Source organism: Myotis myotis, unplaced genomic scaffold (genome assembly GCF_014108235.1).
Source record: "Myotis myotis isolate mMyoMyo1 unplaced genomic scaffold, mMyoMyo1.p scaffold_m19_p_2, whole genome shotgun sequence".
NCBI classification, from domain to species: Eukaryota; Metazoa; Chordata; class Mammalia; order Chiroptera; family Vespertilionidae; genus Myotis; species Myotis myotis.
Genome location: NW_023416324.1, coordinates 107,811,224 through 107,883,312, shown reverse-complemented (window position 1 = coordinate 107,883,312; position 72,089 = coordinate 107,811,224). Strand labels below are relative to the sequence as shown.

The 72,089-nt window shown below is 44.2% G+C and overlaps 2 protein-coding genes across 2 annotated transcripts; one reads left to right on the top strand and one right to left on the bottom strand.

The window, feature by feature from the left end:
- Positions 1–33,809: 33,809 nt before the first annotated feature.
- On the bottom strand, positions 33,810–37,552 carry ZIC1 (Zic family member 1). The gene is made up of 3 exons (XM_036351078.1): positions 36,552–37,552; positions 34,991–35,154; positions 33,810–34,465 (listed from the first exon to the last, which is right to left on the bottom strand). Exons 1-3 carry the CDS (start codon positions 37,531–37,533, stop codon positions 34,268–34,270), a joined length of 1,344 nt encoding a protein of 447 aa, XP_036206971.1. The 5' UTR covers positions 37,534–37,552; the 3' UTR covers positions 33,810–34,267.
- Positions 37,553–43,693: 6,141 nt separating this feature from the next.
- Positions 43,694–61,951, top strand: ZIC4 (Zic family member 4). The gene is given in 6 exon segments (XM_036350889.1): positions 43,694–43,742; positions 43,745–43,829; positions 45,521–45,597; positions 51,551–52,168; positions 56,850–57,174; positions 59,312–61,951. Coding segments are annotated over 6 exon segments (1,155 nt in total). The 3' UTR covers positions 59,313–61,951.
- The last annotated feature ends 10,138 nt before the right edge of the window (positions 61,952–72,089 follow it).

Here is a 72,089-nt window from a genome sequence, read left to right as displayed (position 1 = left end):
CTCCATGACCTCTAAACATAGGTATGTCCAAAGCTTGGATCTTATACCTCTTCTCTACTATCTTTACATTAATTTCTAGGTAACCTTATTCATTCTCAAGTTTTTAAATATTATCATTATGATAATAACTCAAATCCAACTGTCTACTCAACCACTTCATGAAAATGTCTAAAGCCATCTGTAACTTAATATTTCCAAAACTGCTTTCCTGATTTTTACAAAAAATACACACAGTGAATAACTTCCCCTGCCACATTTTTCTTTATTTCAGTTAATGAAAACTCCATTCTTCCAATATTCAAGGTCAAAAGCTTGTTGTAAACCTTGATTTCTCTCTTTTGCTCATATCAACATTTGATCCAGAAGAAATCTCTGTTGTATCAACCTTCAGAAACAGTCAAGAATTTTGAGCACTCACTATTTTTTGTCCAAGTTCTGGGTCCAAGTCATTTGATCTCTTGCCTGAATCAACACCATCCTAACGTCTGGCTACTGCCAGCCTCCTTTAGACTAATCTCAACACAGAAACTATAATGATCCTCGTGAAATATGTAACATCAAGTTATTTTTTTTCAAAACCTTACCATGTCTTCTACCTGTTGAAAGCATTAAACTTGTTAACAAGAACCTGAATAGTCATCCCACTCCCAGTATCTCTTAAACTCTGATCTCAGCTCCTTTTTCTTCCTCTTGTTTATGCTCCTTCAGACTCACAGAACACCTTCCTCTTCTTTGAATGTGCAGGTAACTTGCTGTTCCCTCTGCTAATAATATCATTTGTCTAAATCACCTCTTACAAGTCTTGGCTCAAATGTCACCTTAAAATTGAGCTGTCTTCTTACAACTCTATTTATTTCCTATTTATCTTCAGTATTTATTTTTCTGAATAGCACCTATGATCTTCCCAAGAACCATATAACACATTTATTTAGTTTTATGTCCTAGTTCTTTGTCCAAGTCACTGTGATCTTTTGTCAAGTCACAATGATGTCTGCCTCCCCTAAAAGTTAAGCTCCTTGAAGGCAATTTACAATAGCTAAGATTTGGAAACAGCCTAAATGCCTATCAGCAGATGAGTGGATGAGAAAACTGTGATACATCTACACAGATTTTTGTTTATTTTATTCAATTCTAAATCCCCAGAGTATTCAACTAATATTTGTTAAATGGAGAAATGAATTTAAATACTACTATACATTTTCCATGGAAAGTATATGGTATGTGTGTATCTCCAAACCAAGTTTAGCACTAGGCAGAGCAGTGAGCAGGAAAAGGTAAATGGAATAATGATTGGTGTGGAGGAAGAGACTATCAAAATGGTACTTTAACCTTATACAAATTGCTTCAAGTTTTTTAAATATGTTTTTATTGATTTAAGAGAGAGGAAGGAGGAAGAAAGAGAAACATTGGTAAGAGAGAAACATTTATCAGATGCCTCCTGCAGGTTTGCTGCAGGACTAGGAATCAAACTGGTGACTTTCTGGTACATGGGACAATGTTCAACCAATTGAGCCACACTGGCCAGAAAAAAATTGCTTCAAGTTTTTAAAAGTGATATAGTCATTAATTATTTTCATATAATGGTGGATTCATTATTTGTCAATAGTAACATAATGTATCACAAGTACACATTCTATAGCCCCTATCTCCTTCTTCCCTCCTCCAGATACAGCTGATTGGACCAGGATATATATACACCTAATTCAAGCTGGATAAATCAGATTATCATTCCAAGAAATTTGGACTGGGGTCATTGACAGACTATGCCAGTCAGAGAACTGTGAGGACTGGAACTGTAGGCCATATGGAATTTGGGACCAACGTCAAGCAATGCCATATGTAAAGTGAATTTTTGGAGAGACAAAGAAACTATGAATAAAAAAAATAGAGTGTTTATGAGAAGAGAAACAGGAGACTATATGGGGCAGATGTGGAGAGAGAAATATATGTGGCCGGTCAACCAAGATGGCGGCATAGGTAAACACCTGAACTTGCTGCCCCATACAACCACATTAAAACTACAACTAAAAGACAAAACGAATAGCATCCAGAACCATGGGAAGGCTGGCTGAGTGGAAATTCTACAACTAGAAGGAAAGAGAAAAGCACATTGAGTCCGATAGGAGGTGCAGAGGTATGGAAGTGTGGAGGTACAGAGGCGTGCAAAAAAGGGGCTGGCAGCTGGGTACGCTGTTGTCTTTTTCAACTGGGAGGGAAATACAAGCTCCCCACTGCTCTGAAATCCAGTTTTGGGTGAGAATCTGGGGACCCAGACTCATACAGAGAGAAACTGTATTGTCTGGCATCGGGCCCAATGTGAGAGTGGCTTTCTCACAGAGGTGCTTGCAGCGTTCATTGTTCCTTCATGGGGCCGAGGGACACAGAGACCCAGAGACCTATTGGGGGAGGGCCGACAGCAGCCATTTCTGGTTGCACTGCCCCATGATTCCCTGAAACCACACCCCACCCAATATACAACCCCACTCAAGCTGTGTGCAGAGGCTTTTGCATACTAATGGCCTGGCCATTATCTGCCTAAAAACCTGTCAAACTACAGCTGGGTCAGAGAAACCCAGAGCTTCCAAAAGGCCTAAGGCTGCATTACTTAACAGCTGTGCCTCATCTGGGCACCTCCAAACTCCAAGCAAAGAGGAGGAATCTGCAGATCTCTCTGTAGCTCCTGCTGGGTGGCCTCAGGCAGTGGGTGACTTTTCACCCCCTTGGAGATCCAAGAGCCAGTCTATCCAGTGGTCAGAGTGAGAACATCCAGAGTATAACTCTTCACATCCATAAGAGACACACACAGGGGACAGACTCAGTGAGCGTCAAAGCCCCACTGAAGCAAGTCCTGCCCCATAAGGGTGTCTCCAGCACAGAGGTTCTCCCATTGTAGACAAAACTGGTCCTCCCAGCCAATTGATCTGGAGGTCAATTCCTATCAGTGATATCAATAGCAATCAAGGCTTAACTACAACAAGACTGTGCACAAAGCCCACAAAGGGGTGCACCAAGAGTGTCCACCTCAGGTAATTGGGGAGGTTGAGCCACTGGGCCCTGTAGGACACCTAGCACAGAAAGCTACCCTATCAACACAGGGAAGCAGCCAAAATGCGGAGACAAAGAAACAGGTCACAAATGAAAGAAATGGAGGGAAGCAAACTACTGGATGTAGAGTTCAAAACCACGGTTATAAGGTTACTCAAGAATCTTCTAGAAACCTTTGAGAAATATAGTGAGACCCTGAAGGATATGAAAAAGGACCAATTAGAAATTAAGCATACACTGACTGAAATAAAGAATAATATACAGAGATCCAACAGCAGAAGAGGATCCGAAGAATCAAGTCAAAGATTTGAAATACGAAGAAGTAAAAAACTCCCAACTGGAAAAGCAAAAGGAAAAAAGAATACAAAAATATGAAGATAGTGCAAGGAGCCTCTGGGACAACTTCAAGCATACCAATATCCGAATTATAGGGGTGCCAGAAGAAGAGAGAGAGCAAGATATTGAAAACCTATTTGAAGAAATAATGACAGAAAATTTCCCCTACCTGGTGAAAGAAATAGATTTGCAAGTCCAGGAAGCGCAGAGAATACCAAACAAAAGGAATCCAAAGAGGACCACACCAAGACACATAATTAAAATTCCAAGGGCAAAAGACAAAGAGAGAATCTTAAAAGCAGCAAGAGAAAAACAGTTAGTTACCTACAAGGGAGTACCCATAAGATTGTCAGCTGATTTCTCAACAGAAACTATGCAGGCCATAAGGGAGTGGCAAGAAATATTCAAAGTGATGAATAGCAAGAACCTACAACCAAGATTACTCTACCCAGCAAAGCTATCATTTATAATTGAAGGTGCTAAAGAAAAAGCTAAAGGAGTTCATCACTGCCAAACCAGTATTATATGATTCGTGCACTTGTGGGGTCCCTCAGCCTTGCCTGCACCCTCTCGCAACCCAGAACCCCTCGGGAGAGGTCAGACTGCCGGTTTCAGCCTGATCCTCACAGCCCAAGCGGAGTGACCCCACTGGTGCATGAATCCGTGCACAGGCCTCTAGTACGTATATAAGATCTTTGGTTAATCTCTTCCCACTGTCCCCCGTTCCCTCTGAGATTCATCATTCTGTTCCATGTCTCCATGCCTGTGCATTGAGCGTCTGCCCCTGGTGGTCAGTCTGCATCATAGCTACCAGTCAAACCGTCACTTAGGCTTTTATATATATACTAGAGGCCCGGTGCACAAAAATTTGTGCACTCGGGAGGGAGGGGAGGGGTCCCTCAGCCTGGCCTGTGCCCTCTCGCAGTCTGGGACCCCTCGGGAGATAATGACCTGCTGGCTTAGGCCTGCTCTCTAGGTGCAGCCCCTGGTCGGGCTCAGAGCAGGGCCGATTGGGGAGCTGGGGTGTCGCCCCCTGTCATGCACAGAGCAGGGCGGATTGGGAGGTTGCAATGCCACTCTCAGTCACGCTCAAGGTAGGGCCGATTGGGGGGTTGGGGCACCGCCCCCTGTCACACTCAAGGCAGGGTTGATGGGGAGGTTGTGGCACCACCCCCTGTCACGCACAGAGCAGGGCCCATCAGAGGGTTGGGGAGCTCCCCCCTGTCATGCACAGAGTAGGGCTGATAGGGGAGTTGGGGCACCGTCCCCTGTCACACACAGAGCAGGGTGGATCAGGGGGTTGGGGCGCCACCCTCTATCACCCACAGAGCAGGGCCGATCAGGGGGTTGGGGCGCCGCCACTCTCACACTCAGGGCAGGGCCGATGGGGAGGTTATGGCTCTACCCTGTCACACACAGAGCAGGGCCCATGGGGTGGGGGGGTTGGGGCGCCGCACCCTGTCACACACAGAGCCGCAGGGTGATCAGGGGGTTGGGGAGCTCCCCCTATCAGGCACAGAGCAGGGCGGATCAGGGGGTTGGGGCGCCTTCCCCTGTCAGGAAGAGAGCAGGGCCAATAGGGAGGTTGTGCCCCCCTCCCATCACACACAGAGCCACAGGGCGATCAGGGGGTTTGGGCGCTGCCCCCTGTCACGCTGATCCCGGTGTCAGGAGGCCTCACGGCTCTGCTAATCCTGGTGCTGGGAGGCATATTACCCTTTTACTATATAGAATAGAGGCCTGGTGCATGGGTGGGGTCTGGCTGGTTTGCCCTGAAGGGCGTCCTGGTTCAGGGTGAAGGCCCCCACTGGGGTGCCTGGCCAGCCTGGGTGAGGGGATGATGGCTGTTTGCAGCTGGTCACACACCCTTTGCCGGGGTCCAGCCCCAGCAGGTCCAGGGGTCCCCAAAGGTGTGGATGGAGTCGGCGAAGAAGGAAGGACACGGAGACAGTGTTCAGTTGATCAGCAGCCTAGCCAGGATCTCCAGCCAGGATCTCCAGCCAAGTTCTGGTCTGGATCTCCAGAGAGGTTCTGCTTAGGATCTCCAGCCAGGTTCTGTGTCCATGTTCTCTTGCTAGGTTCTCCATGTTCTCCAGCCAGGTTCTGTCCAGGTTCTCCAGCCAGGTTCAGTCACCAGGTTCTCTTGCCAATTTCTGTAGTCAGGTTCAGTCCAGGATCTTTTGCCATGTTCTCTCCAGCGAAGCTCTTCTGTCTCTAGGTTCCATGTAGGTTCTGTGTGTAGGTTCTGTGTGTAGGTTCTGTCTCTCTTGGTTCTGTCTGCTAAGTTCTGTGTTCTAAGTTCTGTGTTCTAAGTTCTGTGTTCTAAGTTTTGTGTCTTGCTGTCTTGTTGCATCTGTATTTATACCAGTTGATTCAATCCTATCAATCTCTATTACAAAGGTTAGGGCATTTCTTATCTTCATTCCAGGGAGTAAAGATTATGTAGCTTAAGCACGATTGTTCATAGTTAAAATGATTAATTACCCGCCTGGCACTTAGTTAAGAGGTTTTATCCCCTCCCTAACTTCAGGGGAAAATCCCTACTTGGGGAAACAACCTTTCTCAGAGAGGAGACCTTGGTTAAAACACATAGTGCCAAGAAGGTGAGCAAACATATTAAGATCAATATGCCATATATGCCAGGTCCCTTGAAACAGCAAGGATGGACCGGCTCCCGGCAAATTTCCCCTTTTTTATTTTTTAAAAGCAGGCATTAAAAAGAAAAACCCCAAATGCTCTCTTGTATCCATTTTAAGAGTAGGATTGGCGCTTTCCGCTATTACCTGAGTCCTGATCTATCACCCCAGGGAGAGCTTGCCAATCCTGCACTTTCCCGGGGTGGAAAGGCTGCAGTGGGGTTAAGGATAAGGCTCCTTGGGCCTACCTTCTCCCATGCCTTTACATTTACCTTTCCTTCCTCAGAAAAGCATGGACATACTTCTTGTATAAAACGTTCTGTCTGACTGGGAGTAACCTTAATTCCTCTGCTAGCAAGCATATATGTTAAAAGATCAATACAGAGTCTTATTTCTTTAGACTCAGTATGGCACATCTTCTTAATCTAAAGATCAATACAGAGTCTTCTTTCTTTGGACTCAGTATGGCACATCTTCTCAATCTAAGTTCTGTACTATCCACCTTCTTACCCTACTTATCCTCTATAGGGGGGTCTGCAGTACCCTGGTGGAGTCCTATCCGTCCCGAGTGTGGGGTTCTCAATGGGGAGGGCTTACCTAGGGGAATCCTGTTCCAGGGGTTCCCAAAGGTGTGGACGGAGTCGGCGAAGACTATCCACCCTCTTCCTACGGTGGAGTCCAATCTGTCCCGATTGTGGGGCAAAGACTATCCACCCTCTTCCTACGGTGGAGTCCTATCCATCCCGAGTGCGGGGCGCTTACCTAGGTGTCCCTGTTCGGGCGCCATATGCCGGGGTCCTGCCCCAGCAGGTCCAGGGGTCCCCAAAGGTGTGGACGGAGTCGGCGAAGAAGGAATGACACGGAGACAGTGTTCAGTTGATCAGCAGCCTAGCCAGGATCTCCAGCCAGAATCTCCAGCCAAGTTCTGGTCTGGATCTCCAGAGAGGTTCTGCTTAGGATCTCCTGCCAGGGTCTGTGTCCATGTTCTCTGGCTAGGTTCTCCAGGTTCTCCAGCCAGGTTCTGTAGCCATGTTCCCTCGCTAGGTTCTCCAGCCAGGTTCTGTCCAGGTTCTCCAGCCAGGTTCTATAGTCAGGTTCAGTCCAGGATCTTTTGCCATGTTCTCTCGCTAGGTTCTATCTCCAGTTTCTGTCCAGGATCTTTCCAGCGAAGTTCTTCTGTCTCTGGTTCTGTGTAGATTCTGTCTTCTTAGTTCTGTGTTCTAAGCTCTGTATTCTAAGTTCTGAGTCTTGCTGTCTTGTTACATCTGTATTTATACCAGTTGATTCAATCCTATCAATCTCTATTACAAAGGTTAGGGCGTTTCTTATCTCCATTCCAGGGAGTAAAGATTATGTAGCTTAAGCATGATTGTTCATAGTTAAAGTGATTAATTACCCGCCTGGCACTTAGTTGAGGGGTTTTATTCCCTCCCTAACTTCAGGGGAAAATCCCTACCTGGGGAAACAACCTTTCTCAGAGACCTTGGTTAAAACACATAGTGCCAAGAAGGTGAGCAAACATATTAAGAACAGTATGCCATATATGCCAGGTCCTTTGAAACAGCAAGGATGGACCGGCTCCCGGCAACCCTTCAGGGTGGGGGTCCCCAGTGGGGTGCCTGGCCAGTCTGGGTGAGGGGCTGAGGGCTGTTTTCAGGCTGGGACTGAAGCTCCCAACTGCTCCTTTTTTTCTTTTCTTTTTTATTCTGGGCATGCTTTAGCTCTGGCTCCAGCTCTGAGGCCTCTGCTGCTGAAATTAGGTATCTGGTTTGTTTTGGTTCTATAATCGAAACAATGTATAACTCCAGCTCTGAGATCCCGGCTGGCTGAAAGCAGGTTTCTGGGGTTTTGTTTAGCTTCTATATTTGTAACTATGTTTCAAACTGCAGGCTCAGAGGCCAGCAAGGCAGGCGGAGATCATTGGTTTCGTCCGTCACTGAAGCAAGCCAGCCTCATGTTAGTTTCAAGCTGCCTGGCTGCCGGCCGCCATATTGGCTGGCAGTTAATTTGCATATCTCGCTGATTAGCCAATGGGAAGGGTAGCGATCATACGCCAATTACCATGTTTCTCTTTTATTAGATAGGATAGATGCTGAAGGGTATTCTTTAAGAAGAGGAAGAAGAAGAAAAAGGTAAAGATAAAAATTATGAACAACAAAGTGACAACAAGTACATATCTATCAACAAGTGAATCTAAAAATCAAGTGAATAAAATCTGATGAACAGAATAAGCTGGTGAATAGAATAGAACCAGGGAGTGGACTGACAATTCTTGGTGGGAGGGGAGTTTGGGAGGTGCAGGAAGAGTCTGGCCCAAAATCATACACCTATAGATGAGGACATTGGGGGAGAGTGTTTAAGGGCAGGGAGTGGGCTGGGAATTGGGTGGAGGGGAGTTATGGGGGAGGGGGAAAGAGGAACATCTCTAATAATCTGAACAATAAAGATTTATTTAAAAATAAATAAATAAAATAAAATTATTTAAAAAAAGAAATATATGTGGCCTTCTACTTTACAGAGCCATCCACATGCAGAAACTATGCTCTATTTCCTTTCCATGCTCTTTCTTATCAATAACTAGCCTTTAACATCAACTGCTTTAAATAGAATTCTACTCTATTCTATTGTAATGTTAGAATCCTGAATTAAATATTCAATGTCTCTTCTACAGTGGAAACTCAATATTTCAGCATTTGAAAAAATATATACCAAATATACGAAAATGTGCTCATTGTTAAATCCACTGCTTTTAGTTAAAAAGTACAAGAAAGCTAAGATCAAAGCTGATCTACCTTTTCAGAATTGTTAAAATCTATATTAATTTGCATGCTCTCATAATTTTATTTTAAGTGTTACTGCTGTTAAAGCTATTCACTAATATTTATTTAGCAAAAGCTCCTTAATTCTGCTATACATTCCCCTCAATTGAAACAGCTGTTTTCAGCCTGAGTATCCCAAACTCTTGGTAAGGAGAGTTGCATGAATTTACTACTATAATAAAGCACATAAATTTATGAATCAGTTCTCTTTTTCATACACTTGAACAGTTTTGGTTCCTTGCATTCCCATATGCATTCATACGTGGAAGAGAAGGTGGTGGGGTTACAAGTGGATTCACAGGAATCATACATTTTCTGCAGCCTCTTTCACTATGTTCCAACCATAATTTAAAATATCCAAGGGGAGTATGTAACACAAGTTTGAGCTTCATGTTGCCACCTTCCTTTGGCCCATCACTGAGCTAAGATGTCCACCAAAAAATAACTAACTAACTAAATAAATAAATAAATACACACACAAAAACTATCACATTATCACATTGCTCCATCTCACTTAGTATTAATTCATTTATTATTATCTGATACTTTCTCCTCCTTATCCTTCTTCTTCTGCTCCTGCTCCTGCTCCTGCTTCTGCTTTTATCTTTCTTCCCCCTAGAACATAATTCTATGGGAGCTGCAAATGAAGATTTCTGTTTTGTTCATCACCATTTCCCCAGCACCTTAAAATATGTTGTATCTGGCACAAAACAGGCACTCAGCAAATATTTGTGTAGAGAAATAGGTGGATGGTTTAATTAACATGCCAAGCTAGTTCCCACACCTGCCCCTTTATATTTTTGTTCCTCAGCCAAAATTCCCTACCCCTTGTCCTTCTAATGGCTGATTCCTTCACATCACTTAGGTCTCAGCTTAATGTTAACTCTTCATAAAGGCCACTGATACACCAGCCTCTCCACCCCTCCAGACTCTCTCTAACTCATCATGCAATTTTAACTTAAGCACAATACATGGATATCAGAATTTCTCTTTTATGTGTATTATTTCTATATTTATTGTTGTCACTCATTCCCCCACTAGAATGTAAGCTCCATGAGGAACCTTGGCTTGCCTATCACTGCATCTTCAAAACCTAGATGAGAACCTGGCACTTAGAAAGCATTTAATAAATCTTTGTTAAAAGGGTGAAGTGGAAGGTTGAAAATTGCAGTTTAAAAATATATTTCTTTAAATAAATAAATAAATAAATAAATAAATAAAAATATATTTCTTTAAAAATATAGTTCACTATTCTTCAGTGTTAGAGTACATACAAACTAGATTGCCAAATGAGCAAGTACTTTTTAACATTTAAAAATTCACACAGGCCCTAACTGTTTGGCTCAGTGGATAGAGTGTCCGACTGCAGATTGAAGGGTCCCAGGTTCGATTCCAGTCAAGGGCAAGTACCTTGGTTGTGGGCACATCCCCAGTAGGGAGTGTGCAGGAGGCAGCTGATCAATGTTTCTCTCTCATCGATGTTTCTAACTCTCTATCCCTCTCCCTTCCTCCTTGTAAGAAATCAATAAAATATATTTAAAAATAAAAATTCACACAGAATAGTGATCAAAAGATAGTCAAATTATATTTCCAGATGTAGTTAGAATCCTGGTTGGGTGCAAGTGCCTTAAAATCAGGAGCTGGTTCAACTTTGACTATCCTCACTTAGTTTTCAAGAAAAAAAAAAATATCTCTTTTCTCATAAAGATTGGAAATAAAATTGCAAAGGAGACTTTACTACAATTAAACCACAACTATTTAGAGTTGGCAAATGTGTGCCACTGTTCAATGTTCTTGTGTATGCAAACATACACAATTCCTAAAGGAAGAACATTTTCAATTCCAAAAACTCTTTCCCATGACTATGTCTCCAAACAGAATTAAGTCCCACTTATAACAGTCTTTATAAAATTATAGACTCTAGAGAGAAACCAAGATGGCGGCATAGGTTAACACTTGAAATTGCTGCCTTGCACAACCACTTCAAAAATACAACTAAAAGACAAAATGAACATCATCTAGAACAACATGAAGGCTGGCTGAGTGGAAATTCTACAACTAGAAGGAAAGAGAAAAGCACACTGAGACTCAGAGGAGGTGCAGAAGTAAAGTGCAGAGGTACGGAGGTGCACGCCGAAAGGGCTGGAAACTGAGGATGTGGTTGTCTTTTTTAATCAGGAGGGAGACACACACTCCTGCTCTGAACTCCAGTTCCAGGCTAGTCTCTGGGACCCAGACTCATACAGGGATAAACTGGACTGTCTGGCAGCGGGCGGAACTTGAGGGCAGCTTTTTCTCAGAGGTGCTTGCAGCGATTACCACAGGACACTGAGACCCGGAGCCTCTTAGGGCAGGACTGAGGATCAGCCATAGCTGTTTGCTCCTACCTGTTGATTCCCTGATACCCTGCCCCACCAAAGCTGTGCGCAGAGGCTTTTGCATAAGAATGACCTGGCCCTTTGCAATCTGAAAATTACCTAACAAACTGTAGCTGGGTCAGAGAGACCCAGAACATTCAAAAGAAGCCATAAGGCCTCACAGCAGCTTCCATTGCTTCACAGCTGGGCCTCATCTGGGCACCGCCAAATCCCAAATAAAGAATAGGAATCTCCAGATCTCTCCATAGCTCCTGCTAGGCAGCCTCAGGCAGAGGCTAAATTAGCACGTCCTTAGAGATCCAAGAGCCAGTGTACCCAGTGGTCAGAGTGGGACCATCCAGATTACAACTCCTCAGATCCATAGGGACACACTCAGGGGGCAGATTCAGTGAGCATCAAAGCCCCACTGAAGCAAGTCCTGCCCCATAAGGGTGTCTCCAGCACAAAAGTTCTCCCACCGTAGACACAGCTGATTCTCACAGCCAATTGGCCTGGAGGTCAATTCCTCCCAGTGATACCAACTACAATCAAGGCTTAACTACAACAGGACTGTGCACAAAGCCCACAAAGGGGTGCACCAAGAGTGTCCACCTCAGGTAATTGGGGAGGCTGAGCTACTGGGCCCTATAGGACACCTAGCACAGAAAGCCACCCTATCAACACAGGGAAGCAGCCAAAATGCAGAGACAAAGAAACAGGTCCCAAATGACAGAAATGGAGGAAAGAAAACTACTGGATATAGAGTTCAAAACCACTGTTATAAGGTTTTTCAAGAATTTTCTAGAAACCGCCGATAAATTTATTGAGACACTCAAGAAATTTAGTGAGACCCATGAGGATATGAAAAAGGACCAATTAGAAATTAAGTATACACTGACTGAAATAAAGAATATTATACAGAGTTCCAACAGCAGACTAGAGGACGCAAGAATCAAGTCAAAGATTTGAAATACGAAGAAGTAAAAAACACCCAACTGAAAAGCAAAAATAAAAAAGAATCCAAAAATATGAAGATAGTGTAAGGAGCCTCTGGGACAACTTCAAGCGTACCAACATCCGAATTATGGGGGTGCTAGAGAAGAGAGAGAGCAAGATATTGAAAACCTATTTGAAGAAATAATGACAGAAAACTTCCCCTACCTGATGAAAGAAATAGACTTAAAAGTGCAGGAAGTGCAGAGGACCCCAAACAAAAGGAATTCAAAGAGGACCACACCAAGACACATCATAATTAAAATGCCAAGAACAAAAGACAAAGAGAGAATCTTAAAAGCAGCAAGAGAAAAACAGTTAGTTACCTACAAGGGAATACTGATGAGATTGTCAGGTGATTTCTCAACAGGAACTATGCAGGCCAGAAGGGAGTGGCAAGAAATATTCAAAGTGATAATAGCAAGAACCTACAACCAAGATTACTTTACCCAGCAAAGCTATCATTCAGAATCGAAGGTCAGATAAAGAGCTTCACAGATAAGAAAAAGCTAAAGGAGTTCATCACCACCAAACCAGCATTATATGAAATGCTGAAAGGTATTCTTTAAAAAGAGGGAGAAAAAGAAACCATCAACAAAACAACAAGAAATCCCACTGCGTGGGAAAACATATTTGCCAATGTCATATCTGATAAGGGCCTAATCTCCAAAATTTATAGGGAACTCATACAACTTAACAAAAGGAAGATAAACAATCCAATCAAAAAATGGGCAAAGGATCTAAATAGACACCTTTCAAAAGAGGACACTCAGAAAGCCAAGAGACATATGAAAACGTGCTCAAAGTTACTAATCATCCGAGAGATGCAAATCAAAACAACAATGAGGTACCATCTCACACCTGTCAGAATGGCTATCATCAACAAATCAACAAACGACAAGTGCTGGAGAGGATGTGGAGAAAAAGGAACACTTGTGCACTGCTGGTGGGAATGCAGACTGGTTCAGCCACTATGGAAGACAGTATGGAGCTTCCTCAAAAAACTAAAAATGGAACTCCCATTTCACCCTGTGATCCCACTTCTAGGAATATATCCCAAGAAACCAGAAACACCAATCAGAAAGGATATATGCACCCCTATGTTCATAGCAGCACAATTCACCATAGCTAAGATCTGGAAACAGCCTAAGTGCCCATCAGTAGATGAATGGATTAGAAAACTGTGGTACATCTACATGATGGAATACTATGCTGCTGTAAAAAAGAAGAAACTCTTACCATTTGCAACGTCATGGATGGAACTGGAGAGCATTATGCTAAGTGAAATAAGCCAGTCAGTTAAGGAAAAATACCACATTATCTCACTCATTCATGGATAATAAAGACCATTATAAACTTATGAACAAAAATAGATACAGAGGCAGAGCTGCCTCAAACAGACTGTCAAACTGCAGCGGGAAGGCCAGGGAGGGTAGGGGGACTGAAGGGGGGGGGGGTAAGAGATCAACTGAAGGACTTACATGCATGCATATAACCATAACCAATGGACATGAGACACTGGGGGGTAGGGGAGGCCAGGGGATTGTCAAGGGTGGGGGGAAAAAGGAGATATATGTAATACCCTTTGTAATACTTTAAGCAATAAAACTAAAAACAAAAGAAAGAAAGAAAAAGTGCTGACTGATGCAAGCAAAAAAAAGAAAAATAAAAAGAGGAAGAAGAAGAAAAAGGTAAAGATAAAAATTATGAACAACAAGTACATATCAATAAGTAAATCTAAAAATCAAGTGAATAAAAAATCTGATGAACAGAATAAACTGGTGAATATAATAGAATCAGGGGCATAGAAAGGGAGTAGACTAACAATTCTTGGGGGGAAAGCGTTGTGGGGGGTGCAGGAAGAGACTGGACATAAATCATTCACCTATGGATGAGGACAGTGGGGGGAGGGCGGTAACGGCAGAGGGTGGGGTGGGAACCGGGTGGAGGGGAGCTATAGGGGAATAAAAGAGGAACAACTGTAATAATCTGAACAATAAAGATTTAATTGAAAAGTAAATGAATAAAGTAAACATGTAATGGTAAAAAAAATGTCTAGACTCCAGAAAGTGTAGGCATCAGGAAATTTAAAATCACAGCAATAGGTCTCTCTTATTTGTGTTGTACATTTAAAACTAATAAAAAATAGTGTAAAATGCAAACTGTAATATAAAAAATAAAATAATTATTTTTAAAATCACAGTAATAGAAGCAAGAGGGGGAAAAAAGAAAACTTGGGCCTAGAGAAAAACTAGAATCCAAGTGCAAAGTCTAGGGCTTTAGTCAATGATTTTTAAACTTCACTTTGATAAAATGCAGATTCCTAACGCAGACATTCTGATTTGTTAGACCTGAAGCAAAGCCTGAGAATATAAATTCTTATAAACATTCCCCTATTGATTCTGATACAAGTCTTCTAAAAAACAGTGGCCCAGAGAGAGCTTGTCTTACTGCACAGGTTGGGCAGGGATTGTCAATGAGTTCAATGGATGGCTTCTACAGTTTGGCATGTTCAGGAATGGTTTGGTCTCAGAGGTGTATTATCACAGGCATAACACAGTGATAAGAAAAGCCATCATTGCTGAGTGCTGTCAGAAGAACCACTGCTGCTGGAGGTGTACAGTCCCATGGAGGAAAAAACTAGAGTGCTTCTCATGTCCTAGTCTCATGGTACAGTCTGGTTTGTACCTAGGGAAGACTTGGGGTCAGGCAGGAACATCTGGCATTACCAGTACATGAAAAAGAAAAGAAAACAAAAAACTAAGACAAAATTCCAATCTGTAGGAAGGACAGGCTGAAAAGAATATAATTTTGCCACATTGGAGGATATACTTGTTTTAATTCCTAATATTCCAGATATGGTTAGAAGATGGGGAAGGGTAATATAAGCTAAAAATAGAGGCTTGCTATAAAAACCCAAGTCTGCAAATCATGATTCAATCTCAAGTTCCATAATGAATTACAGCTAAAGATGCTGATTTGTTTCTACCTTCAGCAGGAATGGCCCAGAAATGATGTCTGAAGGGCAGATATGTTATGAAAGAAGAAACAATAGGTCAGGAGTTATCCCTGAACTTCAAGAGTACATCTCTCACCAGGAAATTGTATGACCCAGCATTATCCTATCTCATTTTAAAATCTAAAGCCATCATTGCTTTCCCCACATCCTGAGAGAGGTTCTATCATAATCAACACACTAAACAACTACAAGTAGAACATAACAACTAGATTTTTCATAGATGGAAAGCATTCAATTAACTGCAAGTTTAAATTATTAAGCAAAATTTTTGCTTGCAAGGTGATAGGAACTGATATCTAATATATAAAAGTATCTGGAAAAATAATATCTGGTTTATTTCAACCAAAGGAAATATTTTTGTACATGTAAAAACCAAAGTCGAGAGAAGTTCATTGACTCTTCCAGGTGTACTCATACATTGTCCAAGATGAAGGAAATAAACTTCTTTCTTTTTTATTTTAAAGTTCATTTTCATTCTGCCTTTTGACTTCTCTACTGATAAATAAATGGGTAGGTAGACATTTTAGTAAGATTTTTCCTAACTTTTAAAAAATGTTATTAAGAAAAAAATTAAAAATATATACAGAAGTAGAATATTATCATGAACTCCAAGTACCCATTGCCCAGCAATGAAAATATTTATTTTTCTTTCACTCATTCATCCCTACCTCAAGGTTATTTGGAGCAAATTACAGACATCATATCATATCAATAATAGTTTGGTTCAGATCTCTAAAAGATCGATACTTGTTTTTAAAAAATTAATCACAACATATGGTTTCATATAACTTAATTAGATAAGAAAACATACATTGAAATCACAGTGCATGACTTCATATTTATTATTTTATCAATAATTGGGGGATTTCCTTGGGTGGTATGAAGCTGAAATCCAAGGTGTTTTAGTGGTAGTTTTTCAAGCGCAATTTTTATATCAGTATAAGATCATGTGATTTTTTTTTATAAAGGGAATTCTTTGTCATCACATTTTCCAAAACTCAGAAACTTTTGAGTGAATTATTCTGCTTCCACTATGGCTACTGGGCTCTGGGAATTGTTAGATTTCCCAATTCTATCTTCGTTGGTTATGATGATAATTGACTGAACTATTGTTTTCCTCTTGAGAACTACAGAGCTTCTAGACTCCAGTGGCTAAAAAGGTTCTGGTATTAGAAGCAAAACTTAAAGGATCGAGAACAGCAACCCAAACCTCAAACCAGGCAGTGTTTCAGAAAAATACACTGATTGCCTTGAAGAAAGTCAGTCTGCTTTATAGGAAACATAAACTGTATATTAGTTAAACAATAAACATTCACATATTAATCTTGGGGGAGAATAGTGAGTGAAAGTATAGATAAAACTAAATTGGCTCTAAGTTGGTAAATGTTGAAGTTCAGTGATGGAAGTTTATTAAAGTAGTCTCTCAATTTTTGTATCTTTGAATTTGTTCAGAATGAAAACTTTTAATAAAGAGGATAAGAATCATGTGGAAATGACAAAACAAAGTCCTCAAACACACTTTGCAACCTCTCCTGTCTGAATCGGCTTACCCAAACAGCCAGCAAGTACTAACAAGACTAGTCTGTGTTGGACCACTCTCCAATCGACCCAAAGAGCAACAACAAAGAAGAACAAATAAGAATCTGAATAATATATAAACTGGTCAGTTTTTCCTACCTCTTTGATTAATTACAGATTAGCCCTATTTAGAGCTTCTAAAGAACTTGAATGTAACCCATTTCAGAGAACATGAATTATTTATTCCTTGGTTTCATGAGGTGACTATCAAATATTATAAGAATAACATAAAATTTCCTTGGAAAATACTACCAGAAAATCAAAAATCAAGTCAGCCTTAGGGAAAAGAGAAACATGGCTTACTATTTCAGAACAGATAAAAAAATCCACACACACACACACACACACACACACACACACACACACACACACACAAATAGTATTCTGATACTTTTATAGTAAATAGTTTTAAAACTGAGTAAAAAACAAAGGAACCATATTAAAAACAAGAAAAAGCTTACTTGTTAGTGACAAGGGAATCTGTATTTAAATCAAACAAATAATAAAAGAGAGTGAAATTGTGCATAATTCTGCGAAGTGTAAATGTCCTGCTGAACAATCATTGTCATCTCCCAAATGTTAGGCTAGAGGTGTCAGAACTTGGTCCCTGGATGGTCTGACCCACCTCAACCATAAAAATGGACACCTGGTTGCTGAAAAGTTCTGACCAGCCTCAAGGCACAGAATTCACACAGCTTAAGCTGGTCCCTGACTGCAAGGGACTGAGAAAACTACCCCAAACAACAAAGGCCTAGCAAGCATTCAGGCAGCCAGCTCATAACACCATTGCCAACACCCTGAGAAAGTCCTTTTGAAAATTTCATATTCCCAAGAAAAGAGTCTTGGGGAACTAAGATGGCGGCATAGGTAAACACCGGGAAATTATCGCCTCACACAACAATTGAAAATTACCGCAAAGGACTGAGCAAACATCATCCAGAACAACAGGAAGGCGGCTGAGTGTAAATTCCACAACTAGAAGGAAAGAAAAGCACGCTGAGAGCCAGAGGCGCTGCGGAGGTGAAGTGCAGAGGTACGGCGGCTCGCGCGCGCGAGGAAAGGGGGTGACGCCTGAGGACGCGGCTGTCTTTTTGAGTCACAAGCTCCTGACTGCTCTGAACTCCGGTTCGGGGAAGTCTCTGGGGACCCAGGACTCATACGGGGAGAGGCTGGTCTGTCCGGCAGCGAGCGAACTTGAGGGCGGCTTTCCCTCAGAGGTGCTTGCAGCCGTTACCGGAACACTGAGACGCGCGACTCCGGGCGGAGAATCGGCCATGGCCGCTTTCTCCGCCCTCTGACTCCCTGAGACCCCGCCCCACCCAGGCTGCCGCAGAGGCTTTTGCATGTGAATGTACCTAACTGCAGCCGAACCAGGCAGACCTGGAACTTCCAAGAGAAGGCCCAAGGCCCCGCAGCGGCTTGCATTGCTTCACAGCTGAGCCTCTTCGTGGCTCCTGCTGTGTGGCCTCAGGCAGAGGCTGAATTAGCACCTCCTTAGATCCAGGAGCCACTGTACCCAGTGGTCAGAGGGGGTCCATCCAGACTGCAACTCCTCAGATCCATAAGGGACACACTCAGGGAGCAGACTCAGTGAGCACCAAAGCCCCACTGAAGCAAGTCTTGCCCCAGAAGGGTGTCTTCAGCACAGAAGTTCTCCCACTTTAGACACAGCTGATTCTCACAGCCAATTGGCCTGGAGGTCAATTCCTCCCAGTGATTCTACAACAACCAAGGCACCAAGAGTGCACCAAGAGTGTCCACCCCAGTTACCTGGGGTGGACGAGCTACTGGGCCCTACAGGACACCTGGCGCACAGGGCCACTCTATCAACACAGGGAAGCTGCCAAAATGCGGAGACAAAGAAACAGGTCACAAATGGCAGAAATGGAGGAAAGCAAACGATTGGATATAGAGTTTAAGGCCACGGTTATAAGCTTTTTCAAGAATTTTATGGAAACCGCCGATAAATTTAATGAATCCCTCAATAAGTATAGGGAGACCATGGAGGACATGAAAAAGGACCAACTAGAAATTAAGCATACACTGACTGAAATAAAGAATAATTTACAGAGATCCAGCAGCAGAAAAGAGGATCCCAAGAACCAAGTCAAAGATTTGAAATACAAAGAAACAAAAAATACCCAACCGAAAAAGAAAAAAGAAAAGAGATTCCAAAAATATGAAGATAGTGTAAGGAACCTCTGGGACAACTTCAAGCGTACCAACATCAGAATTATAGGGGTACCAGAAGGAGAGAGAGGGCAAGATATTGAAAACCTTTTTGAAGAAATAATGACAGAAAACTTCCCCTACCTGGTGAAAGAAATGGACTTACAAGTCCAGGAAGCGCAGAGAACCCCAAACAAAAGGAATCCAAGGAGGACCACACCAAGACACATCATAATTAAAATGCCAAGAGCAAAAGATAAAGAATCTTAAAAGCAGCAAGAGAAAGACAGTCAGTTACCTACAAGGGAGTACCCATACGACTGTCAGCTGATTTCTCAACAGAAACCATGCAGGCCAGAAGAGACTGGCAAGAAATATTCAAAGTGATGAATAGCAAGAACCTGCAACCAAGATTACTTTATCCAGCAAAGCTATCATTCAGAATAGAAGGTCAGATAAAGAGCTTCACGGATAAGAAAAAGCTAAAGGAGTTCATCACCACCAAACCAGCATTATATGAAATGCTGAAAGGTATTCTTTAAGAAGAGGAAGAAGAAAAAGGAACTCTTACCATTTGCCACAGCAGGGATGGAACTTGAGAGCGGATAAATACCACAGGATCTCACTCATTTGTGGAATATAATGAACAACATAAGCTGATGAACAAGGACTGATCCAGAGACGGAGAGGCATTGATTGGACTGTCGGGACTTGGAGGGAAGGTAGGGGAGGGTGGGGGTAAGGGGGAAAGATCAACCAAAGGACTTATATGCAAGCATATAGGCCTAATCAATGGACATGGACAACGGGGGGGTGAGGGCATGAGCGGGGGTGGGGGGGTGGGGGGTAGAGGGTAACGTGGGGACAAGGACACATATGTAATATCTTAATCAATAAAAAAATATATTAAAAAAAAAAAAAGAAAATTTCATATTCCCTTAGGTTCCAAAGCAAGGGAGACGAGCAGAGAAAAGGATGGAGCTGAGGGGAAGGGAAAGGAGGAAAGGAAAGCATAAAAAAGGAAAAGGAAAACTTTGTGATATGATATTTTGTTCTGATTTTCTAAATCAGCAATTGACATTTGATATCTTTTTAAGAGAATAAAAAAGTTAAATATTCCCCAATCAAATTTTGTTTATGCCTCTCTTATGACCAAAACCATATCTTACCTTGTATTTGAACTGTTTGTGTCCCTCCTTTCAAATTTCTGAAAGGAAGAAAGCATTTGGAATTCATTTTTTTAAATATATAGTCTCTATAAAATTTACCATATTTGTCTTTAATGTTTGTTGGGTTAATTAATTAATCTGTCCACTCAAATGCTATCAGCTGATAGGTAAGTAACAAGCATCAGCTGCAGAACCTGTAGTTGAATAATATACTCAATATATTTAGGTCTTCATACTGATCCAGCAATGAGAGAGCATAGAAGGATTGTGTTTTCTTCTTTTTGTTACTTTATATAATGGGATTTGTATAGCTGTCAGTAAATTAATACATATAGCAAATATATTTTATATCTATTTACATATGACCAGAGCTTAAAGTTCATACTTCCCAAATCCATGCTCTTAAACAATTGAATTTAATGGTGTTTCCATCTCTTAAGCGCCCTTTGCCCCAGATTATGAAAATATTCTTTATAATCAATATAAATAAAATAATAGAAATGTATTTTATTTACTTTTCAAACTAAGAAGCATAAGTTTCCTGTATCCTCCCTTGTTTCAAAGAATATATATTTCTGAAATAGGACTTGAAGAAAAGAAAAACCTTAAAATGAGATATTACAATGGAAATTGTTAGTCAATTGCATTTACAGCCAAATTAATTAAGTAGATTTTCCCAATTTAATTTTTCACAAATAAAATTCTACCTTTAAAAGTTTTGATTTTTATCTATAGGCAAGAGTAAAGGAAACCACTGCTTTGAGAACTACATAAAACTTTAGTGAGCATCTTGTCTAGGGTACTGATGCCCACAAATGAAAAAGGGAGGAGCCAAGGATATCAACTGACTCCATCAGGTCAGTTGATGGAGTGAAATTATGACCAAAAGTTATGACCAAAAATCACATAATCTCCATAAAATATTGTTTCATTATACAAATCACTTATTTGAAGATATATACACAGACAAAATAATCTTGGAATTTGTCACTTCCTTTAATTATTGCCTTAATTCTGTAAATATTTATTCAGAAACTATATTAATATTAGCTAAGTTTTAAATCTAATGAATATCCTTGGATTTTTTTCTCAGCCACAGCATTAATACATATTCTGGAATATATTTTAGGCCCATAAATTTTACCCTGCTGTACCAAAAATAGCAGAGCCCTCTGTAAAGATTTATAGTATATAATAGAAGTAGTACATACAATAGAAACACAGCACTAAAATTGTTGAATACTGATTAACTATTGTCCTGAACTCCAAATATTTTTTATTGCAGTTAAGACACATTTTTGGAATTTTAAATAAATGTAGCTATTCCAAGTCATAAAAATAGGTAATAACCAACAAAGAAAAAAATATTTGGACCCTATACCTCTATTTGTTTTTATTTGAGGTTATTTCAAATTATGAGGTTATTTTTCAATTATCTTTCTCTGTGTAGGTATCTCTTTTCTTAATTTTTTAAACAGACAATTCCTAAAATATTTATTAGTGCATGTTTGTAGAATTTTGTATATTTATTCGTGTGAACTTTTAAATTTCCAATTTCTCCTTCATAAAGACTTCAATACTACAAATATATTTATACTTTGTATTAAAAAATGAGCTCCATTTTTACTCATACTTTACAAAATAATTATCACACACTTCTGAGGGATGGATATTTATTTTTCATTGTTTACCATATAACTATTGGTTAAAATAAATTTTAATTTCAGAATGAAATGATCACTATCACAGTTCTAAATCAAAAGCTGCCTACAGGGCTCTAAAAGCTCCAAAAGAAGAATTAAAATTCAGTTAGTTGGTTTTTGTTGTTGTTGTTGCTTTTGTCTGTGAAATATTAAACAAACTATACTTTTTAATGTACTTTTCAGGATGTTTCCACCTCCTATAGATATAACTAGAAAAGCTTTTTATTCTGACCTTGTAGGTATTGACAAACACATTTTACATTCATATGTATGGAGAAAATTTTATATTTTTGAGAGCTGCTATTTACAGACTATGCTGTGATACATGTGTTTTATTTTTATATACGGATCTTCCAAATGCTAATTCCATTAAGGAATTTCATGGAAATTACTCATGACAAATAAGATAATATTCAAGACATTTGAACTTGAGGATGATTGTTTCCACTCACATAAAAATTGCCTTAATTTGGATGAGTTTTTAGTTTAATTCTATTTCATTTTCTTCTTTTTCCAGAAAATCACTTCACCATTACCTGTGGAATTCTGTCTTATATGACGTGATTTTTTTTTTTTTTCCTTTTGCAGGGTAGAGCCCAAGAGACAATTCTCACAATGACCTGCTGTGCCCTGTTTACTTCACAGTGATACCCAGAGAAAGGAGTTTGAAAATGTATTAGAGCTAGAACCAAGAACTGGTGTGATTTTGAAGAATTTATTGATGCTTAATATTCTATTTTAAGCCATATAAAAATAATTCCTTTTCAAACAAAAGAGGGGGGGGGGGAAGAAAGCTACTTTTGTTCCTGACATCAAATTGCACTGTTCATTTATTTTGGCCCTATCCGTGTGAGCAGAGTTTTTTCCTCTTCCTTTTTACTCAACAACAATAATGGTAGTAGATCTTTTGTAGTAGTAGATCTTTTGGATCTGAACAAACGGAAAGGTGGCCTGAATACACTGGATCCAGCTTTATAAAGCAATGTCCATCCTCCTTGATTGATAGAGATGAAAAAACTCCTGGAGCTTGAATCTCTAGGGAAGTTGTAGCGATTTTCGGTTCCCATATGAACAAATATTGACACTTCCACCAAGGATCCCCTAAACCAGGTACAAAGTGAGAAGTTCAGACCTACAAATGAGTGGACCCAAGAAGCAAACCTGCCCTCAGATGAGTGCGAAGTTAGTAACTATGCTTTAAGAAACCTAATCGCTGTTTCTCATTCCACTTACACTTTTCCCTCTTCCTACTCAAATTATATATATATACCAGCTCCCACCTGAATTTGGATAGCTTGAGCTTACTTTTCAGCATTTACTGCCTAATAATTAATGATGCCCACGCCAGGTGCCTTGTGGCCAGGGCTTGGGGTTCCGGCCTCATGAAGCACCTGACATTAGCGCCACCCCCTGCCTCCATCAGTCCGCCCTCCCCATCTTCCTCCGCCCCTCCTCACGGTCCCGGTTGGCCAAGACCACCAGACCAGGACAGTTGGGGCTGAAGGGAGGGAGCCTGAGCAGGGCTGAATGAAATCCCAAAAGGGGAGAAAGGGGCTTCCCTCAAGCCCGCTAGAAAGTCCAACCTCAAAACCGCAAAGTTCTCACAGTCACCCCAGACTTGAGATCGTGTCTGAAGGTCCAGCCCCAAAGTGTAGCTCCCAGGGTTAGACAAAGGTGGGGTTCTAGAGAAGAGAGCCAAAAAATGTCAGGGTAAGCCTGAAAGCTGGAGCGTTTCCTTCCTTCCACTCTTGTTGTATTGTTTCCATTGGCTCCAAAAGTGAACCATAAATAGAAAGAGACCCATTGCTCTACCTCGTCACACCACTTGGAAGTTGGAAATCCTGAGGAGTTTCCGTGCACTGGTCCCTGGTGATCACAACATGGGGATAGGGTGCTGGGACCCGCCCAAGCGGAAAATGAACTCGATCTCGGCACAATTTTTCCTTTCTCCTTCCTCTCCCAAACTATTCCTTCTTTCCCCACTCTCCTCTGCACCCTCAGAACAGCTTTTGCAAACCCTTCAAGTCTGGGGAGTTCTCACTTGTCCTAAGGGTCGGGACCGAGTTTGGCAAACGGTGGTCCTATGCATAGGACAGAGTCTACAGAACTGGCTCTGGAACAACTCCTGTAGCTCTCCTGGGCCTGTCTGGATTTCTTCAAGGTAGATAGACCCTTGGAGAAATATATCTTTCCCCTAGAACCCTATTTGTTAAACTATCTTTTTTATTATATTAGATTCCCTTCTCCTGTAATTTTCCAGGTTTCCATCTACACTCAAAGGACAGAAGGGAGTCTTCTTGAGCAAAATTTGAGGCCAAAAACTGTTTCCTGTTGTTTTTGCCTGGGATAAACTCGGGTCCCAGTAACAGCCTTTGTGTAACCCAAACAAAACCAGACAGCGGATGGTGCACAAAATTGCCACTGTAGCTGCGACCCTTTCTCCAGGACAGAAACGGAAGGAGTCAGCGGTTGGTTACTGGGCTGCGGGGCACAGGCCAAGAATCCGACTTTGCTTTTTCCTCCCCCTTGCACTCTGAAAGTGGCTGGGCACTAGGGCAGGAGAGAATTTCTGCCCCTTTCCAATTGAGAACAGATAGCGGGTTCAGTTACTGGGAGAAAGAGAAGAAAAGAAGTTTCTGGTTGGTTTGGGTTTTGGTTGTTGTTTTTTTGTTTGTTATTGTTTTTTTGCTAGTGCTTTAATGTCAACTTAAATAAAATGACACCTTCCAGAATCAGTTAAATACCACGGGAGCTGCTGCACCATCTGAGTGGCCTCCCACTCTGGACACAGCAAAATCCCCAACTCCAGCCTTATCCATGAGGCCTGGGAGCTGCAGGTTCAGCCACCCTCGCACCAGGCCAGGGTCCTTATAGCCAACCTGCCTTCCCTTTCTGGGCTCCAAAGTCTGAAGACAAGCTGAAACATTAAATCTAGAGGGGTCAAATTTGAATTGGCTTTAATATCTGTGACACCCCTCTGTATGTGCCCCACTGCCTAGCAGATATAAATTGTCACACTCTAGTGTCTCCAGAGAGAGTGTGTGTGTGTATGTGTATATATATATATATATATATATATATATATATATATATATATAATTATTATTATTATTTCCATGCTATGACACTGCCTTCATAGCCTTTCCTGGTGTTAGGAATTAAGACAACATAATTCTTTATAGCAAGATGATCAACCTTATTTATAAGCATTGCCTCAAAATGGCAACTTGGAGGATTTCAGGAATTAATCAAAGATTTTTTTTGTTTGATTTTGTTTGTTTGTTTTAGAAGGAGCTAGGAATGTGCCTTTCCCAGTGTCCATCGCTGCTCTTTACAGGTAGCCATTAGTCGCCTGACACTTGGTTAAGCCTCAGGACTTAAAAAAGATCACTTCCTTGTACACTAATTTGAGCAAAATCTGGAGTCAGAGTGTGGGTTTACACGCCCAGCTCGCATGTCTAATGTATCAAATCCTTGTTAAGGAGCAGTCAGGTCCGTGGCTGTGTCAGCCAAGGGTCAGCCCTGTGCAACAGGGCGTCGCGGTTCAAAAGCACTCTTCCAGCGTCCTGCCTCCCTCACACCCATCCTCAATCCATCTTTCACGTTTCAATAATAGAGCACAACGGAGTTTCAACAAGAAATCCCAAGGTTGTTTTTCTTTCTTTCTTTCCTCACATTTGTGACATGTAAATGACGTTGTCCTAAGGCAACTACTGAAAAATTAAGTTTATTTTTTTCCAGTGGGAAGGGAGTGGAGTTAGTGGACAAAGTAATTGTCAAAATATCCTCAAGAGTTATGAATACTTGAGAAGCTGTGGCTCTTAGAAATCGTCACTTAAAATAGTAATAATAACAATTAATAACTTCACAGAATTGAAATGGAAAACAACAATAAACTTTGTTGAAGACCTTAGGGATTAGAAACTACTCAGAGAAAGAGGCAATTCCCTTTCCCTGCTCCCCTCCCCCTCCCTCCTCCGCCCCCCCAAACATATATACATGCACACACACACACACACACACACACACACACACACACACTTTAGAGCCCAACAGAAAGCTTATTTTTAAAAGGCAGCTTTGGTGTCCACAGGGACAAAGAGGATCCAGAAGAGCGAGGCCGGACCCTTTGCGCTCCCGCCGCACTGGGAGCCCCGCGACATTTCTGACTACCTTAGGTCCTTGATGTTCATACACACCAGCCCCACAGATCGGGTTGGCGCGGCTGCTACACTCAGCCCAATTTCTCGGTGCGTGCCTCGGGCCACTCCCGCGCACGCAGTCACAGGCAGAGTCGACTGGGAAGGTGGCTGGACGGGTGAGGAGAGAACGAGACTTACCACATCTGGGGTCTAGATTTCAGGCAAGGTTGTCGGTAGAGAGAGAACCAGAAGATAGTCCTACAGTAGATGAGTAATTTAGGCAAGGACTAAGGCGCTAGTGGGGAGAAGGAAAGCGCCTCTCTGCTTTGGGGTCCTTCTTCCTTTGGCCTGGGCCCACGCCCCCGCTGTCGCCTGCGCAGACTAAACTCGGCCTGACCTGGGGAGGCCCCAGAGCCCACCTCGCCGCCATCAAGCCAGAGCCTCCCGGATTCGGGTCTCTGGCGCCGACCCTGGTGGCGCCGGGGCGGGAGCCGGGGCCCAGAAGGAGCGTCCCCACTCTCTGCCCTGGAAGAGGGCAACCGCACCGCCAGCACTGACACTGGCCGCCAACTCCGTTGCTACAGGCCCCTGGCTTGCAGACTCCGGCCTGCTCCCGCCCCGCCCCTCCCTTTCCGCAAACCCCTCGCCAAAAGAAAAAGGTTCTTAGAGCCTTGACCTTTGGGGTAAGAACGCTGGAACCCAAGATCGTTTTGTTCTTTCTGCCCAGAGCGAGCTCGACTAGGTTATTGTCATTAGCGTGGAGTCCTTGAGTCTAGACCACACCCCCCGCAACACATTCAAATAAAAAAGGACCCAAATTGGTAAGAGATTTGGTGGATGGAGTGCCCTGACCAGACGCTTGGTGGTCGCAGGCTGGGACTAGATAACTCATGCTCCCTCCCCTTTCCAGCCAGTCCTCAGGGGTGAGCAGCTTCTGCCAAGCTCCCCTGAACCCAGGTGGTCCCGATGGGTCTTCTGGCACCATTCTCACGTTAGTGAGCTCTGAGGCTGTATAGGAGGAAACACTTTGTCCTGGCAGGAACATTTCTGAAAGTCCTTTGCCTTACCCTCTGGTTCCAAGCTGAAGACTTTGAGAGTGGTGGTATCAGGTGAAATGATACTCTGGCCCCCAAAACTGTCAGGGTTGGACCTGGCCCTAGGTTAGACTGAAGTGTGACACAATGCCTCTCCTGTTGGAAATGGGAAAACAAGAAAGTGGGCACCATGGGATGAGTCTACCCATTAAGTTGAAAGTAATATCCAGAGGAGGATTGGAACCTGCCAGCAGACATTTTCTGATATCCTGATACCTAGAATTTTGACTAAAATATCCAAAGGCAAAACTAGAGTTACCCCAGGACCCTCCACTACTCCTCCCCTTTGTTTACAAATGTTGTTCACTTCATCAGACAGGTTATGCACTGCTCTGGAAATGTCAGTACATTGGCCACAAAATATCCTACAACGTGTAGATACCCTAAGAATGTCACCAGAAGAGGAAGGCAAAAGCCCCATACCACATCTGAACTCCTTCAAACGTACTTTGCAGGTCTCTGGGCCAGGACCATTCCTCTACCAGTTACCATGGTTGCACCACACAAGTACCTTTGAGCTTAACAGAAGTATACCAGCTCAAAAGCCTGAGAAGCCCAGCCGAGTGTGGCTCATCAGTTGAGTGTCAACCCAGGAACCAAGAGGCCACTGGATCTATTCCTGGTCAGGGCATGTGCCTGGTTGCAGGCTTGATCCCCAGTGTGGGGTGTGCAGGAGGCAGCCGATCTATGATTCTCTCTCATCATTGATGTTTCTATCGCTCTCTCCCTCTCCCTTCCTCTCTGAAATCAATAAAAAAACATATTTTTTAAAAAGCCTGAGAAGTGACAAGTATTATTTGGGAAGGGTTGAGTAAAAACCCTAGATAAGCCATTGAAATGAGCAGGTGCTAGTCCGGAACCTGGAGAGAAAAAGCAAAAGGGGGGGGGGGAGAGAAATGGATGCAAGGGTAGATAGATAATATGATAGATAGATAGATGATGATAAATGATAGATAGATAGATGATAGATAGATAGATGATAGATAGTTAGATAGATAGATAGATAGATAGATAGATAGATAGATAGATAGATAGATAAGGGATAAAGACAGGTAGCAACTCAGCTCAGGCCTGAATCTGTGCAAAGAAAGAGGGTGGGCACTAGGAAAATCTCTAGTGTGCACCCCCCCCCCACCCACACACACACACACAACTCAGGCTTGAGCTCTGTCTTGGTGCCAGGTGAGTAGAAGGGGATGTCCTCTCCAAGGAGCTAAGGGATATGAGAATAGCCAGGGTGCCAGTTTCCAACTTGGAAGGAGACAAGAGGAAGAGGAATTTTCAGTGGTGTGGCTTGTGGTCCACTGGGGCTCTCACACTTCGCAGCCAGCAGCCCTTGGGATACGGGGGTCAGCCAGGCGCTCTCCGCTCGTGTTTCCGATGGCAGAAGCCACAAATTGTTCCAGCCTACGCTGTCTGCCTGGCTATGTGAATTCACTTAAACGAGCGCGGTTTGGAAACAAACACGTGCAGCTTCATCACCACACTATTTTGGCAGCAGGACCAGCGGATTTCACAGACCAGAGCCTCTGAGCAGTTCTCTCTGCTGTCTGCGTGGGAGGGGTGCCTCCTGGATAGCAATAAGAAGCTAGGGTCGCGAAGCGCGCATGCGCACTGCCGTCCCAGCCGCAGCTCCAGCCTTTGGCAGGCACTTGGAAAGCTCACTGCAGGAGTGCAGGGTGTCCTAGAGGGCTCCTCAAAAGCTGACCTTCCGGCCTTCTCTAGAGGTGATGTGGCAAACTCTTGCTATTCCCCTCACCACACTCTTCCTCCACAACTTTTAGTTTTCTTTCCCAGAGGCTAGTGTTTTCCCGGAAAAACAAAAAAGTTTTAAAAAGAATCCGTTGTGAGCTTCTCTCACCCTAGTTAGGTCCTATGTTTTCTGTAGCTTAATGGGAATTGTTACACAAAAGACAAATGTGTTTTATATATATTTTGGGGTTTTTTTTAAAGATATGATTTCCATATGTTTATATTCACACTTAATAGTTGATTGTTATGTATGCTATAGGTGAAAATGTCACTGTGTAAGTTTCACAGCCTGTGAATTCTCTGGCATATACTTACAAAGATGCCCCACAAACCATCAGAGGCAGCCAAAATATTTTTGACAGTTTTAAGTCTCTAGCAACTTCACTGCCAATCTAAATTTCATACTAGATTGATAAATCTGATTTCTTATTCTTTAAAAATTCACCTCCAGTATAGCATCAATTGGAAATTCATATTATTTTAGCTCCTTGCTCTAAAGTGGAAATAAATGTTAGGAACTAATGCCAGGATTCAGCATGCATGGTAAAAATAGTCCTTGTTTAGCTTCCTCATGTTTCCTCTTGCTCAGGCAGAGACTCTGGAGCAAACTGGCCTTGCACACATTAATGGAGAACATTGCCCATATTTCGCGTATATTATGCCATTGTATTTGCAATAAACTTTGAGGAAAAGACTCAACTGAGATGTGTTATAGGAAGTTGACATGTTTCTTATTTCTTGTCCCAAATTAGAGAATCTCATTTGAAAACATTGATAAAGTCTTACTCTCTGTATCTAACCAGTTTAAATGGGTACATATTACTGAGGGTGAGATGCGTGGTAAAAGCTGATAAAGAACACCATAAATAATGTGAACTTTTAATGACTGGATGAGCATAGAAGGGATATATCTTTCCATTGCCACTCTATTTCCAGGAATTCTAAAACCAAAGAATATCAGCTGTGGCCATCTTTATGAAAACAACACTCTCCCCACCTAATTTGAATACATAGCTCTAAGACCTACATTTGATGCTAGGAGTAGCCAAGAACTCTGTATATAGAGAGAAGATAAATTTCTAACCAGCATTTTGAGTTGGAATATATATATATATATATATATATATATATATATATATATATATATATATATATATATATATATATATATGAAATTTCTAAAATCTGATGGTTTTATATTTATTTTACAGATAATCAGTGTCTTCATTTTGAGTTTGTCAGACCACATACAGTTACTTCCCAAACCATCATAAACAGATGCTGCTTTTTAAGGACCAGGGCCTTCTCTAAGCTACTTCCTGGAAGGCAGTGTGCTCAGGTACCAACTCTACCAGCACTGATTCACAAGGGGTCCAGGACACTGAATACATCTTGGCCTCAAAAGGAAACATCTAGAAGGTTTCTGGGCTGGGAAAGGTATTTGGGGAGTATAATTCTGTTGCCAGCTGTTTAAAGGTCCTGAGAAAACATCAAAATCAACAAATAAATAAAAACATCTAAAGGCCAAACCCATCAGCAAAGAAGGTTAGTGCTATTTCATTGTCAGTTGAAGAAAGAAAAAAAAAAGGATAAGCATATGGGGCAATTGAAAGGTTACATCTTTCTTTTGGAGGTGGTTTGCTTCTTAAAGGTTAACTTGAATGCTTGACTTTAAAAAATCAAAATCATCAGCTGCAAATGCTTAAAGCAGTTGGGGGTACCTTTTGAAGAAGAAAACAAAGGGTCTGAAATGTTTGAAAATCACTTAGCCCTCATACAAATGGTGCTTGTATATTTATATGCTTACTCTATAAATATACACACACACCACAACTCATTTCTCTTCAGTTCTCAAATATGATTGCTTATACTCAGGCATTTTTTTGTTGACACAATATAACTTTTTAATAACTTGTCAGGTACTCTAATCATTAGACAGTATCCAGAAAACAATGCAGTCGAAATATGAACCAGGATGGCTTTCTGCCTAAATCAAAATACACAGCTATACACAGAAACCAGTCATTTGCAGCATCTTCAGCTCCAGCTAAATAGGGTCTAACTATATTTTGCTGTTCACATTCATGTATTTCAGAATCTAATAGCCCATGAAGAAAAGTATGAAAAATACATCTCAAGAAGCAGACATTAAAGGTACCAGCAAAAATAATAGACTACATTTAAGTTTGAAGCATTATTTTAGGCAACCTACATCATTAATGACTTTTTCTTTGTGGTGGGTGTTACAGAAAAGAATGCATAAGGCAGTTTGGCATAAATATTGACTTCTACTATAAAAGTTCCTTTAATGTGAGATTATTCACACACACACACACACACACACACACACACACACACACCCCCCTCTTCTCAAATGCCTTTTAAAAAATTATTTGGCCTTCAAAGTCTAAAAAATATGTTTAAAATATGACGTATTTTTGAAGTACATATTTATTTACCCCTAAATTTATCTTTAAAATAACTTACTTAAATCATGTATCATAGGATGACATTTAATTATTATACCATGGTATTAAAATAAAAAGGGCACCAGGTACATAACAAATGAGACATTCATATTTTCAAATTTGAAAATAACTGCATTTAGAAAAAATGCATTCACTTATTATCTTCCTAAATGCACCAACAAAGTTACAAAAGTACTATTGTTGTTTTGATTATTATTATCATACTCATATCATGTTCTCACACATTCTGATCTCTAATGGGAAAAGGAAGTATTATTAATTGAGATGTTTATCTTTCTTTCCTAGAGAAGTGAGCTATATTTAATTCCTCCAAATGCTACACTGTTAATAAATTTCAAACCTCCAAAGCTAATTGGAGACAGTTTTGGTCTCACAAATTTTTGAAGTCAGCAGCAATTCCTGTTTAGTGTTCAATTTCCTTAAATCTTGCAAAGTGGCATTCTTCATAAATGGTAGATATTTGCTCTTGTAATCACAATAACATGCTTTTAAAAGTTAAACACCACCATTTCCAGGTTTTGATGTGTTAAATACAGAAAGTTTACCAAATGCCCTGAGCCAGTAAAACTTTGTTGACTAAAAGTGACAAATACAAATAGCAAAAGATGAAAGAACAAGTCAACATTTCTTTAAAGAGAATTTAACATTTCGATTTTGTATACTCTGAAAAATTGTCACTTTTAAATAGATTTGAGGATCTTAAGGGGTTGTCATACTTTAGAGGGGTTTTTCCACTTGTTTTTTCTCAGTCATTTCCTGAACTCACATAGTATATTAATGAAGCAGATCAAGGTTCCTCCTTGCCCATAGTGAGGTCAGTCTCTGCCTCCTGCTTGAACAAATCTATACCCTTGCAACTACAGCCAAGGCCCTGATTTGTAATCTCCAGCTACGTTGTCTACTTAATGGAGCGATCATGCAAGCTACAACCAGAGACAAAGAATCTCGAATTCCTACCAGGGCAGCTAACTTGGAGGGAGCAGTGTAGCTTGCAAATCTATCAAACTAAACTGCAAGAAAGACAATCTGATTTAGAGAAAAGGCGTTCCGCTACAGTCATTAAGCACAAGTAATTTAGATTTTTTATATTGTCTCCTCATTTACAAATTTACTGTATCAACGCCAACCAATGGAACGAATTTCTTAAGTAAATGAGAAATAAATAAAAGATAGAAAGATAATAAGATTACATAAAATAAGTCTCTTTCCTACATATATTTTTGAGAGAACTAATAATAGTAGTAAAATTATAGTGATAATAACATATCATAGGAAGTAATTAATTTAAATTAGCATCATGTTTAAAGAAATATAAGTAAAACATTTTACGGACATTTACTTTTGTACAAAGAAGTAAGGCCTGGAAAGCATGCATTGGCATCCTGAAAATTAGTTATAACCATAAATGGTTTAATTGAAGATGGCAGTTTAAAATATGATATTGTAAATCTGCAACTTGGTTTCAGCCTGGGGAATTTAATTTTGGGGCAGTGGAACCTTTGGCTGCAAGTTCACTTGCAATGCTGTGAGCACTGAGCTTCTGACAATTCGTCTACATTAATATTGATGTCACTTGTGCAATCTATTTCTGTTATTTTTATGGTTGTTATTCTACATCTGCAAAGGTCATTTAAATTATACTGCGGCCTGAAATTTGTTTCATAAATTTTGATATAAATACTAATTACACCCTCTCAGAGAGCCAGCAGGGTAGCATTCATTTATCACGTTTATACAACCTGCAATGACAGAAAGGGAAGGCAAGGGAGACCAGAGAGCTTTTCCCAAGAACCGCTAAGAGTGGCAAAAGAGGCTGCAGGTTGCTGGGGTGAGGGCGAGGATAAAGAAGAAATTCCTACTACAATCACTGAGATTTAAGAATCTTTAATAAGGTACGAAAAATTACCAAACAGTTCTGGAAACTAAAGTGTACATAACGAGTTCTTCTAGCCATAAATATTGAATAGCTGTAACATGAATAATCTGGCCCTTTACATGCGGGTAAATATGGTAAATATGGAAACTAGGAATTATATACATTACATGGTTGTATTTTTTTGCTAAAAGCAACTGACAGTTATAGTTTATATCTTTTTAAATATCACTTTACATAAACAAATGGGCCAGTTTTGACACGCAGATCCAGGCTCCTACTATACGAATTCTTGACAGGACGTGAAACAACATTTTACTGCACTTAAGTACTTAGACTTTGGGTCGAAATGTTTGCACTTTATAGCAAAATAAAAAAATTAAAAAAAAACTACACACACACACACACACATCAATACCAATAATATTCTTTTAGGTCGACGTGGAGACTGTAATCGTACAAATTCACATTTTGGTACACATTTACTAGAACATTCTTGCCATTCAGTACAAACAGTTGGCTTTCGCCACCCACCCCTCCCCCTCCTTCCCACCCTCCCCCCGCCCTCCCGGCCCCTCCCCGACCCAATGCAAAGACCACAACGCCACGATCCCACCCGCCCGCTCAAACCCGAGATATAACTATTTACAGAATCCAACGTACAATTTTAAGCTAATAATTCTGTATTTACAAGAATGCAAAGCTAAAAAAAAAAACAAACTAAAAAAAAACAAAAACAAAAAACCAAGCCGAAGCCCAGACAGCCTGTTCTAATTCTGTCGAGAAACTGGCCCCCCGGGTTGTCAGCATTTGGTCAGACGTAGCCTGGTCCTCGACCCCCATCCAGCCCCTTCTCTACCAAGCCTTTGCCAAAAAAGAAAAAGAAAAAGGCGGGGGGGGGGGGGGTTGGATAACGAAAGGTTTGGTGCTTTCTCTCGCTCTTACTCGGACCTGGGTCTACAAGCAAGTTCAAAAAAATAGAATTGTGGAGTGGGGTAGCTGTGTTGATTCGCAGGGATCTTTCAGTTATATTTTGCGTACGTGTGTGTTCAGTCTCTTAAATAGGGTTTTGATCGGTGTTTTGCTTCTGATTTTAAACGTACCATTCATTAAAATTAGAGGAAAGCGCGCTGTGACCGGCTGTGTGGTGGACCGCGGAGGAGGAGGGCGACAGGGAACTGGTGGTGGGGTTGTCTGTGGAGGGAGACACGATGGTGGGCGGCGTGGAGGACTCGTAGCCGGAGCTGGCGGCCGGCGAAGGCTGTGAGCCCTGGGAGGAAGATTCGTGGACCTGCGGGAATAAAGTCGAGTTTTTAAGGAGATAGAGAACGGGAGCAACAGCCGCATTTGGACCCGTGAAGGCAGCGCGCTGCCTCTCCCGGGAGCCCAGCATTCACTGGACCTCTGGGGATGCCTCACCAGGGGCACTTGGGATCGATTGCCCCTGCCACGCCCGGCAGCAGCAGTTCTCCCCCCGCACCCTGCCCCGCCGCTGAACTTTGCTTGCTCAAGTCTACGTGCAAGACCTCAACTCTTCTGCAAACGCTTCCAGTCCCAATTTCGACAGCTTCGTCAGCATCACCCAGCTAGCATAGCCCTCACTCCTTATCTGGGCCAAATTCCTTTTTACTTTTCTTATTAAAAAAATAAATTTATAACAGTTTGGTGGTCACCCGCCCCCTTTTCCACTCTCTGCCCAGCCCCACACAGCCTGCACCAGCTCCTTCCACCACCCGGCTGCCACTCGCCAAGGACTCAGCCGAAGAGCAGAGCCGGCTCCCGTCTAGAAGGCGGGCGTCGGGAGCTTGGCAATTACCTTCATGTGTTTGCGCAGCGAGCTGGGGTGCGTGTAGGACTTGTCGCACATCTTGCAAAGATAGGGCTTGTCGCTCGTGTGCACATGCATGTGCTTCTTGCGGTCGCTGCTATTCGCAAAGCGTCTGTCGCAGCCCTCGAACTCGCATTTGAAGGGCTTCTCCCCTAGTGTGAGGGGCGATAAAGAGAAAGGTCTGATTAGAACAAATTCTGTGGTTGTATTTTTAAATGTAAACAAATGAAAAAATAAAAAATAAAAAAGGTTGCAAGTTCAAAAACCCGGGTCTTCAATGAAGTCACATATATGCAGTGGATTTATAAATATTTTAATTATTTTAACTATTAATCTAATTAGGTCCAGATTTTATTGTTGTTGCTATTATTATTATTATTACTATTAGATTTTTTTCTTTTTGGATCCCAGAGCAGTAGCAGGTTTTTCTGCCTGGGGCTATACAAACAACTTAAGGCGGCAGGCAATTCCTGCCTCAAGGTTTCTAATTTTCACTTTGGGGGCTTATTCTCCTGCTGTTTTGCTCCTATCTCTTCCCCCCACCCTTTCCCTGAGGCTCTGCAACCCCCTTTTAGTTTCCCCACCACACACCCTACACTCAGTCACATTTTATAAGGTAATCTGAGTGGAGAGCTTGGCACCACAAATTCTTCCCTGGCTGTGGCCATAAACTCAAAATTCCAAAAGCAGTTCTCAGAAATCACCAGGGAAAACAAGAATAGGGAAGCAGACTGGATTCCCTGCTTTGTTGGAGCAAGAGGCCCAGAATGGCCTTACCTGGCCCATACTACAACCATGAGCTCACCACCAACTTTTCTTTTAACTGTTCCGACCAGTCTCTATTTTAAAGGCCAATGTGGGGGGATTCAGTGTTTTGAAAACCACCTCATAAAATCTAATTGACTGGGGGGGAAAAATACTTCTCTGCCTTCCACTGACTCTCCAACTCCTCAAGCTTACTCACAAACAAGTCACTACTAAAATTCTGTTCTTTAAATATGAGCAACCTCCAAAAAGCCTCCCCTGGTCAGACTACTTGTTTTCACCACTCCCTCCCTCCTTTATGTCTTTCTGTTTTTATTTCTTTCTGTGCTTCTTCATCCGACCCTCCAATGTCATCAGTTCATCCTTTGGGAAAGTCCTCACTAAGGTGCCTAGAGAAGGATGTCGGCGGGAAGCAAACATTTAGACTTAGATTGTCTGCTGCTAGAGCAGCTGGAATTTCCGCCACCCCTCTATCTGCTTCGAGCGCACCTCAGCTTTTCAAAACCAGGTTTGTCTCTATGCTCTCCGGCTTTTTGTATTCTTCATTTTAAAATCTATATCCTAGGATCCTTCCCATCTGATCGTCTTATACTTTTTTCATAATTCTAAACCTGAAACCAAAAACCAGCGTACACTTTTGCTGCCTGCTTGCTGGAACCTGACGCCCACACTTAACCAAGGCCCAGTTTGTGCCTGGCCGATGAAATTTGGATTTCCGGTCCCAGGCCCAGGATGAAGCGGGAGTGGGGTACAGGGAGTGGGTCAAAGAAAGAGGTTTCCCTACCTGTGTGTGTTCTTTTGTGGATCTTTAAGTTCTCAGAACGCGCGAACACCTTGCCGCAGCCAGGAAACGGGCAGGGGAAGGGCTTCTCTCCCGTGTGCACGCGGATGTGGTTGACCAGTTTGTATTTGGCTTTGAAGGGCTTGCCCTCGCGCGGACACTCCTCCCAGAAGCAGATGTGGTTACTCTGCTCAGGTCCGCCGACGTGCTCCACGGTGACGTGCGTAACCAGCTCATGCATGGTGCTGAAAGTTTTGTTGCACGACTTTTTGGGGTTGGCCAGCTGCTCTGGCTCAATCCACTTGCAGATAAGCTCCTGCTTGATGGGTTGGCGCATGTAGCGGAAGAAGGCTCCAGCACCGTGATGCGCGGCCATGTTCACGTTCATGGGTCCGTAGCCATGAAGCTGAGGCGCGGCATAGTGCTCCGAACGTGGGCTTGTCACCTGGCCGTACTGCTCGGGTCGCGGGTACATGTCCCCTGAGAAGCCCAGCCTCATCTGCCCATTGACCACATTGGGCGATGCGTGGCCCGCCGCCTGCTCGTGAAGACCAGGGAAGAGGAGGTGGCCCGCAGCGTCCGTGTGGCCGTGTGGGCCCCCGAAACCCCCTGCCGAAGCAGCGAAGAGGCTGTGCTGAGCGCTGGCTGCCGCCGCCGCGTCTCCAAAGCCCCGGTTGCGGAACAGAAAGTCCCGAGTGGAGTTGAAGGCTGCGCTGGAATAGGAGCCGACGTGGCCCGGGTGGTGGTGATGGCCAAGGGCCGCGGCAGCCGCATAGCCAGGAGCCTGAGACGTGAAAGCTGTCTGGCCCGCGGAGGCCAGCTCGTGAGAGCTGGGGTTGAGCTTGAAGGCTCCCATGCCGTCGGCGAACGGGTTGATGCCCAGGCCAACGTCGCGTTCGGACACGTCGCCCGCGGAGTGGTGGCGGGACGTGCCAAAGGTGGTCACGCCGATCGCGGGGTACTGGGGGCCGGCGTCCAGGAGCATCGTGGCTGCTCCGGGCGAGTTCCGGCCTCCCCCACCCCCCCACCCTTGCCTACAGAGGAGGGAAAATTAGGAGGAGGAGGAGGAGGAATGGGAGGCGGAGAAAAAGGAGGAAGAAGATGTGGAGGGAGGGAGAGTCCACCCACCTCTCGAAGTCCTAGCCCGCAGGCAGCCGCTCCGCGCGCTGGGGAGCCCGCCTGGCCAAGCTCGGATAAGCCAGACGGCTGCCGGCAATGGGCAAGGCGGGCTCCGGCGCCCTCGGAGCAGATCCCGCCGGCCGGGCTCGCTCTTTCTCGCCGCTCAGTCTCTGTCGAGAGGACCCCGAGTCAAGGCTGCCCAGGGAAAGCCATGGAGCATCTCAGCCCACTCCCCCCCACCCAAAACACACACACACACACACACACACACAAACTTCCTCCGGGATTTGTAGCATAGAGGAATGTGAGCACAGGAGCCGCAACTGCTCACTCTCCGCCTCGCGCCGTATGCCCCTCCTCACTTCTCCACTAGACCCTCGTCCTTGCTCTCTTTTTTCTCAGGCTCGCCTTCTTGCTCCTTCACTCTCCCTTTTCCCCCTCTGCTTTCTGTAATAATAATAATAATAATAATAATAATAATAATAATAATAAGCGGAGAGCAAAAAAGAAAGAAAAAGCCAAAGAAAAGGCGCAAATCATGCACAATATTGTCTTTTGCGGTTTATCTTCCTGGGGAGAAACTTTCACCTCCTCAGCCGGGCGGTGAGCGCGAGACTGATAGCAGCAATCATTCCTGCAGATAAATGAATTGAAAGGACGACACCGTCTCTCCCCCCCCCCCCCCGCCCCTCCCTGATGAATGGAAGCAGGGGGAGGTGTCACGTGCGGCTAACGCCGGCTCCCATTGGTTCGTCCTCACTCACCCCGCCCGCAGCCGCCGTGTCAACTGAGGGCGCGCCTAGGCGCCGCGCGCTGTTCATTGGCCCTCCCGCCTCATCAATCCCAGGTATTGTAAAGCGCTTGACATCCCCTTTTGACAACCCCGGCTGCCAAGAGAAGCAACTTTTTTTTTCTTCAACATTTTCCCCTCTTCTCATGGAAAAAGAAAAAAAATTGGGGGGGGGGGGCATGATTCCTTTTTCTTCTCGCAGTCATATACATTTTTAAACCTGATTCTTTCTTGCTCTTCCTCTCCCATTCTTCTCTCTCTCTCTCTCTCTCTCTCTCTCTCTCTCTCTCTCTCTCTCTCTCTCTCTCTCTCCCTCTCTGTCTCTCCCTTTCTATCTTTAGCTCTATCTCTATCTCTATCTCCATCTCCATCTCTATTTCTATTGCTAATCTCTTTTTCTCAGTCTTGTCCTTTTTCAAACCTGCTCTTAGCTGAGCGATTAGCGACTTCGGGTGTGTGGGAGAGCAGGAGACCCGGCTGGGGCTGGTAAACACAGCTAAGGCACTTCTAGAATGTTCGGATTCAGCAACTTTCTTTTCTTTCCCCCATCTTCCCTCCCTTCAAGGGCAGCAAAGGAGGCTTTTGTTATTTGCTCTTTTTGAAGTTTTCTTTCCTCTTGCCTTGTTCTCCCCTCCGCCCCCCCCCCCTGCCCTGTTTATAATTTAAGATCCCGGGAGCACATGGACACTCTACTCTCTCTTTACAAAATATCAGGATAACCGATTCCCTCAGCTTTCTTACTTTTATCAAATCCATCAGGTTTCCTGCCTCGCTCACCCCCCCCCCCACTCCCTCAAATAAACATGGGTGGATGAGAGCTCTTAACTTTCTAGTTTATTGAGGTTTGGGGTTTTTATAATAGCAAATTGGAAACATTGTTGCTGAGTTTTATCCCCCCCCCCCCGTGTTATTATTCTCTTTTCTCCCTTTTCCCTAGTTTCCCTGGTCTGCCCCCATGACCCCCTCCTGCACTACTGTTTCCAACCGGAGCCCCTTTCATTCAGGTAAAACTGTAAATTTCCCAATGTGCCATTGTTCTTCAAAACTGTCCAAAGCTCCCTAGAAATCCCCAAATACTTTTTTGGTATTTAAATCCCCGATAGATAGAACCAATGTAAATTTTGTGACATTCAAACCTTTTTGACTTCACAAATCAGTCACCCTTGTCACAGTTATTGAAATTCCGCAACTCGCCACACCAGGACGGTGGAAAAAACGGGCGCAGTCTTTGTTGCCGACCAGGCTTTTGATCGCCAGAGAAAATTTACTTACCTTCAGATGAGTGAGCAGAAAAAGAAATAACACTCCCTTTGATTTAGTTAGGAAAATGCAGACATTTGGATTCAGTGCAAACATACAACACTCGCTTGTTTTCGCGATACGGCCCTCGATTAACCTGTCTTTGCCCAGCGCAAAGTCTATTCAACAACTGCCCGTAGTTGCTTTTTGTCCTGTCCACAAAGAGCCATTGACCATATATTAAAATGATTGTTGAAAGGTAGAAGAGTATGGCACTTAAAAGTAGGAAAAAAATCCCTGTGACTCAATCAATTAAGGCCAGTAACATTTATGCATTTCAAAAAAATGCACACGGATTCGGGGGTGGGGGAGATAAAGGTTGCATTTCTCCGAAGCTCTGTTTAAAACCCAGCAGCCTGGGCTAAGGATTTAGCCCAAACGTCTGCATATTCATTAGGTCTAATTATTTTCTAGTAAGGAAAACACAAAAAGCCAAGAGTCGGAATCTTTCAATTTGCCCTTTGTTTCTAACTTCATTTGGCTTATTTGCAGCTGAATCAGCCCTAAACTCTTTTTCCAAACAAAGAAACCTCAACTCATCCTTTCACAGGCAGCCCAGCTAGGAAACTCTCCAGTGCTTGGGAGAGAGGAAAATGAAAATGAATTTGTTTTGCCCCAGTCTCCATAAGCTGAAGGAAGACAGGATCAGCACTTTCTCCTGGGGTTGGCAAACTGAGTTGCCCTTTTCCTGCACTCTCCTCTCTCAAAACCGGACTTGTGTAACTGGGATGGTTTCCCAGTATCTAAAAAGACCTGGCGGAGCATTTGTGCTTGGGCTGGGAAATAGAAATTTGAGAGAGAGAGAGAAAAAAAAAACAAAAAACAAAAAACAAATATACTGTCCCCAGCAACAAGTCTGAGTGCAGCAGCCCAGTAACAACTTTGACTTGACCTGGATGAGAAATGGAAAGAAAGGGATCAGCTTAAGAAATGGTTTTTAAAAAAATAAAGTATACACTTTGAGTGGCTCTGATATATCTTTTTTGAACAAAAGGTTTTCTACTGTCTATAAGGGGAGTTTGGACCTGGCTCCAACGCAGCTATAAAAACCTTGCCTGCAACTTTTCTCTAGAGGCTAAACTGCTATCCTAGGGAGAACAAATATTGAACCCATTTCTCTTGCCTTTCCAAAAAAACAAAAAACAAACAAACAAACAAAAAAACACAACAACAACAAAAAATAAAACAAGGAGGGAACATGAGGGGGGAGGGTAGCCATTAAAAAGGGGGAGAGCAAAAATAATTCTTCAAAAAAGAAAAGTCTTCTTCTCTCCAGTCCAGGGACTTTGACAAGAATTTTTTAGGAAACGCGTCCAAATATACAGCGTAAGAGTGAATGTAGGGGGAGGGGATAAAAAAAAGTTGTGGATTGTAGAAGTTATCAATTGGGATTTGCTGCGCTCTCTGCAGGAAACGAAAGAGGCTCCAGTTCAAAGCCACATGCACCAACGTGACATATAAGCCATTAAAATATCCTGACGGCTCATTTCTGCTTCATCATACATTCCCTAACTGCTTCCCGAAAGCTGGAAAAAGAGAAATGAAGGATGACTGCCTCGCTGGAACCACGAAGAGAGGCTTGGAGGGGTTTGTGGTTCTCCCTCCGCACCCCAAAGTGATGTGCAGAAATGAGGTGACCCCAGCAACAGGTGGAGTGGGGTAAGTGCATGAGTCCAGGGGGCAGGCAGAGGAGACCTGTACCCCCCAGCAGTTGGGTAGCAAGCTCCCTTACAGGAGCTATTAGCACCCAAACCCTTCTGGGGGGAGAGGCCCATCTAGACTCCCCCCCCACCCCACCCCCCACTCCCAATGCCCTCCCTCTTTAGCCCCAGTACCGTGGGTATTGATTCTACCCCACTGACACTGAGGGGGAAGGGGGCCCTTCTACCAAGGGGCAGTGATCGTGGATGAGTCCAATCCTTCTCCCCAGGAAAGGGGGAGCGGTAAGGGGACCGGAAGGAGCGCCAACTGGGAAGGGGACCAAGAGCAGCTTGTTGTCCACCTGCCCTCCCTACCTCTCTCCTTGTAAATTGCCTGGGTGTCCAGGTGGGCACAGGATGGGGAGTCGTGGCCCTGAACTTCCCTCTCGAGGAGTGAGCTGGGAAGGGACTCCTGCAAGCAGCTTCTCTGCTTTGCCCCCAGGAGGATTGCCGGAGGGACTCCGCTGCTCCTTCCCAGGGTCAAGGAGCCAAGTTATCCTGGCTGGCAGCAAGATGATGGAATTTCTCCGCCCCAGCCTGACGGCGGATGCGGATGCTGGCTGGGTCAGCCCCGGGGCTGGTTCACTGCTCTCACGCGCGTCCTGGTCCTGCCTCAGGACGCTGACCGCTGAGATCCACTCTCTGCGCGGCGCTGCCTGCCATGGATTTGGGACTTGGCTTTTTTTCTCTCAGATGCATACGAGGGCTAGGACTAGCTCTCTGGGGAACAGGCTGCAGCCACCTAGGATTCTGGGCACTACACTAAACATCTAGGGACACTGTAAATTAGGACAAGAGAAGTGGAACGGCGTGGGACAGTGAAAGAAAGTAGGACTGCCTCAAAGCCTTGACCATGAGGACACCTGGGATCTAGTGAGGTCTTAGGAAAGGAGAAACGGAGTTGGAAGGCTGGCACCATCTGCAGGAAGACACCTTTGGATTTCAAGGTCATACCTCTCCCCCCTTGGGGAGAAAATTTCCGACAGCATTGGCGGCTCAGCAACCCACAGAAAGGCACCACTTTTCTTTCCTCCATCTAGCCACAGGCTGATTTAGGGGTAAGGGGTGGTTCAAAGGCAAAGTTAAATATCCTTCAAGGGACTTACTAATGCAAATTCTAAGGTGGACACAAGAATGTCACCAGCCTTCAGCCATGAGCTGGGGAAAGCCCAGCTCTTCCCTCTAGGGAACAGAAGAATGAAAAAAGGCACAACCCAGACTCTCATCCCAACTTCCTGGTATGCAAGGATCCAGTGGAGGGGAGCTAGGGAGGTGCCTGGTGCAGCTGACAACAGCAGGCCCTTGTGGAGAGGGGTTTTGGATTTGGAGCTCTGAGGCAGCCTATAGGGTCCCTGCTCTGCACCCACGCTGGCTGAGCTGTGGCGGTCGGGCTGGCATACCTTCTTAGGAAAGTCTGCAGGTTAAGCAGTGTGGAGCAGTGTTGAAGTCTTGGGGACTAGAGGCCCTAGTTTGGGAATCAGACTGCAGATGACCTCTGACCTTGAATAGGACCACAGACGCTAGGGTGAACCCACAAAATGGTACCCTTTGCATGTAACCCCTTCCCCCTCCCCCAACCTACTTTCTTGGCTCTCCCCCAGCACAATTAACTAACTAGGGTTTCCTGGCCCCTCTTCACAGGGTGTGGAAATGCAGGCAGACTTCAATAAGTCTCCAGATTGTGCTCCTGACTGGTGATTCATTGTTCAGGGCCAGTGTGAGAAGAGGAGTCAAGAGCAATCATTCGGGAGGAAATCAAATCTAGCATTTTCAGGGCTTTTAAATCCTTGGATTGGTGGAGATCTCAGGTCCAGGGGCCCACGAACTGCTCCTCATTTCTCTCACCCCTCTTTTAATAAGATGACTAGCTTGCTAAGTGGGGTCAGAGTTTGAACCAAAGAAGATATTTACTTTTGTTTCCTGCACTGGCTGGTGATGGAGCTGCCACAGAGAGCAGCTTAAGGTCCCAGTTGCCTGCCTGAAGTCCAGCCTCTGCAGCAATTGTTTGCATGCCTGTGGGTTTGTAACATACAAAAGACTGCCAAGTCCTGGGAGTGGAAGTGGCCTAGGCCTCTTAAATGGAGGGCTTGGGCAGCTTTGTGGGTGAACAGAGTTCTCTAGGGAAATTCACACTCATTTTCTTCAGAAGCAAAAAAGTAAATTCTATTAGTTCCAACCAACCAGGACTTTTCTCATGCCAGATATCCTGCCATGAAGAAATTTTAAAGTCATCCAGCATGCCACCCTTCTGTAGGAATGCAAAGTTGGGTCTGCTTTCTTTTCTGATTTATGTTTATTACCTTTGGAGATGGATGCCTTTTGGTTAGGAAAAACTGAAAATAGCCAAAGCCGGTTTGGCTCAGTGGATGGAGCGTCGGCCTGCGGACTGAGGGGTCCCGGGTTCGATTCCGGTCAGGGGCATGTACCTGGGTTGCAGGCACTTCCCCAGTGGGGGATGTGCAGGAGGCAGCTGATCGATGTTTCTCTCTCATCGATGTTTCTAACTCTCTGTCTCTCTCCCTTCCTCTCTGTAAAAAAATCAATAAAATATATTTTTTTAAAAAAACTGAAAATAAATAAAATCCTCTGAGAAATGGTGAGTCTACCCCCCCCCCCCCACACACACACACACACCTCTCAGGCTTGAACCTAGAAAAGAAGGGAGAGGGAAGGGTGAAAACACCCAAGCTAATTTAAGTCCCAATTGGGGGTTGAGGGAGAAAGAAAGAGATCTTTGAACATAGAGAACTGGAAAGCCTTTGAGATAGCAAAGCCCCACTTGGATTTGGCCTGCAGTTCAACTTAAACAACCGCTTGTTCTGTGGACTGGAGTGTTAAGACAAGCAGACTTCCTCATTGATAGAGGGCTTGTTGTGTTTGTCCAGCCTGAGACCTTTACAATGACTATTTGTCTTTCTAGTCCAAATTGAGGGCTGGGGTTGGGTGGATTGCCTCTGTTTGGCTGCTCCACTGCCTTTCCTTCCCTGACAGATGCAGAAGTCCCCAGGGTGGATTTCAGGCTTTAAGATGGCCAATGGCTTACTGATTCTATCCACAAAGTGAATCTGATATGCAAATATCTTGTGGGGGTTATGGGGAGCAGGTTGTTTCTGACTTTATTATTATTATTATCATTTTTAAAATATATTTTTATTGATTTCAGAGAGGAAGGGAGAGGGAGAGAGAGAGATAGAAACATCAATGATGAGAATCATTCATTGGCTGCCTCCTGCATGCCCCTACTGGGGATCTAGCCCGCAATCAGGGCATGTGCCCTTGACCTGAATCAAACCTGGGACCCTTCAGTCCGCAGGCCCAATGCTCTATCCACTGAGTCAAACCAGCTAGGACTGTTTCTGACTTTCTTAAATAAGAAGTGGGACAATCAGGACCAGATGACAGAAATGAGACCCACTCTCCAAATCTGGGAAATTTTATATTAACTTTGAAAAGTCAACCAGTAATGGCTTCCAAAGGGGCCTGGGGGAAAAAGCCATGTGAGAGATTCCACACCAGCAGAACAGAACAGGATCTAGAAATTTGCAAAATAATTTCTCTCCTCCCAGTTACAAGAGTTACAACTCAATTTTTAATCTGCTAATGTCCCAGCTCTCCCCATTCCATTTTACTAAACTCAACTAGTACACTTAAAGAAGATAATGGCAGCTTCTCATACAATAAATTCAAATTCTAAAAGTTAGAGATGTTTGAACACTGACTGACTGAATTGAGTGCTTACTTCTACCTGCAAGACAGAATAACATGAGTTTAAAATAAAAAACAAAACAAAACACAACTTGTTGGGGAATGATGATTTTAATACTTTTTATCTTTAAGGATATGTTGTTTTGCAATAAATACAGGAAGTTCCCAGCAGAGTTCTTTTATTTTCATTGCCAAATTTGAAAATGGTCAAAGAAAGACTGAAAGACTTTTCAGATCCACACTTTTTTTTTTTTTTCACTCACACATGCGGGCTACAAGACCATTGCATACAAATATTTTTATACATATTTATAACCAGTAACTGTTTCTCTTTTTACCCCCAACAGGCTAAAAGTCAGGAAATGAGATAGATATAAGACATCATTGGGGATGAGGAAACGATTGCGACTTTACCAAACGGCTCTGAAAGAGTTGAGTAAGTTAAAATCCCCTTTGGTTTGCTGAAGTTATTTCTCTTCTAAGTAGGAAATTTTGTTTTGTCTTTTGCTTATGTTGGTTGTGAGTTTGGAGATATGTCTTGAGGAGTTCAAGTGAAACTTAGAACAACACCTTGGTGTTTAATAAATTTGCACACAAATCAGCAACTCAATGTCCCACCAGCAGCTGACTAATCTCCCTCAAAGCCTACTCATCTGGATGTTCTAGAATTAATATTTGATGACACTCTCATTGAAATAACCACCCCTGACCTGCAGTTTCACTGTCACATTAGTCTATGACATATTCATCTTGAATTCATTTCCAGATGATTTGATTGGAATGAGGTTTGACATGTATTGGCTTCCATGAAAGAAGCATACTTTGATCTTGGTGATGGGGTTTACATGATTTGCATCATCTTTACCAGAGACACCAGCCTTCTGCAATGTGGTGGTGATGATCTTCCTACAATGTGGTGTCTGAACAGAGAGTGACTGACAGCTGCTCAGACAGGAATACCTTCATTGTAAAGAATTTAATATAATATTCCATTTAGAATAAGCATATGATTTAGGGTTGGGTGTTTCCCCTTCCAAGCATCCAGTTTTCCTCATTTTAACTACACCACTAGCTGATGGTTGCCTCCAAGGTGTTTATTTGTTGTTATTGGTAGAAAAAGCAACCTTCTTAACAAAAGTTAAATGACTCAGGAAATGGTTATCTTCTATTATTTTGGGATGATTTGATGACAGAATTCTCAAGGGAGGTGTGGTTATTATGTAAATTCTATTGTTTTAGTTTTTCAGTGCTGTTCTGAAAAATCCTTTAGCCATGTTTCTTAATCTTTTGTTGAAAGATGTTTTGCAGAACCATTGTTTGAAAATTAAATTCTATCCAAGTGTATTTTCTTTCATACTTAGTTCCATTAATAATGACTAAAGCCTGAACTGGCATAGCAAAGGGGAGGAATGTCTCTAAAATCCTCATAGATCTCATCTCCTTTGTACAATTTGGACCTGGACATATGGTGGCCTCCTGGGGCTTAAGTTATTTAATTATTTTCCCATAAGAACAGAGACAATCTCTCACTGCAGGAATCCTCAAGTCTGTCTTTGACTAGGATCTGAAGAGATTTGTCCCTAGTTTGGGTTGGTAACCTGGTCAGAAGTGAAGAAGAAAAGATTGAACAGATGACTGCAGATTTAGATGCAGAACATCCAGGCAACAAGGCTTATGCTTACCCAGGCTCTGTGCAGTGGCCCTTGGCTCCTAGGATACTGCTGGATAATCATCATTTAACATTGTTTTAAAGAGCAAAATTGGAAAATAGCCCAGTTATGCATCTGAAATTTTCCTGATTTCTTTCTTTCCCGAGGGAGAGAGATCAGACATTTTCCCATTTGAGCCAATGATGTGAGGAGCTCTGGCAGATGATAGCATCATCAAATGTCATATTTCTATACAGTAGGATTAGAACATCAGTTTAGTTTATGCTATTGCATTGGTTTGGCTTAGATAAACAAGGGTATATAGGGCATGATTCTGGGCATTGGAGGAATGTTTACGGTCTTTTGTGCTCCAAACAGTCTCCCATGAAGGCCTCCAGAGCTTCTCTGACCACTACTGAAAGATCTCTGGACTCTAAAATATGTCTTTTTTTCCTGCAAATGAAGCAGGAAAGTGGAATCAGTAATGTTATAAACTGCAGAATGGTTAGGAAAAGAATATTCCAGCTATGCATTTGGTATTGGAAACAAGTATGGTGAGATAAAGTTCTGAAAAAAAAATTCTGATCATGACTGAGGGGGATACTACTCCTCAGCCTGCCCAATCAAAAATTAATGATACCTGAACTACTTGCTACCTGGGCACTAGAAGACCCAAAGGAATGTTTCTGAAAACTAAAATATGCCTGCTTACATTTGCGTCCCACCTGTCTTTTGTGATTAGCTGGATACAACTTTGTTGCTAACTTCAGAGATAAGCCTTGAAGACCCTTATGTAATTGCCCCAAATTTCCTGTTTATAAATATTAGTGGGTGAAATCAATTTTTTCTACCTACCTCTGTCTCTCGGGGAAATGTCCAGATGTTTTCAGTGCTTCAAGAGAAGGCTGCATATGGGAGGGAGCTCCACAGGGCCAGGTAACTGTCAGTGAATTTGACTGAATCAGATAAATCTGCCCTTTTGCTGTTGGCACAAAAAGTCATACACATGTTCAAAGCTTTTCAAGGTAAAGTTAGTAAGAGAGAGTGTGTATAAAACCTCTGCTTATCCCTAGAGTCCATGGAGTCAATCCGTAGAATTCAAGTAGTCTGCAAATATGGATGGGGAAAAAAAGAATCTTTATTTTCACCACCTTCTAATGGAAAGTTATCATTTTCTTCTTTACAAGCATGGGCAACACACACAGTACTATTAGAATTCACTAGTTCAAAAGGGTTCCAATAGTTTTCAAAGCCTAAAACAACTTAAATACCCTTGCTCTGCACAATTACTCAATGCTTTTGATACAGGTGGTATCACCATGTGTATATTAAGAGATACATTTTTGTGCAAATCAGAGTTTTAATGGAAGTCAAAGTGAATGATGAGTTTGACAAACATCCTGAACAGTAGATTGTAGATGACCTATGATCAGGTGGGAAAGAAAACGTTTTAATTGCTGAACTACTGCAAAAGTGCCCTGCACTTAGGTCTGAATGCTACCAGAGGAGGTGACTAAGTTCTGTGTTGAAGGATGCCTAGGAGAAACAGCTAATGATCCTAGGGAGGAACACACACCTTTGGGTTTTTGGTTTTGGTGTTTGTTATTTTCTGAGCCCTACTTGGGTTCAGCCCAGACTTGCCTAGTAAGCTGCATCACTCAACAGACACCTGCACCCAGAGGAGCCTTAAAATCACTCACAGAGACTGAAATACCTCAATACTATGGCTAGAGACAGAGATCTTTCCTGACCAGGCTTAGAGGAAGGGAAAACAGGATGGGAGACCAGAGGAGGTGCCTTTAGGAAGAGGGATAAGCCCAAGAAAGTGGGAGTGTTGGAGAGCATGAAAGCCAAGAAAGAAGACAAATCCTCAAAGCCTAGTCTCAACACTGCTGTGGAAGCCCTTGGTTTCCAGAGCAAACAAGGTTAGGCTGTCAAATGCTCTCCTTCAACTTTTTAATATATATATATATATATATATATATATATATATATATATATATATATTGATTTCAGAGAGGAAGGGTGAGGGAGAAAGATAGAAACATCAAAGATGAGAGGGAATCATTATTTGGCTGTCTCTTACATGCCCCACACTGGGGATTGAGCCTGCAACCAGGTCATGTGCCCTGACCAAAAATGGAACTGTGACCTCCTAGTTCACAGGTCAATGCTTAACCATTGAGCCATGCCAAGCCCAGCCAATTTTTTTTTTTTTTCAATGCTAACCATAGCACCTATTGGTTGTGCTGCTTAAGCTCTACCAGCTGGAGGAGCAGAAAGACCAGCACTTGCCAAAGTCAGGGGAAATTGTTGTGGAAGCTAATCACTAAATAAAATGCACCCAGAGCAGGAATGAAGAAAGTCTCAAAGAACCTGCTAACCATTATAAATGAGTAAATTATTTTTAAAATTTAAAAGAAATCCTTATTTATACTGACCAGGGAATGTATAATGGTTCTTGCTGCTGGAAATGGGTGAGACAACTCAAAAAACCTTCATCAGAGTTCATAGTAATCTGTCCAAACTTCTCACCTCTGCTACAGGTATGGGAATTTTTACCCAATCTTTAAAACATCTCTTAAAAAAACCCTTTTCTCAGCGTTTGGGTGCTTTCTATGGCTACCAGAGAAGCCCAAGTACTTAGGCTGGCATTTTTGGCTGGAGACCAAGTCAGGGGTAGAAGCCAGCTGACCATTACATCGCCAGGTGATGTAGCTCATCCTAACTAGTGGGTTGACACAAACAAAGGATACCCTCAACCCCTTTGCCCAGACCTGAAGGGTGTTTTTTTTTCCACCTCACACCCCCACCCCAAGACTGTATAACCCAAAGGCCAGGAAGCCACAGTCCTTTCACAGCCTAACCTCTACTCTTAACATGGCTTCTACTCTTATCAGAACCCTAAAGACAAGCGAGGAAGGAGGCAGTGACTCTGGCAACAGGCAACAAGTGGTGGGAGCTGAGAGTGGAATTGATCCCTAAATCTATCCTTTTTCAAAGGCTCCATTTGGCGTCAGGGTCTACAGAGCTCAAGGAGGGAGACCTAAGAGAGTAAGGAAATGGAAGAGTGGGGAAATGTTCCTTTTTGCCATGCTACCCTTTTTTCTTTGGCCAGTCCACCTGAGGGGTGCTGTGATTTATGGCTGAGAAGTTCCTTAGCCCCTCTCAGGAGGACTGTGTGGGTCTGAAGTCAGCCTCTCCAGGTCATCAGCTCCTCCTGCTCACTCCTGGCTCTGGCCAGGACTGGATTCTGGGTTTCACCAGTCTGTGAGAGCCCTAGGCACTGGAGGGGGGACCGCCAAGGTTAAGTGGGAAGAAGAGAGCAAGGGAGGGGAGAAGGAAGGATACATGTTGGAAGGCATAGTGTGGTCTGGGCTTGGGAGAAATGAGAGAGAGAGAGAATGAATTTCGGAGAAATCAAGAAAATAAAATTAGGCTCCAGGACTGCTAGCCTAGGTATTCTTTTGCTCCAGGCCGTCTGGCCTGCAGTCATCTTTCCTCCCTAGATCCCGCCTTCGTTTTCACATGGCTCCTGAGACAAACCGCTGAAGCTGTCCAGGTGCTGCCTATCAGTCCTGGCAAGATTGGGTACAGTAGGTCTGCTCCGAGGACATGTGCAAGGCAATACCTGTCCCCAAAGTCGTGGAGAACAGCGGTATTACCGAGCTCCGCTCACTTTCAAGAGCATATCTATCCAGCTTTTGGGAGATAAGGGGGAGGCTCAGGAGGAGAGAATCCGTGCCTGGGTCAGAGTGCAGGAGCAGAATTGGGAGCTGATAGGGGGCGAGGGGAGGGGCGGGGAGGGGCAGGGGAGGGGCGGGGAGAGGAGGAGCTGGAGCAGTTGTGCGTGTGTGTGTGTGTGTGTGTGTGTGTGTGTGTGTGTGTCCGAGAGCAGAGAGACCTGTCATCTCTGACATCGGGCACCAGGGCGGGCCAATGGGAGACCTAGGCGATTGTTCCTCTCCGAGAGCCCGGACGGGCCCCAATCTCTATTCACTTCCTCACGCGCTCTGCTGCCGCCTCTGTAGCGTGCGGGTTTCAAGTAGGCTTTAAAGATGGGGAGGGAGGGGGGGGGCAGTAGGGGAGGAGTAAAGTAACAATCCAAAACTTAAAGGGAAAGAAAAAAAACCTCTTCAGAAGTTGTTTTGTGGTTCTTTTTTTCCCCTCCACACTGTCAGGTGACAGTGGCCTGAGTGGCTAGACTCTGGCAACTCTGGGGACTCTGAGTCTGGATGCAGGCCGCCCACTCCCAGCGGACCTGGGCGCTGAAATTAGTGCATATGGCCGGGCGCTTCAGTAGCACCCTCACCACCTACAACATCCCCACTGCCCTTATCCCCAATCCCCCGCAGGGTGGGGTTGTTGGCCGCCAAAGCGTACTTGGGGAGCAGGTCGGACTTCTCTGGAGCAGAGCCTAGGGGCTCCCAACTGCCCACAGACTCAGCATTGAGTGTCCCACTACCCCTTCCACCAGCCGAGCCGCCACCATCCATCTAAAGCTCTTGGAGTGGTTGGGGGCTCTACCCAACAGCCGCCCAGCCTGACCTCGGCGGCGGAGGCACTGGACCTCGCGTGGCCTATTGGGTTTGCTGCCGCCGCTGTCTGGCTCCAGGTCTGGGCTCTGAAGACAGAGGCTGTAGTGAGGCTGGGCTAGATGTCCCCCTCACCCACCCCAGCCAGGTGGAACGCTCAGCTAATGCCACCTGTTCTCACGCTCGCTATTTGTCTTGACAACAGGTAGTAGCTCCGGACATCATGACCCCCAGCTCATTGCTGCATCCAACTCCTCGGTGTTCCCTGGCCTTCACAAACAGCCTCCCGAGGCCTCCGCCAGTGGCACTTTGAACGGACTCCTGCGACTGGGGCTCCCCAGAGAAATGAACGCGCGCCCTGAAGCCTTCTCGCCAGGACCAGTGGCCCACAGCAACGCCCTAGCAGCTGCCGGGGCCCTGCATGGCTATGGGAGCATGAACCTGACCGTGAACCTCGCTCTGCCACAGGGTCCCGGTGCCTTCTTCCGTTACATGCGCCAGCCCATCAAACAGGAGCTCATCTGCAAGTGGCTGGCGGTTGATGGCCCCGAGCTCCCGCAACTCTGCTCCAAAACTTTCAGCACAATGCACGAGCTGGTCACGCATGTCACTGTGGAGCACGTCGGCGGCCCAGAACAGGCCAACCACATCTGCTTCTGGGAAGAGTGTCCGCGCCAGGGCAAGCCCTTTAAAGCCAAATACAAACTTGTAAATCACATCCGCGTTCATACAGGCGAGAAGCCCTTCCCCTGTCCTTTCTCAGGGTGTGGGAAGGTCTTTGCTAGATCAGAAAATCTCAAAATACACAAAAGAACTCACACAGGTCAGTATTCAGCACTACCTCGTTTAGATCCTCTGGGGAAATAGGGGGCCTCTTCCGGGCCCTCAGGCTGGATTTCCTCAAGGTCCATCCTGGGAGTGTGTGTGTGTGTGGGGGGGAGGGGGGTGGTATTTGGTGTTTCCATGAGCCAAGCCCATAAAATATTAATTATGCTCTTCTATTAGAGTCACAGAAGTTCCCAAGACTGAGTGTGGGGAAGACAATAAGGGACTTTTGCTCTGGGAGGCAAGGGTGAAGGTGTTTGGGTCTCTGAGTGTGTGAATGTGTGCTCCCTGCCCATTTAGTTTGATTTTAAGGTATTTAAATCATATTGTTTTTCTATCTTAAATATATAGGAATAATTTAATTTTTCCCAGGTTTTTTTTGCCAACACTCTTCCAGCCTTACAACCTGACCACCACCTGAACTGAGGGGTCATCAGGCCCTTGGCTACTTCTTTAGGATTTGGGGTCTCTAGGCTAACTTTTGGAGCCTTGATAACTGAACACTTGGGACAATTGACAAACCTCTCTTCTGCTTTAGCAGAGATCCAAGGAGACTCATCTGCCTTAAATGTCATTTACCAAGCTGTTAAGTGAAATGGGGACATGTGTCAACCACATCTGTCAGTTCTAGTTAACAGACAGGAAAGGAACCAGGGCAAGAGCCTGCAAAGTTGAACTTCTCTGGCCAGGAGCATCTCTAATTAGTGCAATTGCAAGGAGAAAGTTTTCACACTTTCCAGAACAGCCCGTAAAGTTACATTAATTAGTTTAGCAGTCATGTTTATACTCCAGTTAGCCAGGGTTTTCTTGCTCACCCTCCTAGTTTAAGAAATCAACATTTCCCCTCTCCTGTTTGTTTTTGTGTTTGTTTGTTTGTTTCCTGGGGGGAGGGGGCAGAAAGAACTGGACCAGTGGCCAGAACCAGGGTATGAAATAAGTTCCACCTTGGTGCTCCACTTCTCCTACTCCCTGGCTCTCTGTTTTACTCACCTCTATTATTGGTGGAAACAGCGGCAATTATTAGAGTCAAAGAACTCTTCCAGGCTGGTTGCCAATGCCCGAGAACGAGTCTTGCTAAATCCCGCCTTCTCTGGCAAACCCTGCAATCTTGAAGAAGGTCCGGGCCAGGACAATGGCACAGGCGGAGGCCAGACCACCAAAGTCCACTTTTAGTTTCCTACTTTATTTCTGGAGCACGTCTGGAAACGTATGGTTTTCTGGAGTTTTTTCCAGGATGCCTCCTCCCCATCAGAGTTTCATCCCGGTGTGAGGCAGAAAGAAGTGAGGTACTGTTCACCGCCCAGGCTGGCTACTCCAGAAGCTGGCGGTCCACACCGCAAAGGTAGACACGCAGTCCTGAGCCAGAGGAGGAACTGATTTTTAATGACAGGGGAGTTCTAAACAAACACACTCTGCCGGCTTACTGTTTGAAGGCCGTGAAGCAGAAAATGGTTTAAATTCTTAGTTTAATCGACCTACAGCCGAGAAGCAAATTCTGTGCGCCCGGGCTGGCTCAGGTTTTTTTCTATCCGGGACCAAATTCTAAGTGCGTCCTTTGCGCTGGCAGTCCCGATTCATTACCGCTGGGGTTAAAAAAAACCTGCAGGGCCTGGTCCACCGTTTCTCTCGCCCCCTCCTAAGCAATGAAAAGACGGGGGGGGGGGGGCAACAAAATGTTTCTCAAATGGCAATAGACCTCACGACAAATTATTCATGAAGACAGTTCAACAGGAAAATAATTGCCTTTTCAAATATTAATGGCGTTTCATTTTCTCGAGTCCCGGAAGCGGCGAATGATTATTTTTCCGGAGTTAAAATTCGTCCGGATCTGAATCCCAGGCCTGGCCTCGGATGCGGCTGCCCGGGGCCCAAGCAGAAAGGTTTCACTTTGTGGCGGTCCGCGCAGTCCCGGAACAAAGGTGCCGCCGCGAGGGAAACGCAGTCGAGCCGCCGCGCTCCGGCCGGTCGCCGCCGCCTGGCGCCCTTCCCCGGACCCCTGTGCCGCGGACTCGCCCCGCCTTCCCAGGCGGTGGGCAGGGAGAAGCAGGGCTGAGGTCTGAGGTCTGAGGTCTGAGGTAGAGACTGCGCCCGGGCGGAGACGCTCGGACAGCCCCGCACAGCTACAAGTGCGAGAAAATGGCGTTAGCGCGCCGCCCTGCCGCTGCCAAACTTGGTCTGGCGGGCCTGGCGCGGGGCTGGAGAAGGGGCCTCTCTTGGTAGTCGAGCTTCTGGGAGGAAACTCCGGGCCTTTCACTCAGCCCCAGGACCCGCTTCTCGGGAAGGACTACAAGGCTCTGGAACAACTCTGCCTCTCCACATCCACCCTCTCAGGGTTCAGAGCCCAGACACGGTGGGAGGGAGGCGGTGGGTGGTAGTGGGGGGTGGAGGGTAGTGTTAGACGGGGAAACCAGGGCGGCTCCAACAACCGCGGTGAGGCCGAGAGGGTATGCGGCCTGCGGGCGCGAGGGCGCCGCTTCTCTTGACCTACCAGCGGCCTCGGAACTTCCAGGCCCGTATCACCTTCAGTGTCCTGCTTTTATCCGCCTCTGCTCCTCGTCTGGGACGAAATCATTGTTTCTGTTTTACGTGAATGTCCAAGGAGGTGCTCACAAAATGGGATAAGTGTGTGTGTGTGTGGGGGGGGGGGGGATCAAGCTTACATTCCACACCTCCTCTGTTTTCTCAGCAAGTCTTGTTTCCTTTTGAGGGTCCTAAATTGCATGGTTCTTGTTAGATATTTTTTGGGGGGCGTCGGGGGAGAAAATGAAAAGTTTTAGTTTGGCAAATACAGGGATTACAGGGAAGAAAACGAGGGGCAAATAAGGGCACTGATTCATTTTGCATGTCTCTTTATTCATTTTTATAAAACGGTACCGATGTCCCGAGAAATAGCAGATTCTAGCACCGTTCACTGTTATATTGTACTTGCAATAGTCCTTCAGGGGAAGGGCGCAACGGCCGGGCGGGGACCAAGCTCTGGGTTTACAAACCTCTGCCGCCCTGAGGCGAGGGTGGTGCGCAAACCTCTGGCTCAGCGTGAGCCTGGGTGAAGATGGAGAATAGGTGCTTTGTTTAAACCTGACCCCAAAGCTCTCGGTCTTTCCTGGGAGTCACGGGAGAAGCGACCTCAAAGGCAACAGTCCTGCAGCCGTGCACCTCTTTCTTCTCAACCAGAAGCTTGGGAGCGGTTCCCTCTATCCATGGAGCATGGCGGCATCCAATTATTTAAAGTGTCTATAGTACACTTTCTCGCCTCCTTCCCGCAGCGCCTGCAGCTCCGCAGGAACTTGGGCTTCCGGCTTCTTAGGGTTCTTTCCTCCCCAACAGGCCAGCGAATCCAGCCGACGGTGAGCTCCCAGACTGGAGCTCGGTCTTCGGCCAGTATTTCCAACCTAATACGCACTCGCGCCTTCCGGCGGCTCTACAGGGCATCGCACCAGGAAGCCGAGTCTCTTGCGGGTCTACCCCCTCTGCCCGCTGGCCTTCGGTTCGCGGGAACGGACCTGTAGTGACCGCAGCAGCTGCGCTCACACCGAAGCCTCCACGTTCAAGGGTTCGATTGCGAGATAGGCTGCGGATCCCACTGGGCCCGGGCAGATCCTGACGCACGGGCCTTTCACCTCAGGTCTGCTAGGCCCAAATCCCGGGCGTGGTGGTCTGGGAAGGGTCAGTTGACCACACAGCCAATTGGGACTGGAAGAGCTGGCTGCCCGCGGCAGCGTCTCCCGGAAACCTTAGGAACAGCGTAATACAGTAGTATTGACGGCGCTCTTAGGTGGGGGGGATCCTGAGCAGTTTAGGCAAGATTTGAAGAATGCTGCTAAACCAGTGGTTCTCCACCTTCCTAATGCCGCGACCCTTTAATACAGTTCCTCATGTTGTGGTGACCCCCAACCATAAAATTATTTTCATTGCTACTTCATAACTGTAATTTTGCTACTGTTATGAATCGTAATGTAAATATCTGATATGCTATATGTGTTTTTCGATGGTCGCGACCCACAGGTTGAGAACCGTTAAACGTTTGCCGTCAGGATCGAAGGGAAGGGGGAGGAAATTCCCATTTCCTGTAAAAATAGCCTCTGAAGTGAATCATTGCTTAGAATACCTTTTCCTACGGCACGAATCCACACTGCGCACTTGTCATGTGCATCGGGTGCGCACTCTTAAAATTATCCCATCGCCTTGACATTTACACTAAACCTCCTTTAGGAAATAGTTTGGGCCAGGATGGAGTGTGTGCGGGATGGTCCTCTGAGCGGGGAACTTTGGCTGGAACAGCAGTTGTAAATTGAGCAGAAAAAACCTCCTCGGTCAACTCTGTTTTCTGGGCAGAGGAGCTTCTGGCTCCGAATGGAGAAAATTTGGAGGAAAACAATCGGAGTAGATCAGGATTTTCCAGGATGGAAACTCAACTAAGATGGGTTCTTTGTCGCTCCTCCTCCGTCCTCTCCCCCAGGCTTAGGCAGGAGAGGGGGGCGGGGGGGAGGTCTGTAGGAGGCAGCTTAGCGGGCGCATTCCGACCCGGGAAGAAGGTACCAGCCCTAAGGGGCCGTGCACGAAAGTTTCTGAAATCTTTACGGGTTCTTTTCCAAATAATGGAAAAGAAATTTAGGGAGGTTTGAGGCCGAGCCAGGCTCGGGTCACATGCACTAATGTCTCTGCATTGCCTCCATCAGGGGAGAAGCCCTTCAGGTGCGAGTTCGAGGGTTGCGAGCGACGCTTCGCCAACAGCAGCGACCGCAAGAAGCACTCGCACGTGCACACGAGCGACAAGCCATACACGTGCAAAGTACGCGGCTGCGACAAGTGCTACACGCACCCCAGCTCGCTGCGTAAGCACATGAAGGTGCACGGGCGCTCACCGCAGCCTCTTAGCTCTGGCTACATCTCTGCCACGCAGTCTGCCGTTGTGTCGCTTTCGCTTTCATCGAACTTCGGCCGCGAGCCCCTGGTGGCCTCCTCGGCGGCAGTAGTGGCGCGTGGCCTCGAATTGAGAGAATGGTATGTGTGTCAAGGCACTGGCCGGGTTATAACTGTTACCGCCGCGCCAAGTCCGGCGCCAGCACCTGGCCCTGCCGCTTGCCGCCTCTGCCTGTGGTATTAGGGCTACTGCTGCGGTTGCTGCTCGTGTGCAATGACTGCTCCTGTAGATCCGGTTCTTGAGGCTTGAAGAGAAGGTGAAGAAGCAAGAAGGGAAGGAGGGAAAGAGGGATGGCAGGAAGGCAGGAAGGCAGGAAGGAAGGAAGGAAGGAAGGAAGGAAGGAAGGAAGGAAGGAAATTCACTACTAATGGTTGTTAGAGGTCATTGAATATGCTGACAGAATGTAAATATGTTACTCATTTATTCTACAGTAACACCCCCCCCCCCCACACACACACACACATCCACACAGACACCTTCATGACCTGGTAGCATGAAACCAGTGTTGGGGTAAAGAAGGTAGATAAACAGATGGACAAAAGATATATATATATATATACATATATATATATATATATATATACATATATGTGTATATATATATATATACATATATGTGTATATATATATATATATATATGAATTTATGTGCAATCTTGGCAACTTCAGGTGACAAAACTAAGACCACAAAGTCTTCCCGAGGTTCAGATAATGGGAAATATTTTCCTTCAGGATTGGGCCACTTGTATTGCCAGGGCCCACTCCTTTCTCAGTTCCCAGTTGCAGTCTCCACCAAAGTTCAGATCACTTATATCTTACCTCCTATTTCCTTCCTCTTTTGCTTCCTTACAATTTCACTTTACAGCTGTCTTTTGAAACAAAAGTACACAAGTTCCAGATCCCAAAATTTTCCAGCACTTCTATAAAAGAGATAAGAGAGTTTCAGCACCACTGCTGGGACTCACATGCCTTTCCCCTGCGAACTGACCCAAGCACACAGACACATCTGTCTGCTAGTCTGCTTCGTATATACATCATATACTTGGGATAGGGGGTGAGTAGAAACAATGGGAAATTCAGGGCTTTAGGATTCAGTGCTCTGAGGTCTCCCCAGACCAATCATCCTCTCCTTCTACCTCCTACCCTTGTCTAGCCTTGGCTTATGGAATCTTGTGGCTGCTTGGAACTAGGAGTGCAGAGAGTCAATGATGTCACTGAGCCTAGGTCTCCACTAGATAGGTATCCGACCTAGGCCACAGTGTCTATATAAATCCAGTCAATTCTGTGATGATCTTTCAAAAATCGGACAATGTTGATTTTTTTTTTAAGGTGAAGAAGGGGACAAAAGATGCACTGCAATAACAAATGTTTTAAACGCAAATACCCAAATGGGTTTAGATTGAATGCGTATTATTTATTTATTAGAGAGAGAGAGAGAGAGAGAGAGAGAGAGAGAGAGAGAGAGAGAGAAACATCAATATGTTGTTCCACTTATTTATGCATTCATTGGTTGACTCCTATATGTGCCCTGACTGGGGATCAAACCCATAACCTGTTGCATCAGGATGATGTTCCAACCAACTGAGTTAACCAACCAGGGCCGAATGTGTATTTTATGTGCTGGGTACTAAGTCCCCAGAAAGAGAACCAGATGCTGGTGGCAGGGGAAGGGAAAGTCTTTGCAACTGTTTCCAAGGGGGTGTGGGGGGGAATTGGGGCCTATTTTGCAGTCTAACATCCTTAGAATAGGGTTTCCCAGAAATCCTTGTTGAGATTTAGAGGGGGAAAAAAGAAAGAAAAAGAAGGGGGGGGGGAATCTTGCACAGATCCATTCCAGTCCCCTAAAAGTACCCCTAATAAAAACCAGAATCTTCCCAACACATCCTTAGTGAATCTCTCCTTGTGGAAGGGGGACTACAACCCCCTTTCCCCCCAGTACAAGAGGGCCCAGATGCTGCCTGGTCAAGGGCTGGGTTGGCAGCAAACCTTGTTCCCCTCCGGAAACACCTGCCCCATGGCCAACGTGCAGAGGGCATCTGGTAGATTTGCGTCTTCTGACAATGTTTAAAAATTCTCCGATCCCCAAATTGGACTAGGTTCTTTCTCTTGTGTTTCTAGACCCAATTGGTCTTCCACCCACATCCAAAATAATAAAATAAAAACAACAATGTTTGGTAGGCCACTAATCGCCTATAATTTTTCATTTGCTTGTTACAGATGTCCACCGCGTTGCTCCTAAGGTAATCTCGTCCAGCGCAGCTGAGAGCCCACATCTCGCGCCTGTGACATCAAAGGGCCCGCACACAAAGCAATGTTTCTTCGCCACGGTGCATCTTCATGGTAAGTTAGGATTTCTATGGCAATGGGCAAGTCGCACTGAAATCCTGAAAGGCCAAGCCTGGAGCCCATCCAGGCTTTTCATTAAGGACATAATATTTACGTCTAACAGGCCTTTCCCCCTGTGTATACAAGTATATATTTTTGTTTGACGCAGACTAAATCATTTTCATTTAATTTCCGGTAAACAAAACCCACACGAATGGGCACTTGTTCTCGATCATAATAAAAATGGATAATAATGGGAGAGAAGAAAAAGGCCGTTTGAATTGCCGCTCAGCCCTCTTTGTTTCTGCTTTCTGCGGTGATCAGAGGGCGAGTTTCTAAAGGCGAGGAAATGGTTTTTAAGAGGGGAAAGAAAAGGAGAAGGGTCTAATCAAGCTCGGGTTGTTCAAAGAGTTGAGTTTTGGGGTTGAAAGTGTGAGTTTGACGGTGCATCAGCACGCCAAGTTGGTCTCGCCATGGAAATGCGCTCAGGGAGCGGCCCCTTCAAAGGCAGCACACACTTCATTGCAGATGCTCTATGAAGATACATTTGCGCTGACCTTTGCTTTTACGCCATTTGATACTGTCACTACGTTCTCCAATATATACTTCCCCCTTAGGACCTGCCTTGCTGACGTTTTAGGTGCTCACTCTGCACTCTAACATAGGTGGGTGCTTTGGTGCCAGGGTTGCTTTCAGGAAAAGGAAGAACCTGACTCAGCACACAGAATCCGCACATCTTGGCTGTCCCTCAAAGAGGCTCCAAGGTCAGGAGTAAATAACATTAGGGCAACCTCACAAGCTTAACTAGTAAGCATGTCAAGCTAGATTCTGTGCAATGCACCTCTCTGCATCTTGAGCAAGATGGAGACCTGAATTTGAGTGAGACTTGCAGGGCAGGGGAGCCACCCTGGATGAGTCTGAGAAGTTCAGACTGTGGCTTTCAGTCATTTCCACTCTGGCCCCAGCCCAGCCCATTCTGCCCCTCTATCCCAGAAGTCTCTTGTAACTCCCCAAACTTACTTCTCCCTAGAGTGCTATGTATGGTAGCTCTCAGGCCTGGGCTGGCCCTGGGCATGAGCTCAAGAGTATAAGGCCAAGGAGATAGGGAAGATGGCAAGGAAGCTAGAAGTCCATGTTCCCTTAATTGTCATGTTGTTTATTTTATCCAAGTACCCTAGAGAATAGGGGAAAAATAAACATGGTGGAAAAAAAATCAAACAGTGGAGTCTTCTTTAGTGTCAGTCCTTGTGGCTGAATAAAAAGGATGGTCCACTTTCTATTGAGCTGAGAAATCTTTGAAGTGAGAGTTATTATCTGAGACATTCTTGCTTGTCGTCCTAACAACGCTGATGAAATGTAAAAGGTTCTTTGTCAGCGATTTGTTCTCCTCTCTGTCAAACTCTCTCTGCCCTGTTTGTTTCAAAGCGTTTCTAAAGAGATAAAAATCAAACTTCATTAAAAAAGAAAAGACATACACACTAACTGGTAACTTTAGGGCTAAGTCCTGCTTACGGGAAAACAAAAGTAATGCAGAGACATCAGGTCCAAGGCCTGTGGAGGTATGCAGATGTTGAGGGGCCCTTTGCACAGGCTCTGACACAGGCATGTAGGCTTCTCCAAGCTCTGGCATGCACTCAATCAGTCCAAGTCAGGTCACTCGAGCCTCCTCTGGGGACCCCTCAAGATCCCAATATTCTTGCCTGGGATCGTAAGGTTGCAGCCAAGGTATGGTTAATATTTCCTGTTCCTCCAAAGACAATCTCTGAAAAAAAAAAAAAAATAGACCCATTGTGTGTTTCTTCTCATTAGCAGCAATCAGCAAGTCTTGTCTGCCATTAATAGGAGAGTGGCTTGAGGGAGAGAGACATTTTTATAATTTCATGTTTTCTTCAGAATCTTGGCAATTGGAGTTCAGAAGATTCAGTTTACAAGATAGTGACCCCAGAGTGCATGCAACACCCCCTCCCATCCACATATGCAGTTCTTCATGTTATACTGTGCCCAGGAAAAAACTTTCACCATGTCCAGCTTTCCCCAAATCTCCTTCATGTGGTTTTAAAGGTGGTTTAAACAAGCAAGATGTCCCAGTCTCTCCACTCTGTATGTGCTGACTAAATTATTTGTAAAGTAGTTTTCCCCGAGCTGTAACCCATGCTGTTATTATAGTTGCAACAAAATTTTGTCTCTTATATTGATTTTTAGTTGCTTACTCAAGATCCCCATATGTTTATTTATATTGCTAATTTATGGGAAAATGTAATGATTACAGTAAATGTTAATTATACAGACAGGCAAATGTTTTGTAATCATAATTCACACACACACAAATCTGACTGAAACCCTAGACTGTTTAGTACCCTCTTTACCCACACTGTTTGTGATTTATCATCTGTCCCCTTCCTAAATTATGAACTAACTTGAAAAGTTGTTATATAGTACTTGATTGAAAGTGATTGTTAAATGAAAACACAGTTGAAAAAGGTGGCTTAATCTTGCTGTAAATATGTAAAACTGAATTAAAATCTGTGAATGTTTTCCCTCCAAATACCTTTGTGTACATGGAGCTTCATTTGACTATTTTCTTTGGAAATAAAGGATGTGATGTTTTTCCTTCCTCTTTTGAGTCTGAGTATCTTGTTATTGTTTCATCATCCTGGGAAAGATCTGGGACTCTTCCACAGCCTCCAGTGCTCTTCCCTGCCTTCCTCATGGCTTCATAGGAACATCTCTGAAGCCTAGTTGTTCAGGATAGAAAAACAAAGGGACCAACCAAAGGTGCCATCCTGGAAGAAACCTCCCTCACCCCCAATTTCACCCCAGTGAGATTGGCACTCATCAACCGATTTCCATTATGGAAGGAGAAAAAGTAAAATTTTCTCATTGTCTCCCTGGAAAGGCTGCCTTCCCTGTGGCTCCACAAGGCTCACCCCTCACCAACTACCTCTGCCTTTCTAGAGAAAAGTCTAGTAGTTTGGAGGGAATAAAAACAAGGAAAGAAAACCACAGGCCAGGGTGGCTCCAATCCCTGCCTAAGCAGGGATGGGGCACGGTTGGCTGCAAGTCCTAGCTGCTTTCCACTCCCTCCAGGAGTAGCCGATGTTCAGAAAACAGCGAAGGGCCAAGCCTTCAGACTGTGCCTACGCCGCCGGCTCGCACGACTCTTTCCTGGGCCCCATTGGAACCTTCATTTGGCCCTGCCACTGGAGAAATAATTTCATATTTTTCAGAACCACAGGAATCACTAGCGCCTTCCCCACCTACCCGGCGGTTAGGGAGTCTCTGGGCCCTCCGGTCCTCACATTCCCCCTCCCACTGCGCAGGAGTGGGGTCCAGCGCCGTTGCCCCGGCTCAACTCCCAAGTAGATTCCCGCTGGCCTGGCTGGGGTCGGGGTCGCACTGAGTGAAAGGACGATGCTTTAGGGGCCAGAATGCTAAGTCTCCTTATAGAACACTTTGGAGACCCAGCTCCTAGCCCAAGGGTGGCAGTGCTGAAGACAAGGTTGGGGGAGAGACCCCTGGACGCAAAGGCGAAAGGGGGACACGCGTGTGGGTGTGAAATGAGCGGCCACAAGGCGAAGGCCCCTGGAAAAGCCGTCACACATCGGATCGGTGGGGACCATTAAGGAGGAGGCCACTGGACATCAGTGCTGGGGTTAACGCCCCCTCCAGCCGCTCGCGGAAGGAACACCCTCCTCTGGCTCTGGGACAAGTTGGAGGGGGTCTCTCCCTTTGCACGTCTTCTCCCCCCACCCCCCTCCTCTTTGGGAGGGCGCGCTCCTTAAGGCCCTGTCACTGACAGAATCGGTGTGGTGGGGAGCCGGTAGGGACCCGGTGGGGACCCGGGCTGCCTAGAATCCGCAGGGCCCCGCCAGGAGAGATCCCAATCCTTCTACCCGATTCTCTCCATCCCGCCCAGGACAGCGCGAGGCCGCCCATGCAACAGGGAGTGGTGGCCAAGTTCATTTCTGGGAGTGGATTGAAAAGAGTCTTTGGAGGTGGCTGCCCCAGGCATCCCGTGCTGGTCTCTCAGAGAGGGAAAGCCTTTCCTTTGAATCTTTTTAGTCAGAATTGGGGCGGAGGAATCGAGGGATTAGGAGGGGAGGGGACGGAGGAAAGGGGAAGTGCTCTGGAACACCTCAGCGCCCTGCCACTAGGACAGCTCATACTTCTTGGCAGAGGGTTGAATTAACTACTTCTCAAGTGTCAGAGGCTAGCCTCACCCTACAGACAAACTCCCTTGTCCTCCGGGGAAGTTACATACCTCCCACCCAGGAATGGTAGGGCCGAGGGCAGTTTGGGGAAATCTTATATGGTTAATGATTTCTACTGGGTCTCTTATCTTCCCTACGTGGAATAAGAGCACCAGGTAAAAACCGCGGGCATGGTGGGAAGACTTTGGCTAGAGGCCAGTCTCTCAGGGTTCTCCACCTATGGCTCTCTGCCCTCTGCCCTCCCCGACAATAAGTGATGAAACATTCCCTTGGTTATTTTCTCATCTACTAAAATAGAATTTTACAATTTGTTTTTTTATTGTTTTTAATAGATTTTAGAGAGGAAGGGAGAGGAAGAGAGAGACAGAAACATTAATGATGAGAAGGAATCATTGACTGGCTGTCTCCTGCACGTTGGCCCGGGCCGTAACCCAGGCATGTGCCCTTGAACAGAATGGAACCTGGGACCCTTTAGCCTGCAGACCAACACTCTATCAACTGAGCCAAACTGGTTAGGGCTTAAAATTTGTTTGGAGCACTAAGTTAATCCTTGAAATATTTAAAATCTACATGTTAAGTGCCTATTATTATTATTATTTACACTACTCCACCTTTCAGACACATTCCCTAGCATCTTACTGAATCAGATCTCCAGACCCTCCTAGAAAATGTGGCATTGGCAGGGGCCTTGAACCCGAAAGTAGGGTTTACTTCTCCTGGGAGTCCCATATTGGACATTTCAAGACCCAGGTGTGGAGGGTGGGAATATACAAATGGGGGTGGGTGGGTGACCAAGTACAGAGTGTTTGGGTGGGCGAAAGTCACACAAAAGCACATTTTTTCTAGGAAGGCATGAGGACCTGTTTCATAGTAATATTTTTCTGATACTGAATCTTCATTCTGAGAAAATAACATTTTAGTTACCAACTGGTCAGAGGTCGAGGATCCCACAATAACATGATTCACTTGTCACCTACTTCCTGTCTGGGCATCAGGGTGGCCTTGCCTTTTTATCCAACTATTTTCAATGAGGAAAATGCCTGAGAGTTTTCTAGGAACTTTATCAATTTTGAACCACTAAACTATTCAGAAAAAAAAAAAAGAGAAACTCAATGAACAATTTAGGGGAGGTTTGGTGATCTGTCTCTGAATCTTCCAGTGCCTTTGCAAACATCTAAACAGCTGGATATATATATATATATATATATATATATATATATATATATATATATATGAAAAATTACAACAGGACGCACATTAATCAATGTAAATGTGACCAGGGAGGAGGACTTGAAATCTGTTCTGCATTTTTGCCTTCCTTAGAGCCAGTGTAGACTCTGTGTAAGCCAACAGGGAGGACAAAAATATTGATTCATATAAAATAAGTAGAACAGGGACGTGCATGATTTTGTATCTCAGTGAACTGGCAACCTTGGAAAATGCATAGAAAAGAAAGCAAAATTGGGTCAAATTTCTGTGGCTTTGGCTGGACCAGAAAGTTTCAGAATAATGGCAAAAAAAAAAATAAATAAGGGTGGGGGGGAACAAACAAGAATACTATCAGATGATTTATACAATATAGGAAGGATGATCCAGTTTCTTCTAGTCTGTCACTGAAGGCTGGCCCATGCAAGATCAGATTAGCCAGATGAGGATAGTATTCTTTGCCAGAACTGGGGAGAAACTGCAGAAAGCTCAAGTTTCCTGGCTTGGGTAACTGCAAAGTCTAGCTCAAGGTATAATGAGGCTTTTAGTTTTTGTACTCATCAATATATTCATTAAGTGTTTTAAAAAATACACCCAGCATCTTAGTGAAAAGTGTTTTGCCTGAAATATGCATATTTCTAAATTATGAAAAATAGGCATCTGTCCCCCAAAGCTTTGCTTATTTATTTTCTCTGAGAAAAATGAGGAGTGTCACCTGCTGCATGATGCACATAAAGAATTCTGAATCACACTATACCCACTTTCACCTGAGAAATTTTAAGTATTCCAAACTTATCATAAGAATTTTTCCTACATTTTCTGCCACTGCATTTAGCAAGCAAGGATTCCATGATCAAATTCTTTCCATTATTAAAAAAAAAAAAAAAAAAAAGACAACTTTCTTATTTGGAAAAAAAAAAGTGTTGTAGAAAAATGGAGCTTTCTTTAAATGTGAAATATTTCATTGTAAAAAGTGAGAAAGAGGTATTGGGAGAGCAGTAATCCAACTTCCAGATACTATTCTGAATTATTTCACCAGACCCGTTTAAAAAGGGATTAGCAGGGCTTTGGAAGCAAAGTCCTGTTTTATTCAATCTTTGATTTTATGTTATAAATACTGGTTGTAAAGTGGTTGTAAAGGCTCTGGAATTAGTATGCAGGCACTGTCAGGGCACAATGCAGGTACTATTCTAATGGTTCAGCTTTTTAATTAAGAGAAGAGGTAAGAAAATTGAATCATAGAAACACTTTTGTGAGAGCTGGGAACATAACAGAGACTGCATAAATAAATCCTTTATACCTTCCCCTGACAGGTCAGCTACCAGGGCATTGATTTAGGACCTTTTCAGTGTCAGACAATAGTTAATAGCTTTCTCACCTTTTTCCTACTGAACCTTTTCTTCTTGGACAGATCTTATGGAAATTTCCTTAAGTAGCTTGACTTGAACAAAAGATACTGCATTTAGAATAGATACATATCCAAATTGAAATGCCTATTCTTAGGTCCCAAGCACAGATCTCTTGTTCTCTGTATCTCTTCTCCTGGATGGGGCTAGGGGGTGTCTGGAAGGCTCAAATAGTGTATGGAAAATGGTATCTGCCCTCAAATAACCACACAGAGGAAACAGAACCAAGGCCAAGGTGTTTTCCCTCTATCCTTGGGAAAACAAAACAGGGAATGTGTAGAGAAAGAGAGGCAGGGACAAGTAGTTCTGAATTTCTCTGAAATGGGCTCTTCTTGAAGCAAGAGATTTGGCCTGAACATGATGAATGGTTTTCTTGGAGACAAGGCAGCTCAAGTCAGTGGGTGTGGCATGGTTCTTTGTATGTTTCTTCAGCTCTCTAGGTACCCTCAAATAATCATCACCTGTGGGTAAAATTATTTCTGCTTAGGACACTTAAAGATAAATCCTCTAGCTCTTCCACATACTCTCCCACAAAAGTTATACTGGAACCACTCCAGCCTTGAGACACTAAATCATTGGGGCTGTCTGAGAACTTGGATCCTCCATGATTCTCCTATTCCAGGCTTCATTAAAGCTGGGATCCCAGATCTGGACTCTCAGGGAAAACTCCACTCTATTTTTCTTAGACCCCAGTAAAACTCCCAGACATCACCCTTTCTTTTAAAATCCTGCTGGATGTGTGATTAGGGACCTGGTCCACGGCCAACAACCCAGTCCTTGCCCTTGCACAGGAGGCCAGGGCACCCCTGGGCCCAACTGAGAACAATGTATTAGGATATCAACCGCCCTCGCAATGATCACGCATTCAATGATTTTGTTTTCAGGGCTGAGGAGGCTTTTTTTGCCCCCCTCAATGTAAATCAAGCGCTTTAGTTATTAAGGCTGAACACTAATCTCAAACAACCTTAACATAATGTGGCCAAGCAAGCTGGCCCACTTCGCACCTGCAGTCTGAATAGGGCGCCTTGTCAACAGGGGACACGCTTGTTGCCCTGGCTTGCAAAGGAGGGGAGTGAATAAGTCAAGCTTTGTAATGTCCATGCGAGCTCTCTCTTCTGCCTTTGATCATGGAAAATGTCTTCTAATTTGTTCCTTTTTTATTGTAACAACGTTTTCAAGACTCTATTTTTCCAAACCACATTTTTTTTTTTATAAAGAACATAAATCGCTCCCTGAAAACAAAAGGGGCGCTCCGGCCCACTGGCGCCATCACACTTCAGTGTTCCGTGGCTCTGGAAAGTTTGTTGCTTCTTAAAGCTGTCCTCACAGTAGACACTGGGCTGGAAGACCCCAAGTCTAAATATCCAGACCCTGGCTTCTGTAAGGAGGGTGGTAACAGACTGTGAGAGGCAACCATACAAGGCACTCCCTTTTGGAGGAAGAGAGAAGGACCCGGCCTGGGGTAGGTGATCTGAAGGGTCATAGGTCTAAGATTCTTATGATTGGGACCCAGGGGCAGATGTGTCCCTTAGGAATGTTATTCCACTGCCTCACTCTCCAGAATTCAGCAGGCAGCTCGGGTCTCTGTGGGAGTAGAAATGGACGATCCACCTGTTCTTACACAAGGCAGATTCTGGTGCTCACTCCTCTCTAACCACATTTCAAAACAGCTTTTCTCTCCACCTCACTCCAGCACTCCACCGCAGTGGTCCCCAGTCCTCCACAGAACTTGGGGAATTGGGGGTAGGGGGCATCTGGAGAGGTTTCCTGTCTGCACACAATCCCCCAGATCATTTATGGGGTGCCAGAACATTTAAAAAATAAAATAAAAATGCTACAGAATCACTTCCATTTTACTGGGGGCTATGAAGCAACCTCCTTGCAGAATGTGGATTGCAATTCATCCAAATTCTCTCTTCAAGAACACACAGGCATTAATGACTTTGATGTCTTGTTTGATGGGATATGAATTATCATGTTTTAGGGGACCTCTTGCTAGGAACACTTTTATCCTAGTGTTTTAAATTTCTCCTCTTCTTCTAGAAAGATCAAATAATTTTTTATTTGATAGAGGCAGGCTAGACTTCTTTTTTCTTTTTTCTTCCATTAGTTATTACTTTAGCACAGGCTCTGGGAAAGGAAACTAACATAACCCACTAATACAGTTTAAAAGACTTTGATATCTTACAAAAAAAAACAACACACTTCCTTCAAGAGAGAAGTCAACATTTGTTTTTCACATTAAATGGCATTTAGTTGCCAGTGGAAAAGAATAATTCTAAGAACCACTTTTTAATTCGATGGATAACAACCACAGGGGTCTAAAAGAAAATAACACGATAGCTATAGACACAAATAACTAAATTACCAAAACGTTAGTATATCTCCCAGCTTCATTAATATGTAACAGACTCCCCAGTTAATCTCCAAAAGCTAGTGTTTCCCCTGTAAAATAGCACTCTGGGACGAATTGTACATGAGATCAATCACTGCTAACGCGCACGAAGGTTTACTGCAGGAAAGAAAAAAAAAAAGCTATTTACACCTTCAAATAGAAGCTTTTCAGGTTTAAGAGTAAGAGCCATACATCACCAAGAATAAATGATTATGAATTGGTAAATGCGCCCTCCAGCGATTAGCTATGCAACACTATTTATCATTTCTTGGGTGGTGATGGTGGTGGAGGTTTTTTTTCTACCTCTCCTTTACCTTCTTTTTAAATTCACCTGACTGTTTGGGAAGACAAGCTTGATAAGCGGAGAAGAATTAAACACACACACACACACACACACACACACACACACACACACCACACACACAGGGGGAAAGTTTGTTTTTGCCTATACTGTAAGTCATAAAAACATGGCCTTGCAGATATAAATGCGGTCATGTACGGAGAGGTTAACAGGAAACAATGCAGCCCTTTCATTGTTTCGTTTGTTATTAGAAGATTGTATTTCCATTGCAGCCGACACATCAGCAGGTATTCTCTTGTAGTCTCTCTCCTCTCTTAATTAATCCTCCCCATTATATTTCCCCTTTCATCTAGTCCACGTATTCAGGTAATTCACCATCAATGTAAATGCAACGCTCTCTCTTTCCTCTCCCCCTCTCTTCCTCTCTTTTCGAACTTTGTATGTGTTTGTGTGTGTGTGTGTGGGGGGGGGGCGGCGGTATCTGGGGAGGAGGGAGTCGCTTGGTGTCTACGCTTGCTCACGGGGTGTGTGGCAGCGTGCATGCACAAGACCACCGCCTGGAGGCCCGCTCAGCCACAGTTGTCCTGGGAAACCGTGCTCCCATCAAGGCACGGGGTCAGGGACTCCCGAGGACCCTGCTTGCTGTTTGCAACACAAAAGCATATGCAGCCCTTAAACATTCCAACGGAGACAAAAGCTGGAGCGGAGGACTGACTTAACCCTGGTTAAAACTAACCCACAGGCCAGTCTAGCGTTGGAGGCAAGGGGGAGGCGCTGAGACCCTGTTAGGGCCAAGGGCTAGAATTAAGTCCCAGCCTTCGCTGGGGTAGGGATGGGCAGTGGAGCAGATTCCAGACGTTAAAGTGAGAATCTGCTCTGAAGCACGGTAGTAGAGCGACCCGTGCCTCTGAAGGAGTAGGGGAGGAGTGAGTGATCAGTCTTGGAGCCAAAGCCCATTGAACTGCTGGCCTGACTTCCAACAATGTCGACCTGAGGGACCTTTGGCGGAGAGCAGTGGTGGTAGGAGTATCAGCCCTTTAGTCGGTTATGACACCAAATGTTTATCAGAAGGCGGGGTAGTGCAAAAGTTCTTGCGCAGGGACTTCGGAAGTCTGCCTCACTAGATCCTGGGCTCACCTGCCCACTGTTCTGAGCAAGTTGGCCACGTTTGCGATGACCTCCCTTTGGTAGTTGGGGTAGACTCTATGGGCACACTTTAAGGGCCTCAGTGCTTCTATATCCAGTTGGGGTGTTGGGCATTGGAACTGGTTAAGAGTGGGAAAAGGAGGCATATGTAATACTTTAAACAATAAAAAAAAGAAAAAAGAAAAAAAAGTGGGAAGCTTTGGGGACCAGTTATTATGGGCTTCTAGGACCCCCAACTGAAAGACAAGGTGCCAGGGCAATTATTGCATGCTCCCTATGGCCCACAAATACAGATTTGAGTTGTGCCCAAGGCCTTTTTTCTTAGGTTGGATAAATTTAATAGGGTTGGAAGGGGAGTTGTGTCTGTAAGTCTGAACACTCCCTAACAGATCTTTCAAGCAAACATACAGAAGGCCTTTCAGTTAGTCCCAGGGTATGGAATAAACCTAGGGCATGTACCCCATAGGCAGGGAAAGGTTCTGTTTCATGAATGCTTTATGATTGACTATTAAAGCTAAAGCATTTGCAAAGCATTGTATTTATTACTACAGAAGGAAGGTTCTTGTCCACCCCCAAAGTTGATTAGAATAGTTGGAGTCTGAATCTAATGTATCTAATCATGCATTCTCAATTTCAAAACATATTATGAAATTATTACAAAATAAATTAACATCTGGGGAGTGGGAGGAGAAATGAAACATCCCTCATTTTTATATGATTCTCTATTATGTAAACTTTCTCTTCCCTTTCCCCATGGAATTTTCTCCCATTTTGATAACTCATGACAGGCTGGTGTAGAAAACCTGCTTAACGGATAATATGTTCAGACAGTATTAAACCTTCTGATAATCAATTTCTCTTTTACTTTGCAAGGCTGGCACAGTATTGTGCTTTAGAAAAGAAACATGGAGAAAAGGAATGAGATAAGAACTTTGAAAGATGAAATGTATTTTCATTCCTCTTATATCTCCCTCCCAAGATACCTTTAATACTTTGCACCTAACAATGACTTCAGAAGGGGAAAAAATTGTCATCATAAAGATTTAATTTTGAAACTCCAACAAAGAGTTTCTATTGTTTAAGATTTTATTCTTAATTTTATATTTTAATTCCATTATTTTATCCAGTACAATCCATTTTTGAAATAAAGGGTTTCCTTTATGATGTTTTCAATAGTGAAACTCTCTGAGGATCTATAATATTATTATTTATCAGATTTTTGTAGCTATGAGGGTTGTACACATGCTGTAATTGCTTTAACATGTTTTCATAAATTACATTCAGAAATGTGTCATAGTAAATTACCTTTGTAATAAAATCTAAAAGATGCAAATGGCTGTTGTCTTTATTACGTTTTAAACCATTGGTTTATCTGCCCTATTTCACTTGTCACTTGCACAATATGTTGGCTAAAGGGGCGGCACAGTTTGATAACAGGGAGCTGGGTCCTGTGTGTAATCTTGCAGGCATGTACAGTTTGGGTCATTTCCTCATCTCCCGCAGGAAAGACATTATCCCACTCATATTTACATACTTTTCAATATTTGTCAAACAATCATAAATTATAAATTAATGAAATGTTTGACAGTCTTCAGAGATCAGACTAATGAAGACATTTACCTTTTTGGTGATTTTGAGTCTCATTTTTGTAAGTTTAATGACATTTTGATGCTCATGCTTTATTAGGCTTTATTAGATTTGTCCTTCACTCCTGCTGTCATTCAGATGTCTCTGCAGAAACATCACCTGCTTCAGGTACAAGAACAAATTGACTTTGACCAGGAAACCTTCAAAAACAGGTTCTCTGCAACCTTAGTTTTAAGAATTAATGTGGAGTTGGGTTTAAAAGATTACTGGAAATGTTTACCCTTCTTAAAATTTTTAATGAGACTGTTGTTACATTTACATATTGTTGGCAGGTGATAATGTGGATAATCTGACAGAGGTGCAGCTGAAATGCAATATAAGTTCAAAGTGATTTGCAGCAGCACTATCAAGAAGGAGG

Coding starts and splice junctions, on each gene's coding strand:
- ZIC1 (XM_036351078.1), bottom strand. CDS start 37,533: ATGCTCCTGGACGCCGGCCCCCAGTACCCCGCGATCGGCGTGACCACC. Junction 35,155..36,551: donor CCACAAAAGAACACACACAG/GTAGGGAAACCT, acceptor CCCTCACACTAG/GGGAGAAGCCCTTCAAATGC. Junction 34,466..34,990: donor CGCTGCGCAAACACATGAAG/GTAATTGCCAAG, acceptor TTATTCCCGCAG/GTCCACGAATCTTCCTCCCA.